The following is a 65,799-nucleotide window of genomic DNA, read 5'->3' on the forward strand; positions in this document are numbered from 1 at the left end:
GGAGAAATACAATGGCGTCATGGTAGTAAAGTCATACTTTACATAAATATACAAAAGTGGTTTTCAATTTTACAAATTTTGATGTTGTTTTAAGTCAGTGAATTCTTTGATTGAGTAAAAGGACCACTCCAGGAGCCATTCTTAAAGTTTCCTCTTAAAATGTTTTTGTCTGGACATCTTCTTCAAGTCTGTCCTGTTCTTGTTAGATTTTGATAACTAGTGTAAAGGATAACTTCCTGGTAGAGGGATACTGATGTGAGTATCTTTAGTTCTTTAAATGTACTTCTGCAGGAGTCAAGTGGATTGAGGTTGGCTAAGATCCTAATCGCTTTTTTTGAATTACCAGGATACGTTGCAAATTTTTTGCTGAGGAATTGCCCCAGACTGTTATGCCATATCGGAGATGAGCCTCAAAAAGTGCGAAATAGGCAATTCTAGTTATCTCCTGAGTATTGGTAACCTTTAGTCTTTTAAGTACATAAATGCGGGAGTTAAGTTTTGAACATTTGTGGGGGATAGACCCACAGTGATTACACTTTAAAAGTTTGCTCCTGTGTTTTAGTTAAAATTTATGTGGTTTTTTTAAGAAAGTATATAAGTTTTTTTACACCAATCTGTGAAGAAAGTTGGCTTGGTTTGGTATCAGGTGACATTTTTAACAAAAATTAGTAACAGTGGAGAAGTTATCATAGAAAACTATTTTAATTTTCCAATAAGAACAAGATTATTGCTTAGAGATAAGGGGGATCTTTATCAGCGATATTGATAAGGAGGACCTGGCTGGCAGGAATCTTGACCTTTGTACTGCTGTGAGTTATGGACAACTAGATCATCCTTATCTCTCAACTGTCAAGCTCTCTGTTGCTTGATTGTAAATAAGCAGACTAATAATAAGTGTGTTTCATGAGTAAATAATATTAAAATTTTTATAAAACTATTATTATTGTTTAAAATTTTATTATTGTTATTATTTTTTATATTTATTGTGACTTTATTCATACTAATATTTGTTTAACTAAATACATTATTCCTATAGACTTGTCATTTGCCACTTATACACAACTAGAGAGTTTTTTATTTTTTATCAGTACAATGAAAAGGAAAATAGTAAAACATCCCTGTGGAATATGTATGAAAAACATTACAAAAACGTCTCCATCTATTCTTTGTCGTGGTAGCTGTTCATTGTGGCATCACATAAAAATGTATTGGTGTGAATAATTATGAACTCAATAAAATAAGTGAAACACAAATCAGAATGGATTTGTGAAGTTTGCTCGTCTAACTCAAAATATTCAGAATGGACAACACAGTTTTAGTACTATTGCATCCCTAGAAGAAGATGACCTTAAAATAAATAATGAAATTAAACAAAACTCTAACAGAATCAATAGAAAGTCTTAATTTAGTAATAAATACAATAAATAAGGATTTAGTTGACGCTAATGTTGAAATAAAAAGGTTATTAAATGAAAATTCAAATCTTCAATCACTAATACTCCAAAGAGAAGAAGAGATAATAAAATTGCAAAAGAGTGAACATAAATCTATGGAATATTTTAAGACATCTTCCCCATCAGTTAAAGAATCTTCCAAAAACACAAAAAAAGACAACTAAAAAAAATTCTGCCACCTAGTTTTTCAATTCCCCTTAATAATAGCTTCCAACCTCTGGAGTGTGTTAAAAATATCCACTCTATCGACAATTTAAAAAGCCCCCATTTCAATATCACTTACTGGACCTTCTAAAACTCGACACAGAACTAAAAGTAAAATTCAAAATAACAAGGTGATGAAGACACAAAAAGTTGATCAAAATAAAATGGAGAAAAGAGTAATGTTGGGTGGCGGACAGTCATGGAAGATTTTTTGGGACAATAATTTTACAAAATAAACTTGGTTGTGAATTACAAGGTAACAGTAGTGAGTAGTTCTGGAGCACCATTTAATTATGTTGCAAAAAATCTCCTAGAACTGACAGAAGATTTCACTTTCAATGACCAGGCTATATTTTTGGCTGGAACTAACAACATTGATGACATTGGTAATTCATCCAACAAACCCAATAGTTTTTGATTATGAAATCTTCAGTAAAGTTACACAGATTACAAATTTAAGTTTAATAAGCATCCCTTTTAGGTTTGATAAACCATTTCTGAACGATGCAATCAGGAAAATAAACAATAACCTTAAACTTATTTCAGACGGTTTTAAATGCGGGTTCTTTTATTGATTTAAGATCAATGCAGAGACATCATCATACGAAACATGGACTCCATTTTAATTTATCAGGAAAACACCATCTTGCACATATAATAACCGAACATCTGAAAAAGACTGATATTAAAAAAAACGTCAGATGAACAGACATTTGTAGATCCTATTAGTGCAAGTCAGAATGCCAGCAGTACTACTCATCAAAGTCTAGACCAAAACAACAGACATTGTGGGTGAGCCAAAAGTTCTGTTTGCGGCAAACGGATGATCTCTCAGCTGATATTTTAATTCATAATCAAACACTGTCGGCCTCTTTGACATCTCTTGAAGATTTTCCCCCTCTTCCACCACCAGCTTTGATTAATCATAATGTTGTTCCCCTCTGCAAACAAAATCCACAATTACCTATATGCTCCTCCCAGTTTGATGTAGCTAGTGAAAAAGTTACGAGTGTCTCAGAAAATTGTAACAAAGGTTCAACAATTTTTTTAGACTAATGCAAGTAAATGTATGTTGTTTAAGAAACAAAATATTGCAGTTAGAAAAGTATATGTAAAGAAAAAAATATAAACTTAATTTGTATATCAGAACACTGGCTGAAACAAAATCAAGTAGATCTATTTGTACCAGAGAATTTTACTCCAGCCAGCGTAGTCTGTAGAAAAACTAGGAAAAATGGTGGAGTTGGTATTTATGTTAAAAATACAATACAATTTTTCTGTTGTTGATGTATCTAAATTTAATTTTGAGTTAGATTTTGAAATATGTTGTATAACATTAATACAAGAAAATATTTTGATTGTGAGCATTTATAGATCTCCAAATGGAGATATTAACAAATTTTTTAACTGTTTTGAGCATGCTGTCAAAAGGTTACTAATTAATAACCAGAGGGTACTCATAGCTGGGGATTTTAATATTGAAATGGGTAATAGTGATAATGGTAATTTGGATTTTTTCTAAATTTAGTAACATTCTCAGATCATTTAATCTTTTTATTACAAATAATCAACCTACACGTTTTAATTCCTGCATTGACAATATTATTGTTAATTTTAATAAAAGGCTATTTACTACTACACTTGGTGAACATTGTCTTGCAGACCATGTACCCCTTTTTTTTTAAAATGTTTTCCACAAAGCACTTACAGAACAATCAAAACATGTTGCAAGCTAGTAATGGTTTTATTAGAAGGCACAGTGATGAAAGTCTGGATCAGTTTATTTATTATTTAAAGAAAGAAAATTGGGACATGATAGATGATTTTAAACAAAATAAAATTGACATTAAAACACTTTTTAATAGTTTTTTTTTTAAATTTGTTGACTTATGGCACTATTGCTCACCCTTAGTAAAAACCTCAAATAAATCACGCGGTCTAATAACACTAAACTTGTCAAGTGGTATACACCGGAAACTAGCCAAAACAAGGAATGAAATGCTTGCATTATTCACAATTTATAAAAGTTTGAATTTAAGGGGGTCAGAGCAAACTCAGGCAGCTTATAATGTATATATTCAACATAAAAAAAGGTATAGGAATGAATTAACACTAGCAAAAAAGTTGCAGTTGAGCAGTAATATTAGTAAAGCTCCTAACCAATGCAGAGCTGCTTGGAAGGTGATTAGTAATGAACACTCACCTACACACAGTCAAGATGTAAATTTGGATCCTGAGGAATTCAACCAGTATTTCATAAACTCAATTAAAGAGCTTAGTGAAGGAATTCCCCCCAGCCACCAAAGTCCTGATTACTTTCTGGGAGAACGAATGATTGATCAAAATTCATTTGTTTGGCTAAACAGTTACAGCCGAGGATGTTATAAAGGCTGTGTCAAAATTCTCAAATTCAAAAGCTATGGACTATTATTGGTTGTCGAATTTCATTATTAAAAGTACTATTAAATTTATAAGTGAACCCCTAGCGATAATTTTAAATAACTGCATGAATGAGGGATTTTTTTCACCTTTACTAAAGGTGTCAAAAGTTACTCCATGTGTTTAAGAAAGGTGACAAAAATTGTGTACATAACTATCGTCCAATCTCAATTGTCCCTATATTTTCTAAAAATTTTTGAATCAATTATGTACAACCAGCTAAATGGCTATTTTGAGTTTCATAATTTAATTTCAAATAGTCAATATGGCTTCCGCCAGGGAAGATCTACAACTTCGGCTGTATTAAACATAATTGATCATACCCTAGAGGCTTTTGAAAAAAAGGATTCCTCTTCATTAGTTTTATGTGACCTCAGTAAAGCATTTGACAGTGTCCTTGTTGATGTTCTTCTTGATAAGCTTGCATTTTACGGTGTTGGTGATTGTGCTTTAAGACTTATTAAGTCATATCTTTCCAATAGATTGCAATATGTATGTGTCAGGAATAAATGCTCTCAAATGAAAACCGTGGAAACTGGTGTTCCACAGGGTTCTATTCTTGGGCCTTTTTTCTTTTATCGTTTATATTAATGATCTTCCTAAAAACCTCAATACTCATTCAGTGATTTACGCCTGATGATACCACCTTACTTTCTAGTCATCATAATTTAGACTGTTTGGCACAAATTACCCAACAATCTGAGAAAAGGGCTTATGAATGGTTTTGCAGCAAATAAGCTAGCATGCAATTTGGATTAAAACACAGTGTATTACTTTAAGCCTCAAACAGGAAATCAATTTGGTATCGGTCAAGCTCCTAGGAATTAATGTAGACTCAAAAATTAAACTGGTCAACTCATATAGATACTCATAGGAGTCAAGAGTGTGAGGACCTTTACAGTGAGTTCAATGACACCGGGAACACAGATACAGCTGATCGGCTGCTACAATCTCTTGACAAAGCAAGAAGAGAAAAGTGGGTACACACAATGGGAAAATCTTAACTTCACCCATAGTAGCCGTAAAGCTTGGTCCCTCTTGAGAAAGCTCTCTACCGGCAAAGCCTTCGACGAACAGTTCTTTGTCACATCCGAAACCCCCCCCTGTGCAATAGCAAAGCGTATTGTTGCTTTGTCCAAGTCAGTTCGCCACCCATCTGACAAGCTGGTTAACTACAAGTTAAACGAATTTAAAAGCAGTCGGCAAGCTCCGTTGGAAATATCGAGAGCATTTGAACTTGATGAAATTGAAGTGGCCATCTCCGCTCTGTCAGTTGGGAAGGCAGCCGGTATCCGATAACGTCTTCCCAGAATTCCTAAAGTACTCAGGAATCAAAGTTAAATACTGGCCTATCTTACAGTGTTCAACGAAATACTGGCTACAGGTAACCTGCCTGCAGCATTTAAAAGATCTAAAATAATCGCAGTTTTGAAAGCCCAACAAAGACCCAGAGCGTATTGAGAGCTATAGGCCCATAGCCCTGTTGAGTGTGTGTTATAAGCTGCTGGAGAGGTTGATCTATAATAGAATATTTCCCATTCTCAATGCCAGCATTCCTATAGATCAAGCTGGCTTTAGACCTGGTCCGTAACTGCTGTGACCAGGTGCTTGCGCTAACAACTTTTATTGAGAATGGTTTTGAAAGGAGAGCAAAAACCTCTACAGCCTTTATAGACCTTACTGCAGCTTACGACACTGTCTGGAGAAAAGGCCTTTTAGTAAAGCTCTATAATCTAATTCCTTGCCCTTTCCTTCTGCGGCTTCTTAATTCAATGATTAGCGACAGGCTTATAAAAGTATGCCTTGGCCGTGAGGAAAGTTCTTTCAGGCAACTTAAAAACGGCCTTCCACAGGACTCAGTACTTGCTCCTTTGTTGTTCAAACGTGTACTCTGCCGACATCCCAACAACGTTATCCAGAAAGTTTATTTATGCGGATGATATTGCCTTAGCCTACCAACATAATGACATAAAGAAAACAGAACAGGCACTCACTGATGATCTTTCAGTCCTCGCAGATTATTTTAGAGCCTGGAAGCTAAATCCAAATCCTAATAAAACTGAAGTATCATGTTTCCACCTAAATAACAGACTGGCGAACTACAAGTTAAATATAACTCTTGATGGTGTCAAATTGAAACATAATGAACATCCGCAGTATCTGGGGGAGTTACCTTAGACCGATCTCTCACTTTTAAAAAGTCACCTTCAAAAGACAAGCAGCAAAGCTGAAAACAAGGGCTAATATAGTACAGCATCTTGCTGGATCAACTTGGGGAGCCAACGCTAAAGTACTGCGTACCACTTCTTTGTCCCTTGTGTACTCCGCTGCTGAATATTGTGCTCCTGTGTGGCTTAATAGTGCACATGTGCGAGAGGTCGATGTCGTTCTTAATAGGGCCATGAGTGACAATTACTGGAACTCTCATGGCAACACCAACACCTTGGCTCCCAGTGCTGAGCAATATAGCAACCACCTGAGATTAGACGCAAAGAGGCTCTTCTGAGAGAGTTCAATAAGATCGTGTCCAATCCCGAATTGCCCGTTACGCGCGACCTTCCTCAGCAAGATAGCCGGCTCAAATCACGCAAGCCATCACTAATGAACAGCATCCCAGTTGATAGAGGAGAACTTTACGCCTAATGCTAACTGGGCGTCATCCTGGGAATCATTCGATGGACGGAAACAAGTTCTTGATATCCGATCCTACGAAAGCAGGCGGGTGGCTTGGAAATTCCTCGAAAGGAATGGGTTTTATTGAATCGTTTTCGAACTGGGGTTGGGAGAAGCAATCACTGGAAATTCAAGTGGGGTTTACTGACGACCAGCGACGTGTGATTGTGGCGCAAACTCTCAGACAATTGAGCACATTGTAAACGACTGCCCTTTGCGATTGTTTTCTGGTGGTCTGGCTGGTCTGAGTGGTTTTAGAGGATGGGTCTCTAAACTGGCTCAGTAATTTGGATTTAGCTTTGTGACGGGAGATCCTAATATTATTTTTAATTTATGACTCAAGAACTTTGTTCTTACGTACTTTTTAATAATTGTAATTTTAAATTTTATTTATTTATGGATAGCTGCCTTTGTCCCCCATACGATATATATATATAGATACTGTCTGTAACAAAATCTCTAGAGAAAATTACTTACTTTGGAAACTCAAAAAGTTTTGTTTAGTCCAGAGTATTTTAATATTGGCATATTTTGGGCTTTTTCAGTCGCACATATTGTATGGTCTACTTGTATGGGGTCATTTCTTCACATGTCATTGACATTCTTGTGCTACAGAAAAAAGGCTGTTCGTAATATTGGAGGAGCCAACCCACTTGAACACTGCAAACCTCTTTTTGTACAATTTCAAATTCCCACAATAGTAAATCTTTATATTTTTCAAGTTTTATTGTATACAAAAATCTAAATTTGAATCTTTTTTCATACAAGACAGGAGATCCATCAATACAACACTAGGGGAAGGAATAAGATTGATTATATTGCCTCACAGACTAGCTAAAACTAAAAGCTCGTTTAAATTAAATTTTATAAATTTTTTTTAATAAGCTGCCTGATGATGCGAGACTTGTTTTCCTTTAAAATATTTAAAAAAAAAGTTATATGATTGGCTAGTGAAAAATCCTTTTTTACAGCATTGAGGAATTCATGAATTGCCATATTAATGTTAGGTTTTAGTTTATAACTAACTATTAATTACTTTTATTTATTGCTACATTACTTAAATTTCATGTGAACTTTTTACAAACAACACTTTGTGTTAATGTAATTTTTAGCTCTAACAATGTATGTAATTTTAAAATGACTTGTCCTATTTCTGTAAACAGATCAATGGAATAAATGATTCTTATTCTTATTCTTATTCTTAACAAAGTTGATCAATATGTGGTGTCCAGGTGAGTTTGTCATCAATAGTTACTCCCAGGTATTTAGCTTTATTATCAAGGTCAACTTCTGGGAGTCCTGTTAATTCAACTGTTCTTCTTCCAAAGTTTAGTTGTTGAGTATTATGGTCGTTTAATACTAAGTCATTCTAATTACAATATTGTTTTGCTGTATTTAGAGTGATAAAGGATGCTATTTCTAGTTCTTGTATTTGTTTATTTGCTATGAGGAGGACAGTATCATCAGCATACAAGAGTACCTGGCTAAGCTCTTGGAGATAGTTTGGGAGATCGTTGGTGAGCAGAATAAAAAGTACCGACCCCAAGACAGATCCTTGAGGAACGCCTCTACTTAGAGGGAGTAGTGTTGATGTTATACAATATGAGGTGTTGTTTTTGATATATGATATTTCTACAATTTGTGTTCTTCCCTCCAGGTAGCTTTTAAACCAATTGGCCGCATTTCCTCTGACTCCCATTCTATTCATCTTTTTAAGGAGGATATTATGGTCCAGGCAGTCAAATGCTTTAGTAAAATCCAGAAAAAGGCCAGTCACAGCAGCTCCATTTTCCATCTGATCTATAATGAATTCAGTGAGTTCTATCAATGCTGAAATTGTTGATCTTCCTTTCAGAAACCCATGTTGTTGGGTGGTTAGGACATTGTGGTCGGTCAAATGTGTTATAAGCCGGTTTAGCATTACTTTTTCAATCACTTGAAACTGTAGAGAGAAGGGATATAGGTCTGTAGTTGTTGATGTCAGTTGGAGATCCTTTTTTTAGTTTTGGAAACACTTTTGCCAACTTTAGAGCTCTAGGGAAAATGCCTTGGGAGAAAGTTTTGTTGATACAGTAATAGATGTCAGAGGTGGTACAAGTTCCTCTAAACAGCCTTTCAAAAGGATTGATGAGATGACATCCACCCCAGCTGAAGGCTTTTGTTTGAGGTTAGAAATGGCTTCTTCTGTTTCTTTCAGGGTACAAGGCCATAACGATAAATCAGGTGTATGATTCTGTAGCTGGTTGAGTTGTTTGCTTGTTTGTGTGAGTCCCATTTCTGTTAAGGTTTTGTCAGCTACTGTAGTAAAATAGAGATTAAGGTGGTTTGCAACAAGTAGTGGGTTTGATTGGAGTTTCCCATCAATTTCTAGTTCTATTGAGTCTGAAGTCTTGTTGTCCTGGCATCTCTCATAATTTATCACTTGCCATAGGGCTTTTTGCTTATTACTAGATTGCTCAATGAAATGTGATGTAGCCTGTTTTCTGAGTTCCTCAAGCTGTAGATCATACGCCCTTTTTTTGCAACAGTTTCAACTTTGTCTATGTCTCTTCCATGTAAATTTTGTTTGTCCAAGGCCTTAAGACCGATGTCTTCTTTTTTAAGATTTGTGCACACTACATCAATTGAGTTGTGCACAACTCTTGTTGCTGGAAATTCTATTCTTACAATGTTATGACTGGTTAACATCCTTCAAGTTTCTTCTTTTCTTCTTGTTTTGATTTGCTAGAAACCTGAGGTAGTCTGTCAATATTAATATCTCCTATAATTATAATGGGATGTTTCCAGATTGGTAGAAGGTCTAGGGTGTCAGAAAGAGCATCCAAAGCGTAGTCCACATTTCCACCTGGAGGTTGGTAGAGGCCAAGGATATAGATGTCTTTATTTTTGACATTAACTTTTATTATATGTTGTTCATATATGAGTTCAGTGGAGTTAATACCGGTTTGTACATTTTGTGTTGAGTTCCCTAGATCTTCATTCTATATATATCATTAGTATATATGGCTACTCCTCCTTTCTTGAAGTTTTTTCTGGAGAAGCCCCCAGCCAGCAGATATCCAGGTAGTCTAGTGTTCAGGAGCTGGTCTTCTTTTAATCCATGTTCACTCAAGATAACTAAATCAGGTTTAATTTTTTGAAGAAAATGGTCAAGTCTGTTTATTTTTGAAGCTAGTGAATCCATATTTTGATGTAAGATGGTTTCACCCTTTCTGTTTTTTTTTTCAGAGGAAAGCCTAAAAAATTTATAGATTTAGAAGAGCTGAGAGGTTGGTTTGTTTGAGGATCATCCAAAAAAGATTCATGGTGGTGAACATCTGCCTGAACTAGGATTTGCTGCCTGGATATGGGGAGATGGTCTAGCACCACAGGAGTGGATGGTGTATCAGTATCAATGTTGTCAGTGTTCAGTCGACCACTATGGTTCTTTGTCATGAGCTCCATGTAGAAATCTATATTATTGGTATAGAATTACTCTATACTCACATCCTTGCCTCGTGGTTTTGCGTTGACTGATGATTCTCGTGGCATAGTAGGCTGTAATGTTTGTGTTTTTTGCATCTTACCATTTTCTTTTTGTTCTCCAGGAAGTGCAGATATTGGAAGAATATTGGTGAGCATTTTTTCCTGAGCTTTAGATGGATAAAAGTCAGGAGTTTCATTTTGTTTTTGGCTGAGTACTCTACTTTTGGCCATTTTGAGGGATACGCTAATTTGGCTGTTTGGTCTGTACTTATTTCTATTAGAATATGTGCGGGATGGTGGCCTGTGTTGAGTTTTTTCAGTGTAATTTTGAATTTGGCACTTAAATGCTTTCACGGTATCCTCAACTTGGTTTTGACGGGTTTTCAAGTTTTCCAAGCTGTGTATTAAGGGAGGGCTATGGCTTTGCTCAAAAAAGTGGACAGGTGATTTTATGTTTTCAGTTTGTGTTTCAGAGTGTTTAAAGGTTTTGCTTTGTTTATTTAAATCAGGTTTCTCGCTACTGGTACGTTTCAGGTTTTGTATAGTTACATACAATTGTTTAATCTCATTTTTTGATCCAAAATTGTCAATTCTTTTTCCCTATCTTGTTCTTCAAAATCTTGTATAAGTTTGGTCTGTAATTCCTTTCCTTTAACAAGTTCAAATTCAGCTTCATGCAAAGTTTCAGTTAAACTGGAATTTTTGTTTTCAAGAGCTTCAACTTTTAGTTCAAGATCATCAATTTTTGCCTCATACTGATTTTTTTCAAATTCAGTCTTGGCCCTATAATGCTGACTTAGTTGGGAATGTTTTTTAGTCAACTCGTGTATTTCTTGCTTTAATTTGCTGTTTTCAGCTAGTAAAGCACTTCCGGCTTCAGCAGCTAGTGTAAGGGATGTTTCTAGATCATCGGCATCTCGGAGGTTTTTGATTTTAGAATGAACTTCCTCAATATTTATGTGAGGTTCAGTTTGACTTGTCAGTAATGAAGAATTGGCGTCTGAGGTTATTTGGAGGCTGGGGGAGTCAACAGCGGGTTTGGAGAGCCTGTAGTACATTTTGTTACATTTCCAGTTATCTGTTTTATTGGAGGACATTTTTTTCAAAATTTTCTCACTGATATCTTGACAGCCGGCATGGTACCACAGTCCACATAGACCAGTGCACTTTAGTCCTGAGTACTTTACTCCTATTGAACATATACCACAGGGATATCTTGTCGGCATTCTTGGAGCAAAAGAAAGAAAAATTCAGAGGTTGAAAAATGAGGAGATGTTCAGTTTTTGAGAGTTTGGCTGCTTCTTTATGTCAAGAGTCTTGATGTTAAGAAATAAAATTTAAATCAGTTTTTTAAAGTTTGACTGGTTCTTTATGTCAACAATTGAGGTCCAAATATAAAAATCAAATCAGTTTTTGTAAAGTTTGGCTGTTTCTTTATGTCATAAAACTTGATGTCCAGGTGTATGAAATTGCACAGTATAAGTTAGATTGATTTGAGGTAGTCAATGACCATGTCAAAATTGTAACATACTGTAGTCCAGTATATTACTAGATCTGGCAATAAATAGCAAGCAGAAGTCTGAGGTTAGTTATCAGTATATATTGGTCAGTTACTGGTAAGTGAATGAAGTTCTCAGTAATCAGTAGATATCTTATCTGAGACAGAGTCTATGGTCCAACTCAGGTTCACCTGCAACTCAGAGTTTATCATTTATTCAATCTCCTCTTGATATCAGATAAAACATGAATAAAACATTTAAAACAATCAATAAAATAATTATCACCAATAATTAATGTTAAAACTGTATATTGTATAAAAGATAAAAGTATCTTCTTTGTATTGATACTAGCAGTTACCCGCGGCTTCGCACGCAATTTTCTGTTGAAAAACTGGACAATATATCTATGTATTCTTTTTCTATGACATAATAAACAGTCTAGAGATAATCGATAGTCACTCAAAGCTATTCCAATCTCCTGATCCAATTTAGATTTAAGTTTAAAGAAGAACCTGAAGTTTCCTGGAGTCGTGGGTTTGGGATCCTGAAGTCGTAAAGTGAAACAGTTTTTATAAGATTAGTATTTCCCTCCCACATTCCATGATAATTTATTGAAGTTCTTCGATGGCTTCAGTAACAATAAGAGTTAGCCTTTTTATCCCAATGACGAAAGTGTATCGTACAACTAAAAAGTTGCTGCGGTCAATATGGGTCTGTTCTGGTCGTTTAAATTCACCCCCGGTCTAATCTATTTACAGTTCCACAATTGATTTATGCTGTTGCACTAACCAAAACAATGGTCTCATATGTTGGTTTCGGAATCTAACTTAGGTTAAATTTTGATGATTAAGTGGTTTTTATATTTTTACTGATCACTAAATATGTATTAGGGGTATATGCTTCAAGTATTAGGGCAATGTTATCTCCATTTGCTTTTCAATTACTACAGTAAAAAGGCCATACACAATGTTAACCCGCCGTTAGTCCCGTAAAGCTTTGTAACGCCGTTAGTCGGCTGTGGAGAATTTTTTCTCACACCCTGTTTTTTTCAATACTTTGTTAATATTCTCTATATTGTTAACAAAACTGACATTATTACTTAATATTTAAATAATAAACATAATAAAGTCACTTTTTACACAAAAAAAAAGGTTGATTCACTCATGCTATTATTGTCAAAAACCTTTGTTTTCTTAATTTTTTAGTTGTTTGTAAATGTAAATGCATTTAATACAACCCCTAGTATAATATTTAAGCTAAACAAGGTAGAGTTAAAAACACATTTACAGTTAAGAGAGAGTTTATTAATACATAAAATAAAAGTTAGCTATATTAAACATGAGTTTAGTTAAGTTTTTTTTTTTGTAAGTGAAATAATGATATACCTACTGTTATATGAAAAAGTCTTTGTTTTCTTTCTTCCAGAACACTTAACTTCGTACTTAGTCTTCTTTGTTGGCACATTCTGAGCACACTAAGACAGTGGTAGCAACATGTTCTTTACAAATGGGTGCTTGACACTCTCCGCAAGTATTCTTCGTATAACGGTTTTTTCTTCTTGGGCAATAGGCACATTTCGGGGGTTTCCCAGGTTCCTGTGCACAAGTGTGTTCAGCTGGGTTCCTAATATTGGCTTCTTCATGTTTACTCAAGACAGTTTTTAATTTTTTGTCCTCGTTGGGATCGACAGTGTTTTTTATTTCAACTCTTCTCAAAAGAAGATTTTTGATCAAATCCTTGCCGAGTTCCATAAGAAATTGTCTTCTTGCCATTTCAGAGTTCGTGTTTGCTTTGAAAATTATACACGCATTGACAGCACCAACATTCAAAAGTCCATTGAAAACCGTAAACGGCCATCTTCTGCTAATTCTAGATACACAGTATTCTGTCTTCAGCCGGTCTACCACATCTACTCCACCTTTAGTTGCATTATAATATGTGATTATTTCGGGTTTCATGTCATTTCCACTTTTTTCATCAATTTTTGTCATCATCATGAAGCGTGGACAAAAGAAGAACTAGCTTATTATTTTTAGTGCTAGGCTTATACAATACCATTGAACAGTAATTTGGTGGCCTGGAAAAAGCAAAAATAGAAGAGCAGTTACGCCTTCCAGTAACATCAAGTAGTTCTGCAGGAATTTCACGTTTGTCTTTACGTAACGTTCCTACTAACTGTTAGTCTGTGGTTGACGTAAAGGTCATTTGCCAGAGGTACTGACGTGAAAAAATTATCCATTGTTACATTTCGTCCTGTTTTATTTATTATAGAAATGCAACGTTTCACCACACTTGCTGCATCATTGTCCATTGTAAAAGGACTGTCCTTGGGCTGCTTGCCGGGGTAGATCTCCATGTAAGCTGTGTAAAAAGTTGCGGAGTCAACGGTTGCATAAATTTTTATACCGTATTTGCAGGGCTTACTTTTTCATGTAAATACAAAATTTGCAACGGCCCCTAAACGGCTCCATCATTTCGTCGATAGTAACATTCTCGCCAACACTGTAGCTTTCTCCACAAGTTTTTACAAATGAATCAAATAAACTCTCGAATCGGTGCTAAGTTATCTAACTTTTTCCTTGCAGCACGAGTATTTCCATCATCAAATCTTAGGGCCTGTGATAGCAAACGGAATCTTCTCTGTGACATAGTAGCAATGAAAATTTCTGGCACTGTTCCATCAACTGTCCAGAGTTCATCCCAAATGAATATGGTTGTTTTTTCTTGACCCTTAATATATATAAGAGCCCGAAAAAAGCAGATATTTCTGTCACATCTGTAAGTCGGCAGTCTTGTTCTCCTCGAGTATATTTTTGACTCATTTTGGAAAGCTTTTGATTAGTGTATTTCACAATATCCTGCAAACATAGAATCAGGGAAAAAAAGTTTCCAACAATCTACTATAGTTTTTACACTCACGGGCTACTCCTGTCACTCCAGGTAATTTCGTCACGATGTTTTGAGGGCGAGCTTTGGTAGTGTTCGAGGTATGAAACCTTATTCCAAATGACGTTAGTTTTTTTTCCCAATGTAACAATTCTGAGGGCATTCACGACTGACAGGTTGACTGCTACTACTTCCTCGACCACGAGTATCTCGTCGTACAGCACCAGGGCCTCGCACAGCAGTCCGACCTCTTGTGCCATGTGACCGAACAGGGAGCATGGTCACGTCTCTTAGTTACTCGTCCACGAGCAACACCTCGCCCTCGAGCTTGACTCGAAAAATCACTAGGCCTACCAATTCCAATTTGGTTACTCCCAGTTAGCTCACTTTGACATGAGGAAGGAGGCCCTGGTTCAAGTACAGTATACTCATTGGTTTCCAAATCTGAATATCATTCTGGAAGCTAACTGGCTGTAAAGGCTCAACATGATTTATGGGTAGCAGATCATTTTGTAAACCAAATTGTTCATCAATGGCAATAAAAGTGCCACAATCTTGATTTGGTTCAGGTGTTGAAACAGGTATATCAGGAACCATATAAACATCATTAATCAACCTCATCTGAGTTTTCTACATCAGAGCAAGATACTTCTGAGTGACGATCATCATCGTCATGTTCACTGGGTCCATCAGAGTCCTCTGAATCATCAGCATCGTCTGTATTGTTCAACCAACCAACTCAACAACTGACTGTCTTGATCCATATTGAAAACTTATATCTAATGTAAATCAAGCAAGTAAAATAATGTCACTTAAACCAAAAAATAAAATAAAAATGTCACGCGGTTAGTCGGGTGTAGAGGATAAAACTCACAACAGTGACGCGACTAGTACCGAGTAGAAGATTCTCCTCACTGACGCGACATGGGCAGGTCTACCCCCCTCTACCTAGAACGATTTGAACCTATGACCAATAGAATGCGCAGCCTGCTGAAAAATACGAAAATGTGAGAATTATTCTCACAGGGGGACTAACGGCGGGTTAAAGGAACTAACCAGATTAGATTACGTTATGTGCAAACATTCACAGCTTTATACAATAAGGTAGTTGTTATAACAGTGTATAAATAGCATTTCTATTGTATAAGTTGGATTATTGATCATTGGCGCAATCTAAATTTAAAATTAAATAACTTCGTATTTGCAATCTGCATTACACTACTGATTAAGCACTTTACAATAATTCAATATTTACTAAAATTTAAATGTAAACACATGTTTCTGCCTCTTTGATGAAATTCAGCTGAAAGTGTTAACAGCTGTTAAGTATCAGTTCAATTTATATTACGTGTCGTAGCGCAATCTGCCGGATCCAATGTAAAAACACTCCAATATCATAACATTCGAATGTAAACAAACTAATTTTTCAATTTGAATTCGACTTTATTTGGTGAAATGAATGTGTTATGGGTGGTAAAAAGCACTCTTAAGTGTTAATTCAGACCAAAAGCTATACCTGTTCCAAATTTCAGCACAATCCGTATAGCAGTTTCAGCGTGATTCGAGGACAAACCTCCAAACATAAACATACAAACATCCAAATATCCAACATTCAAACTTTCGCATTTATAATATTAGTGGGATAAAATGCTCATTTAACACTTTAAAATTTACCACTAAATTTCACCAAACTTTGAGGAACACTAAACACAAGGTCTGATCCATGCGAGGTCGTCACACTCCACGGGAGGAATGATGATGCAATCAACAGGGTCGTCCAGTCCCAGCCCCCATCAGCCTGACTGGGGCGGGATCCCTGCAATAAACCTCCAGAACAGGAATGCTGTTCACCTTGTTGCTTACAACAATACAAGCTCTCGCATTATTAACCTGGGCACTAACAATTTTGACCCCTGTCATAGAAAGCCCTGATATTTTACCCTTACAAATCCAAGGTCCCTGTATTAGGGCCACATGAAAATCTTCTGACATAAACCGTCTGCAGAACACAGCTGAAGCAGCTTTATTGTGCTGCATATTAACCTGAAGGACCTTGACCCCCATGATCAGCCGTCCAACCCCGCGTGAGGACGCGGACCTGATCTACACCAATGAACGTCCTCCAGGTCCTCCCTTTATGAGTAGCTGAAGACTGCTCATCAACCAACATCACCATAGTTCTGGAATATCCCGTGAGGACATCTCCAACAACCTTCCAGTCAGACACGGAGATCCCTGCATTCTGCCTGCCAATGGCCCCAAGAATGGTCACAGAGTCCTTCCCGGCCATAGGACCGTTGACCCTGAGGAAGACCTTCATAGATCTTATGAGTTCTTTATAGTCCCCAAAGACCATACCTATCCCCCCAGAGCCACCAACCCACAGCCTCGGAGCCAGACCCCGCAGCCAATCTCTAGCCTCGTCATTGCCACACAACATTCAGGAAAGCACCTCTTAAACTGCAGAGGGACCAAAGCAAGCTTGGGTCCCGTCAGAACTTCCCTAAATGTATCTCCCACTCCCTCCTCCGCTGAAAGAGTGGTTTGATTGCCTGTCTGCTCTGGAGGTGCGGTCGGGCGCCTCTTCGGCAGGGGCTTTACCGCCGAAGAACCGCCCGAGCGCCCTCTCTTCCCACTCGGAGTAGAGTCAGCACCTACGATTCCGCCTGGTGCTAACTCCTTCAGCTTCCTCAGTCTTTTCCTTTCGTTGGCTGATTTCTTGCCCTTTTGCCTCTTCCATTCACTATCCGGAAGCCAGGTGCCATCAGTTTTCTTTTGCTCCATCGCCCACCGCTTACGCAATTTGAAAGGGAGCTTGAGCTTGTAATCCAGTTCACATTCTTCAGAGTCTGTCCATGGATTCAACCTCCACATCTACACCACAAACTGCTAAGTCGTCGTCGATCGTAGTTGGGAATGATGAACAAGCAGAGACATCCAAAGCCAGGTTGCCGGATTCAACTGCCTGTTGTAAAAGTTCCAGATTAAGATCTGCTAGGGTTTGTTTTTTGTTTTTGATTTCAGACTCCATAAGATCGCATGAGTACGGAGGAAGTAACAGATCCGCCTAGTCAGAGCCCCGTATGACCAGGTAAGGATATTTACACTTGGGGGGTGCCCAACTACCAAAAGCTCCGTTCGCGAGGCACAACCCCTGCGCCATGCATCCCTTAGGCACGGGTCGCTTCACAGTGTAGGATTGGGGGGCCCCAGTCAAATTGATTTGTGTGGTACGATTCCGGAAAGACCAGACTGGTCATACCCAGCCTGGCACCACTACTGCGCGGCGCCGAGGGCCGTCACCGCGCAAAGTGCACATTCGGGGCTATGTTAACTAACCTAGAAACCTAGATCCTGGAGTTCAGTTAACAGCAGAGCTACCTCTTGCCGGACGCTTGACAAGCGTTTATTCGAGCCCAACCGTTAGTTGGATTTGGATGCCCCATTGGTCTTGAGCGGCAACTATGTGTCACCCCTGGAGAGTTACTTTCCCAGTTCATTGGGAATCACCCGAACTAAGGGAATCATCTCCTAGACCCCCAAGACAGACTTGCTAAGAGATTAAGATTTCCACAGACATTGGACAAACACTCCCTCTCCAGTTCACCGCACAGCTCTGTATGGCAAAATACCATCATAAATGGACTGCAATCTGTACAGTCTAATGTCACAGGACCTCAGAAGACACAGGAAAATATTTCCAACGGAGGCTCAAGAAATGATTGATCATATATATGTTATATACTCGTAAGAGTACTATGATCAGAAAACTGTGTAATTAAAAAAATCCTACATTCCATAATATTCTACAAGTATTACAATAACAATTATATATTTTTTGTGTGTTTACATCAAAGCATGGAATTATCAAAACTTATAAAACATATTCGATCACTACGTCATCTGTCACAAAAACTTTCATTCATCTATGAAATTGAATTTCTGTTATCTACAAAATAAATTAAATACAATACAAAACCTCTATATATTGATATTTTGAGCTTACCAAAACAGTCAATATGGTCAAAAGGCTAGAATATCATATAACAATATTTGATTGTATTAGTTAAACTAGAAAAAACTCATCTAATGCTATAAATTGGGACACGGAAAAAGTGAGTACTCGGACTGCCATTTGTGGAATCAGAGACTCTGGTACCTCAGATAGTAAATATTTGAACGTTAACAATGAAAGTTACGCGGAAAAGTCTTAGCGTCGGACCTCAGAACTAACTAAAATAATACCTCGGGCCTTAGCACACTTTATATATATATATTCTATGATGTTATAGCAGGAATGTATCAGACAGCAAGGATTTTCTCGTCAGAGGCTATCTGAAACAGTTGCGATCCAGAACTGAACCTACGGTCCAAACCCACGTACAAATATTTAGTGACCTCCAAGGGAGTCGAACCCGTGACCTCTCGGTTAGAGAACCACAGCTTTATCTCTACGCTATGTGAAGGTCAGGGGGTCAGATATTCTTTTCAATCGTGTACCTTGAAAAATATAATTAACTTAAACTTATGAACTTAACTGTGAGTATGATTAAATTTCATTCAAAACGTTGTATTTTGTATTTGTTGTATCGAAATACAAAGTTACCTCTAATTATAATGGAAAACAAATACTCAAATGGCCTTCTCCGAAATTCAGGACTGCATCCGTCCTTGACAATAGAGATGGGTGTTCTGCTCAACAGGGTTATTAGGACAATTAGTGGAACTCTCATTACAATTCCTTTATCTTCGTTTCCAGTGCTTAGCAACGTAATACCTCTTAACTTCAGATGCAAAGACAAACTCATTGTCATAATAAAGTTTAATAGGATAATGTCCACTTGATAAATTTATTTTATATACAGCCATTAAAATAATATAATATATATGATTAAAAATACTTATATCTGACTGCAATATTTATACACAACTACTGAGGCATGTACACAATGATTCTGTACTCGAGCCAAATGATGTACTCTTTTACTTTTTTAGCACCAAGTAAGTATGACAGAAACTAGAAGCTACCATTGGATTTTGATTTTAGCCCCAGTTTACCTTCCTTTTATCGCAGCGCCTGGTATCTGACACTGTCTCAGACTTGACTTCTGGAATCTGGAGTCATGTTCGTCTCCAAAGATCCAAAGAAAGTCAAGGACGACATTTACATCGTTTCGACATCAGAGAAACCTATAAATAGGTGATGTGGTAGTCTCATCGTCTCATCAGGTACACAATTGAGTGCACAACGATCTAATAGACACGATCTCTAAGCGCGACGGAGCAACCAAGTTTTCTTCATTGATGTAGCTACTTTGTAGAATCCCTACTAATTATTCATTGTCAATAATACATTTTAAGAAATTGTTTTGCTGTGTATCTTTACTTTTTCCAAGTATATTTTTTATTGTAACAGACATTTAACTTTTATGTGTCAATATTAAATTTGTAAACAATTTCCTATTTATGATTGATGATTTGTATTTTAGCGTACTTTTGATTGTTTTAGTTATACAAGAGAATCGTATACTGACGATATATATTATTTTATGTTATATATATATATATATATATATATATATATATATATATATATATATAATATATATATAAATAATTGCAGGAAGAAATTATAGAGTTCTTATCGCCTCTTTATTTGAGTTTGGTACCGATATGAGCCACATCTGCGACAGAGCCTCCCGAATGCTTGGATTAGTTTCCCGTTCTGCAAGACATGGCTTGAACAGCCATGCCTGTGTGATTCTGTTCAGGCCACTTGTCCGCCAGTTACTCGAGTATGCCTCTGTAGTTTGGTCACCATATCAACTCTGCCATATTCACCACCTCCAGTCCTTGCAAAGACGTTTCATCAGGTTCCTTTAATGTCACGATTAACTTGCCTTTCGTGAGGTCCCGGTCAGCCGCCTATGGTCTTCTGAGTCTTGAATTTAGGAGGCGGTTGGCTGATTGCATCTTCCTATTCAAACTTCTCAATTACCAAATAAATTGCCCCTTCTTTCTGGATACAATTAACTTCCACGTTTCTGCCAGATCCACTAGGCATCGGTGTCTCTTTGAGCCCGACCATGCTGGGACCAACTACCTTCGCTTTAGTACCATTCCTCGACTCATGCGTTTCGCGAATGAGACTGGCTCTTCAGTTGACCTCTTCGTTGCAGTATTGAGAGCGATTCGGCGAGCTGCTACTGATTGAAGCGTGTTCTGTGATGTCTCGTCCATCTTTCAATACGTGACTGATATAATTTATTCTACTTCAGTTGTTAGCTTGACTATTTATTTTGTTGATTTGTTTACGTTGCCATTATCCATACATATTTATTCTTCGTTATATTTGTTTCATTGTTTATATCGTTAATGGTTTACACTGTTATTCTTTATAAATATTTATTTGTTTTGTTAATACTTACACATTTTATTTATTTTTAATTAATTGCTTGGTCATTTTTATATTGTTAATTGTTACTTTGTCAAATTATGTATATTTAGTTTCCTGTTATTTGCTCACATATCATGTATTGTAGTTATTGCTTGCTTTCTTTTAATGGACTTTATTATGCGATTGTTAGCTCCTCATTAGTGTATTAAGTATATATTAATTAACAATATTTATAATTCTTGATACACTCTGTTGGCCATCTTTGTTGATTTTTTGTAATTTTGGGTGAAGTGAATAAAGCTGAGCAAATGCTCTTTCCTCCAAAAAGTGAGTACGTACTCCAGTTCCATGTGAATAAAAAGAACTTGCTCAGTGGAGGCTCGGAGCACTTTCTCATGTTGACGACTAGAAATTGACTTGGAGTATCTACTCACGTTTTTAGGTGAATAAAACTAGGCACTTGCTCAAAATATGAGCAGTACTCCAGAAATTACCGATCTAACTCATTAGTAGATACAACTTGCTCAAGTAAAGACGTTTCAATCTTGTGATGGCAGGGTTTTACCTTTTTCGTGCTGTAAAACTTTACAGAGTGGCGTCTGGGAATTTCTAGAGCAAGACTACCAAGCTCTTTATCGTTTTAAATAAAATGAATGTTGAGTGTATTAGTGATCATTTTCTTGGGGAAAACTTTGAAAGGCGTGGTGGTGGGTTGCCCAATTTGGACAGAATGCGTACTTTTCTTCGATATGTTGGTGATACTGGGTTTCAGAGTGGTGTTGCCGAAGATGTTGGTATCGACAGAACTACAGTCACAAAAAACCATTTCAGATGTAATGGCAGCTATATTACTGAAGAAAACCTTATGGATAAAATTTCCTTCTACAAGAGAAGAAATGGAACAACAAAAAGCCAATTGGCAAGAAAAATACAGATTTCCTTCAGCCATTGGAGCTTTAGACTGCACTCAACTACCTATACGAAAGCCTTCTGACCATGGCGATGAATGTATAAATAGAAAGAGGTTTCCAAGTATAAATGTGCAGGCAAACTTGTAATTTTGCTGAAGAGTTCACAAGCGTAGATGCTTTTGGCCAGGTTCAGTGCATGATGCACGAATTTGGAGAAATTCAGATATTTACAGAATTATGGAATTCAATCAAGCTAATGCACTCCTAATTGGAGATTCGGGTTCTATGGGATAGCTCCCTGGCTTATGACGCCCTATGAAAAACCAATAACTGCTAGAGAAAGAGCATACAATCTGTGTTTGGCCCAAGAAAGAGTAATAATTGAACGTTGTTTTGGTCAGTTGAACCAACGTTTCCCAATTTATGCAAAACAAAATTAGGATTAAAACTGAAAATGTTCCATCGATGGTTGTTTGTTGCTTTATTCTTCATAATGTAGCAAAAAGACTAAGTGATGAAGACTTTGACTTTAACATTGAGGAAAGGCAAAACAATGAAGTTGGCAATGTAGAGAATCGTAACGAAAGAGACATCCGCAATAGAGGACAACAGAGAAGAACCGAAATTGCTCAGCTGATACATGGAGCTTAACAGCTTAAAAAGAATGTACTGTGTAAATAAATGTTCTGGTAAAAGAATAAAAAAAATACCTACCTACTTCCAATTCCTAAAAAATACACACACACAAAAACAATACCAAAAATATCTAAACTCTGGAGTCGTAATGACCGTGTTTACGTGCGTACGACTTTCAATAGTCAGTCTTACAGCCGTAAAGCCAGTGTCTGGGACAGTCGCTCAAGGGTCTTATGTAGGCAGTGTGTACGTATACAACACGGCCACAAGCCTTGTTGTAACACAGTACCTTAACCCTTTGCTTGTGGCCGAGTTGTATACGCGGTTGTACACACTGCCTACATAAGACCCTTGAGCGACTGTGCCAGACACTGGCTTTACGGCTGTAAGACTGGCTCTATTGAAAGTCGTAGGCACGTAAAACACGGTCATTACGACCAACCAGAGTTTAGATATTTTTTGGTATTGTTTTTTGTTGTTTGTGTGTTTTTTTCGGAATTGGAAGTAGGTAGGTATTTTTTATCCTAGGATCAGGATGGACAATTTATTTTACATTAATATACATTTATTACAGAGTAGTGAACTCCAATCTATCACAGTAAGTTGTTGAATAAGAAGTTCCAATCATAGTTTGTAGTTCCTCTGTTGAAATTCCGTTTTGCTCAGATGGTGCTGTTAATTGTGGCTGATCGATTTCCTTAGATTCTTCTCGTTTTAATTGTATAACAGCCAATTTTTCAGCTTTTTTTAAGTACTCAAGCTGCTTAAGTAACACCAAACGCTGTAGCTCAGGCAAGGTCAAATCTTTAGTTTCCTCAGTTTCAATTAATTTAAGTTTTTATCTTTGCTTGTTTTAACGTTTGGCCCTGTTACTTTACGTTGTTCAGCAGTTGAATCTTGCGTTTTTTCCTTGTCGATTCTCATTTGTTTTATCCGAGCTAGTTTCAAAGTTGGTGGAATCCACCGAAGAGTCAAAAGAAAACACTGTTTTTCCTGAGTCTCTTCAGTCCCCGCAGTAACAGCATCTCAAAACGTAAAGTTCTTTATTACAAGCGTAGTTCTGAAAAAAATTAACTAAAAAGTATACCAATACAATATGAAGAAAAAAATGAGAGTTTATTTATCATGCCAACAAGATCAAATAACTGTTATAAAAGGCAAAATTATTTTTTTTAGCAGTTTTAAACTGAACTTACCTTTTAAACGCACAATAGCCGGTTGTCGGTGTCACTTTCAATAAAATGAAGTAACTCCTCTTCCCATGGTTTTCAAGATAACCTTCTTGTAGCCAGTCTTGTTATAGTATCTGCCTTTGAATTCACTCTATTCTTTATATTTTGAATTTTTTTTTAAAATTTGGCTTGAGTCGAGATGCAATCCCAATTCATTATCGATTCGATTTTGAATCTCTTCAATGGCTCTGTTTCTTTTGTTTTTGCTACTGGTATATTACTCTTTTCCAAAATAACTGGATACTCCTTTATAATCGAAATAAAAGAAGCCTGGTTTTCAAGTTGTGGGTTATTCCCTTTATCACAAGCCATCACTTGTTTTGTTGTCACACTCGTGAGACAAGTAAAACAAAATGCGAATGTGGACGCTCAATATTAGTGTTATCTGCTCGATATCTGGACAAGTTGCAACACGTCTGTCTAGCACAAGATAGGGAAGGGGAACTGTGAGCACTTGCTCCATTTGCCTGAGCAAATCCTCTGGCCCAATATTGACTTTTTATTCACATCGAAGCAGAGCACTTACTCGTGTTAGAAGGAGTTACTCCTCACTACCTGAGCATCTGCTACGGAGCATGTACTCCAACTTTATTCACTTCACCAAATGTAAAGTGGCGTATGCCGTTGGTAAATAAATAAATAAATTTCTCTCTATATGTATGTGTGCTTTTTCAACAAGATCAAGAATATTGTCCTTCATATTTATATAATGTTTTAAATCATAGCAATCACAAACAAGTGCATGATTAAGTTGTATGGTTTAGTTCTGTGTTCTGTACAATGAATAGCAAAATAAGTCTACTGCCCTGCCTTACACACCGGCTCTATGTGTCCAATCACTGTTATTCTTCTTCTTACTTTTCCAAACATAACCCTAATTCATTTTAATTTTGCAGCGGAGTACATGAACACGTGTGACATGTGTTATTGTGCTGGTTTAAGTTAATTTTAATTTTCTATTTCTTTTCATTATAGTTTTAATAAGTTGTGTTATATAACCTTGAACTAAACTTTTAAACTCTAAAGTTAATCTGTAATTCAAAATGGTTGGACAACGCAAGAAGAAGGTTAGTGTTTAGGTCAAATAAGATTAGGTTAGGTGGTAAATAATATTTGTGGTTAAGTACATTTTGTTTTGTTTATTTGTCATTAATTTTCAGGATCTCAAATAAATGTTTTGTCCTGATAATTATAGTTATGGTTATGTTAGTAGTAGGTAATGAAGGGTGATTTTGCCTGTTTGATAATGAAACAGTTGGTACCTGTAGAAAATTCAGTTTACTTTTGCCTAGCCTATTTCAATGTTAAATTATTCATTGAACACGAATATAAATATCTTATATTAATATTATTAACATAACAATAAAATCAGTGATATTTTTGATTAGGTATCTGTTTTACCAAAAATTGAAAAAACCAAAATGACAAACCAAATTAATTTATGGATACTTCGGGGAGACTTTAATAAGCGGCCTACACTCATTATTCAGTTGTTTTTATTGAACAATTAGATATGTTATCCAACTTTGATACGTAAAAATCGTATACAATAAGCTTTAATAAATTACCGTATCAAGAAGAATCTTGTACATTAGGCCTACAATTTAAAAATTATAAATTTAACACTAACATCACAAAACAACAAAATCAACTATGGCTTAGACTTAGATATCAAAGAAACCTTATAATATTTATAATGTTCCCAGCTTGATATCAATGAGTAACTGATTTTGTGAAAAGGAGGAAAGAATTCTCCCCATGGGTTACCAAGAGCCAAACCCACAAGTTGAAGCCACTTAAACAAATCTTGTCACTTGTGAGAAATATCTCTTATATTTTCGTCATATTCATCACCATTTTCAAAGTTTCAAAATATTAGTTACTTCTTGCTGTTCTATCGTTTACATTAAAATTATTATAACTAATAAGTTGAAATCATATGTTAAGTTAAATAAATTGTAATATCGAATTATTCCTTAGGATAAAAACATCAAACCATTCATAAAGACAACCGAATAACGAGTGTATTCTGCTTATTAAAGTCTACCTGGTACTTCAACTATGTTTTTGGTAACTGTGCACTTAACAGCCGGAGTGGCAAAATATGAGTTATGTATTATTAACCTAGATTGCTATTGTCCTCGTGAACAAAACAATTTAAGGTTTCAATTAGTGAAAATGCCAAATAACGAATTTATGGAACATTAAAAGTGAAACTCATCTAGAGTAATATTTCATTGAGAAAAATAACTCAATAACGTAGGAACATGCACCAAGTGGTCTTGTTATGATCGTAAGTTAACCTCCTAATAATTGCTGTTGACGTCAGCTGTTACGCCATCTTTCGATAGTTTGTAAAATAACATTAATGCTGAAATCAGGGGATTTGACCAAAGTAAAAGAAGTTTTTGTTTATTTAGACATTCTAAGAATAAAAGTTCATGTCAGCCTGACACAAGTGCCAAATTCAAGTGAGTTAATTAGTATCAGTTGATCAAGTAGTATCAATGGGTGTAATTAAGCAGTATCGTTAGATAATATTGATAAAAACCCAGTGTCCGCTTATGGAACTCTACCCATTATTAGTTTTTCAGTACTTTTCAATACTTTCCTCAGTAAAATTCCCGGTAAAAAAAAAGTTGTCAGGAATATCTTAAAAGTGGTTTTAGTTGGTGCCACTCAATTCTACGTTTACCCTTTTTTAATCGGAAAAACACTTAAATCCTCTTTAAAAGTACGGAGTTTGTATGTCTCTAACCTTTAGTCGTAGAGCAGAATCCATTATCTGTGTGCCATAAAGCCTGGAGGGATGTTCTTGGACTAATTTTAAATCCAGGACCATTCAAGCTGATCATTGGATTTCTGATTTCATATTGTAGCATACAGCCTTGAGCAGCATAACTTATAATAGGCTAATTATGCATTTTAAAAAATCAAAACATTTTTATTTACAAATACATTTGGATACAAAGCATTTTTAGATATAATATTCGTTAAGATAAAGTTCTAGGTAATGGTTAGGCCTACTTGATATGGGGTACCTTGTATAGATTGTTAACCCCTGAAAGGACACTGGTCCAGTGTGATAAAACTACATTTACTAAATTCTTAAAACTTCACCCGGTGGTTAAGAATTTAGTGGGGAGGAGGGGGGAAGATTTTTATGAGTAGGCCCAGGACTCAATTGAATTGGAACATACTGGAACAGGGTTTGCATGGGAATATTAACCCTTCACTTAAAAAGTGCATATAAACATTGTTTTGAGATCCCATATTTTCAAAACTTGCTATAGGAATAAATTCACCCTTCTGGGAGCTATTCCAGATCCCCGGAAGGTTGCAGTTCCTTCACCTCTGGTTCTAGAAATCAGTAGGGCTATTACAGAATAAAAGTTTCTTAAAATTCTTACCTTGATCTTGTGTGCTCAACAAAATAAAACCTTCTTCCTTTGATTCACAAATATTTATTATTTGGTGATTTTTATCTACTGATTACATAAATTACTAACTGTAAGTTAATATTAAATATTTGCTATTTTATTTTATTATTACTGTCTACCGCCAATTATAAATGAGTGACCTCTTTACAGTTAGAATTTGTAATATTAGGGTGCTGCATTTTTATTACTATTCATTTATTAATGAATAGTATTTTATTTTAGGGTAAGTATATTTTTAAACTATTCACTAGTCAATAGATTTCTGTTTTTGATTTTGCCTTAGTTTTTACTGAGTTTAATAATTTTGTCGTCAGATATAAATATTTTAACTTTGATTTCTTTTTCAGTACCAGTCAGGAGAAGGAGTACAGTACATGTCTCGAGCTCGAGCGATGAAGAAACTCCAGCTGACTTTAAAGGATTTCCGGAGACTATGTATTCTCAAGGGCATCTACCCTCGAGAGCCGAGAGTACGGAAGCGTGCCCAACAGGGAAAAGCAGGCATACAAACGTTGTATCACAAAAAAGACATTCAGTTTTTAATGCATGAGCCGATAATCTGGAAATTGAGAGATATGAAGGTAACTGATAACCTTAGTAAACATTTTCATACATAGTATGTGAGAACTTCCCTTAAAGTTTGAATTGAAATCAAGAAATAAATTCTTTATTTAATGGCAGCTATACTAAAATGAACTGCAGTCCTGAAAAACATAAAATATCAACCTGTAACAGCAATATCAAACCAGATTATTCACGTCAAGCTGTCCCTTTTTTTAAACCCTTTTAAGAGCAGAATCAGAAATTACCATGCCCTGAAATTGCACACCGTCATTTTGGGGATATACTAAAAAACTGGTCTATGCTATTAGCAAGTGTTTTTCTTAGTAAAACACCCCATTAATGAGGCCAGTAAACATGCTTCTTTGGCATGAAATATGCAGAAATTAATTACCTTCAATCAAATAAAATCATTCTAATCTGTTCAATAAAGTTAGTAAATATTTATAAAATATCCAAAAATGGAAAAAAAGTTTTTAGGAATGTAGGATTTTTATGACAGACATTATTTTTTTGTATGTCTGTCAGTATAAATATTTTTATTTTACTGTTGGATCTTTTGATCCTTACTAGTTGGATCTTTTAACTAACAAATTTGCAAAAACATAGATGACATAAATAGTGAAGACAACTTTTATAAAACGTTAAGTAAAAAAAAAATTAATTATTCTTGTGTGTGTGTGTGTGTGTGTAAGAATTAAAATTCCCTACACTCCACTTTACACTTTGTACAAAAGCCTAAAATTTGCAAAATGTAAAAACACAAAACTACAATAAATTATTGTATATTTAAAAATTACATCTTTTGCAGAGGAAATGTTATAATACATTTTAAGAAAAACATTGTTTGTAAAATAATAAATATAAATTGGAAACACTTTAGTAATTACATAAGTTAAACATAAATCTTTCCAATGATTTAAATGTAACTACTGCTTATTGTAACAATCTTTTCACTTTTAAATGTCAGGCTGTTTTGCAGTGATGCATACGGTTACTATTTTTTAATCTTAGTTAGTAAATATACTGTCAAAAATGCTGATTTCTGGCTATTTGTATGTGTTTATTCGAAAAATGTTTTTATTTTAAAAACGAATTACTGATCATATGAAGGTCGTGTCTTTGATTGGTGAAATATTTGCTTAGTGTGTAAAAATAGCTGGAACTTCCTGTTTAGTTTTTTTAACTGTGCTGTAGATTGGTTTAAACTGTGATATAGTCTGGTTTAGCATTTGCTCATTGATTAAATTGATAATTATCTGTTGTTTTAGGTTCATTTTCGACGACTTGGGAGAGCAAAGAGCTTAAGAAAGTTTGGTGAAATGAAACACTTGATGAAGAAACATCCGAATTTGACGTTAGATCACATAGTCAAAGAGAGGTTAGTAAGTATGGAGTGGAAAGCATTTAAATTTCATCTTTAGTACTGTTACATTCATATTATAAAGAATATTATATAAAGTAAGGATGAACTTATTACACTGGGCACATGCCTAAGATGTACCCTTTGAAGGGAGGCAGTCGAAAGAATTGTTTACGATTGTTATTAAAGAATGTAGTATAAAATATTACAATATTTCACGTAATAATATATATATATATTTTTAAGATTATAGATATAAATACGTCTTAATTTATATATAAGGATACAGTTCATCATGCAAGTAAGTTGAGTAAGACACTGGCGCTTCAATGCGGTGTGGCATTACTGTTTTACAGCCTACACACAGCTTAATTTTTGCCTGCTGGGACATATTATGCGGTCGAACAAATCGAACCTGAAGCGCTGTACAAGTATTTCACATGTGCTCCACATTCACTCAACTTAGTGGTCACAGGTGATGCCAGCTGCAGTCAGACGCATGAACATATTGTTTTACCTTCCTACCAACCATCAACTAGAATCTATCTGGCTGAAAACTCAAGATTTTTTTTTTTAAAGACTGTTTAGATGGTATGTTTCTGTTTTGTGGTGAACAAAAGAGTTCAATACTGTGCTGTGCTTCCAGTTTCAGAGAGGTTACAGTAATATTTCACTCTTTTATCTTTTTTTTGCTTCCGGTAATTTGGCTTATTGGCAGCATGCTACCACCATTTGTGGAAGGGGAGGGAGTTAAGGGGAACAGTATTTGGTAATGGCCGGCTACAAGCAAAGAAAACTTTTGACAGTATTACAAAAATTAAATATTGTTCACATCTTTATAGTTTAACCCCTTTGAAGGAAAAACTCAAAATCTGACGTGAGCAGAAAGAAAATTGTGATTCTTAGTCAAAGCTTTATATCCGAAATACCAAACCAGTCAACTGTAGGCCTATGATTAATTGGCATGTTCAATCCGTGATTATGAATCATTCTGAGAATATATATCACCCCTACGGGACAGTGTACAACTGTAGTAATCCTCATATGTAGCTATCATTAACACGTCCACTCCTAACGTCTCCGATCGGAGACGCATTAACCCATTGCGGATCGTATTGTTTTGGCGCGCGGGCACCAGCGGGCGCGAATTAATTCACGGTCAGCGGCCGCACGAACAGCAATGGTGCGCCACATCGTATCGCTTGCTATTGTATACTTAGAAAATTCAGCTGCGAAGGTATTTGTTCAGATGGAACATGGGCCTGTTGGGGTATCCGTGATGTAGAAACGATAACACGCGAGCAAGGTGCCGGGGTGGCAGGGATGATGTCTGAATCATAGTCTAAATAAAGCGGCTTGGGCGAATCGATTGCAACATCCGGGCCATTGTCTATATGACCATATAACACCCTTCATCAATCAGTTACATCTGTTAAAGTTGAATCTACTCCGTCAGTTCCACATTCTCAGCATGTTACATTCTATTTTGTATAACGATTATTCCCCTTCCTATCTGTCTGAACGCTTTTCTTTCATTTCTGAAACAAGCAATTGGAATACTCGACGTGGAGCCCCTCTGTTATCTATTCCTGTTCATAGATCCTCTATTTACAGTAAATCATTCACAGTCTCTGCTTGTCGACTTTGGAATAATCTCCCGGATCATATTAGAGGTATTCGTGGTCGGGAACGGTTTCGGGGGGTGCTTAGGGACCATCTGTTTCGGACCTCGTCGGGTTGACGATATCGTGGCATAGGGTATGGGACTATGGCTTTGTATGAATGGTGATGGATGAATGTCTGTTAACTTCCTTGTAAGTTTTATTCTATGTATTTATTTTTAGTTTCATAGAAAACCTTTGTTTCATTTTATTACTTTATATAAATAGAGATTATAATTTTTGATTGTAAAATAGTAATGTAAACTGTATTGTGGCTCTTGTTTTACAGTAATAGTAGAGTTTATTAATTTGTGGTTAGGTGTAAGAGAGGACTTAATAGTCCTAACCTCGCCAATTGAATATGTTTTATGTTTTACGTTGTATTCAATAAAGTCATTTTTCATTTCATTTCATTGTCTAGACTAAACCCACCAACATGTACGTCTGCGTCGTTTAGTTGTGTCACTAACCTCAAAAGTATTATAATAACAACTGAGGAAAACACCCAATCAGAAGCGCTAAAAAGCAGAGAGTAAATTCATATGAATGATTTTTCAACATCGACATACAACTGCGATCTGTAGGATATTTATAAAACTTTTGAAAATTCTAAACGTAGACCGTTGTTAAACACTCTTAGTAGACAAGTGAAGACGATCGCCCGATCTATCAGACATTAACAGAACTATTTGGAGGGAAATTTAAAAGCAGACCGCTTTTGCGACCTCAGCTCGTCACTGTGCCGTGTTAGGCCCGGCCGCTGCGTGACGAGCCCAGCTCGTCAGTGATCCGCAATGGGTTAAACTTACCCCGGTGCTAAAATTGCTCAGCACCCAAAATGAGTTTCATACGGAGATGTGTTAAGAGTTTACAGCATGAAACTCACACAGGTAACAGCATGAGTTGTATAAACTCCAGTGTTTATTTTTATTTATTATTATTAACACATCAAATTTGGTTAGGATGGATATAGAGAATTGGTGCCACACAGTCGTATCCATGGTACACTCGCGTAATAATTAGTTCTCTGAAAAGGTGCACTTCTTCTGGTCTTGATGTCACTAGGTCGCAAAGTTAATGAAGTGCTTTGTGAATGCAAACAATTATTCATATATTTTGTATACTGTTTGCAATAATGAAGTTTGGTGGCATAAGCAACATATTTCCCATCATCTCTTCAATAAATGTTTGGTTTGTGAAGGAAAGTAGTGCAAACAAATAAGTTTTTATGATGTGCTATTATTGGATTGTATAAAGGAGCACACATGATCAATGAGTTGCTTTAACTCACATCTACCTATGTATGGTATTGCGTCTCCGAATACTAATGATAGTTAATACACAATATCAGGGGTGTCCTATATACATGTGTGTGTGTGTGTGTGTGTGTGTCAGAAAGCATAATGTGTGTTAATCAATGGTCATGGTTTTGTTACCCACAAAAAAAAATGATATCTTGGTATCTTGGAATATCTTGGTTTTAAGGAAGGAATACAAATAAATATCTATTTTACCTGCTTATCTGTATTTGTGTTGTGAATTCAGTGTATACTGTAAGACAATAGATTGTTACTCTTTAGAGCAATTCTTTTTTTTTTAATCATTGGTGTTAGTTTGATTATAACAGTAGTGACAATTTCAATATATTATTAAATCATATGTAAATAGTTTTGTCATTTTATGTTTTGAATGATCAAAAATATTCATGTACGCCTATATAATTTTAACATAACTAAATTAAATTTATCTGTGTATAATAATAGAACAGAAACACAAGTATATATGTTCGCAGATCTTGTTTCAATGTTCTATAATGAAAATATAGTCACATGAAGTGTTGAAAAATTTCAAAAATGTGGTTGAGCTGAAAAATTAAATAAGAAATTGTTCTTGCTTGACCATTTTTAGGCATGAGATCATAGATCTGAACATTAGGTAAATCGATTCCTGCACTAAATGATGAACCCCCTTGTTGCAACAGGTATCCGACATTCATAGATGCCTTGCGAGATCTGGACGACTGCCTGACTCTCTGCTTCCTATTCGCCATGTTCCCCAGCCTCAACGGAGTGCCACGAGACCAGAGCGTACTCTGCCGCCGGCTTACCATAGAGTTCATGCATGCCTGCATCGCTGCCAAGGCCCTACGGAAGGTCTTCGTCTCCATCAAGGGCTACTATTTCCAGGTGGAGTTGAAGGGTCAAACTATCACTTGGATCATGCCACACCAGTTTTCTTTCCAGGTGAGTGTAATTCGTTTTGAAATTAGCTTGATTCTATCCGTTCATTAAGTTTCACTGTTAATCATATTTGTTCTGTTCACCTCCAGCCCCAGAGCAGAAGAGAGGTGGATTTTCGTATAATGTCAACGTTCACACAATTCTACACGGTCATGCTGGGTTTTGTGAACTTCCGTCTGTACCATTCCCTGAATCTGTATTACCCACCGACATTTGCCTCCTATTCTGGTGAGTTTCATTCATGGAATCAACTCATAGTGACAGAAAAAAGTTGTTTATTTTTATTTCTTTATTATAATTAATTTTTTTACGACAGAAAAAACTAAATAGATCATACATAATTAATTTGCTTTTGAAAATGACTTTTCAATTTGAAAGAAATATACCTTTAGTAAAACTTACTGATTTGGTTAAATGTATGTTGATATTGTGAATAGTTTTCATACTATACATGTAGATACTAATTACATATTATGAAGAAGCTCGTTCTTTGTGTACTGATTTATAATCCATAAAGACATTTTTAAAATGTTGTAAGAATTTGCTTGGATTGATTACATTACTGTACTATGGTTAAAATGACTTAATGTTAAATGTTGGAAAATTTTAAGTTCTGAAACTACAATAAAGGTCTTATTACATTTAAACACATTAAACCAATATTTAATACTTTTATTTTTGTGAGGCCTTTCGATAGCAAGGCTATCTTCGTCAGACACATCACAAAAGTGTCAGACACGCTATCGAAAGGCCTCACAAAAATAAAAAGTATTAAATATTGGTTTAATGTGTTTAAATGTAATAAGTTAACAGAAGCCAATATATCTTCATCATCAACAATAAAGGTCATTGGATCATGTAATAAGTTTTTATATTTATTATACTATTGCTGTTTTCAGCTTTAGAAGCGAAGGGCAATGAGTTGGTGGATGAAGAGGCATACTTGTCCGAACGTATTGCAGCCCTCAACCAGCCCTTGGCACGTTCTGGCACGTCGGAGGACAATTCTGATGAAGTGGAACTTGATGCTTTTCCAACGGTAAGATCAGTCAGAAATTGACTACAGTTTCGTATTGTAGCTACACATATTCATATAAATAAAATTCCAAATTATATTCTTTTACTTAGATATGTCACCAGCTGGATACAAATGTTTCTAAAATGGCTTATTGCAGCTGTATTGCATACAGGGTGAGGTAGACCACCCATCTGCAATGTATAGGAGCTGAACTGAGAAACCTACCTTTTAGTTTTAAAGAAATACCCCGTATTTCAACACAAATAATTTGGGAAAGTAATTATTAACACCTAAAAATACCCCAAAATGGCTCTTTGGGGGGGGGGGGGGATCATTATGAAAGATTTGAAAAAGTAAAGGTAGGTCAAGCCGTACCTCATTTTAAATGCTTTTATTATGAAAAAGTTTTAATTTATTTCAATTATTGTACACAAACATGTCAAAGTTGCAAGTTTTCACAGTTTTTTTTTTTTACTGTTATCTCATTAAAAATTTGAGCAAAACCAAAATTTTATCCGTTACCAAAGATGTATTCTTTCTAAAAATGAGTTACAGTTGTCACTTTTCTGTAAATTTACTACTTTTAAAATAGCCTAGTTCAAATTGACGTTTCAAACTTGTAAGATCTAACATTCAAATAGCAAGTTGTAACTTTCATTACACCTATCAATAACTGTCTTAAAAACTAAAATTTTTTGTGTCCTTATTCTTCAGATCACGAATTGATCTCCCTTCGGTAACTTATATAGCAAATAAATTTCTGATGCAGTCTTTTTATATTTGTCGGCAGTGTGATATATTTGGAACTACAATAATTTGTAACCTACGGTGAAAACGTGTGAGATTTACGCATGAATTTTTATGACCCTGGCCTTTTTACTAGGGATAGTTTGGCTCTATTCACTTGATTCTGATACCAATAAAAGTGCTTCAAATAGTGTTGGAAAGTTAGAATTTCACAGTATTATGATTAGTGATGTGTGTTGAAGCTGAATCTCGAATCAAAATAAATTGTCTATTCGTGGACAACAGCTGATCAGCAGTAGACGAAATTACCAGTTTGCTAACATGTGTTTTTATTGAATTTTCTGTTGAAAAAAATGTAGATAGATAGCCAAATAAAAAAATTATCTAGTTGCCACTTGTGTCGACTACTGTACAATTTTGTGTTCCCTATGACCTTTAGTACAAGCCAAGCAATTGCCACTAGACAGATTAACAGCATAATTTATCACTTACTTTTTCTATCTTAGTTTATATAATGTTACAATTGAGACCGAACCGAGCTGGATAACTGGGTGACTACTGTATTATTGTACCAAATGTTTCTGAATCAGTTATAGGATAAGGGAGTTAACATGTTCACAAACCACTGTTTTATATTGCATACATTTTTGAAACGAAATTTAGGATCTGGGTGTCACATTCACCTGTCTACAAGGAATACTGCAAATTTTCTCATGATAGTGATTGCAAAAGTCACTAGATTCTGGAACTTTTTTTTAATTAAAGGAGAAGCCGATCCCCTTTTAAGCCTTGTTCTGTCCGTCCTCATGGGCCACTGGCCTCTGCAAGGATCTTATCAAAGAATAAGGGGGAGAGTCGATACAGTACAAGGTCGATGGTACTGATAAAAAGTGCAAGGGTCACAGACAAGATTCGAGCCTGTGCTATCTCTAACTCAGATTCAAAGTCCAGTGTATTAGACCGCTCGGCCATCGACACTCCCATCTAAAACTTTCATCGTATTAGATGAATTTGAGCATAAACCACCCCTGTAGACAAATTAATACTTAGAACTTCAACACCGGCCTTTTTTTTTTTAAATTGTATCCACTTCAATAAATTAGTCCAAACCATGTTACATTTTTGCATAAACCTTGCCTTTTTCTGGTTAACACTCCATAAATATAATTCTTTTACTAAATTGTTATTTCACTACGAAAACAATCAAAATAATTTGGTTTCTTTACATACCTGTCAATGAGTGATTTAATTGAATTTATTGATTAAATATTACAGAACTTGTGTAAAAAAAAACAAAACTTTTGGGATTTATATTTTATGTCTTACAACAAATTGTTATTTATAAAACAAATATAGTATTAACAACTCAAAAGATTTGGATGTGTTCAAATATTGTTTGTAAAACATTATTATGTCTTCAGATATTTAACCTAATTCATTGCTTTTGGAATGTAGACATCAGTTTTGCATCTGAATAGTGTACTTAGTTTTTTTTTTTTATTTAGTGTAATGTTATACTTTATTTGATTAAGTAAGCAATGCCTACAAATTTGTGTTTGTGATTGTAAAGAACTTGAACATTGTTGAGCATTTTCTGTGAAAGCTGGTGACTCTGGCCAATAGCCATTGTAACATTTAATGAAATCAGTTTTATGCAGTCATGTACTATTATGTTTTTATAATTTACAGTAACAAGTTTAATTTGGTTATATTCAGAAAAATTTTGCATCTATGTGATTTATGCAGACGGATGATCCTGAGAAGCTGGAGGAGGCTAAGGTAGAAGCGGAGAAGTTGCGGAAGTTGAAGACACTGTTCAACGGTCTGAAGGTGTTCCTGAACCGAGAGGTACCCAGGGAGCCCTTGACCTTCGCCCTGCGCTGTTGTGGTGCGGAGGTGTCGTGGGACAAGCAGTTGTTTGTGGGCGCCACTTTTAATGAGAATGATGAGACGATCACACATCAGATTGTTGACCGGCCCTCTATGGAGACGCAGTATATCTCAAGGTGAAACCTTAGTTTATTGATCTTCATTATATTTATATGGAAATAAATATTTGTCAGTATCTTGAGGTGCGGCACAAGAAGACCAACTGCCAGTTCAATAAAGTGTTCATATATAACTTTAAAAGTTTTTAGCGATGTAAAAGACTCTGAAGCAGTCTGGCATCAGATTCATTGCTTTTTCGTTTGTTAAAATTGTTACTAAAAATCCATTTGAAAGTTCGTCTTGTGACATTTTATACAATCGCTAATCGCACAAAGTTTTATTCCCTAACCATCACTTGCAATGCATATATAAATATTGTATCCACTAAGTAAGACGAACGTAAACAAGCATGAAATATAATCAGCTGGTTTCTTTTACCACTTAAGTGTTCTGATCCATCAGCTGATATATTTTTACTAACCTGGAATAGATGACAATTGAATTTGTGAGAAATTATGATGGAAAAGAAACGTGGAAAACAAGTACTATACTCAGGCACAAAGAAAACTATGTGAAAATTATCTCTGTTAATAATACTAATGCTTTAAAATAAAAACCGTAACATTTCTTACAATACTCGTAATTAGGATTTTGTCAATGTTATGTTTGGTAGGTCAGTTATAGATTGAATATTGTAGTAGGCAAGCATATGTAGTTCATAAAACAATACAGGAAATATTGTTTAGAGACAAAGCAGATCCCACAGAGTGATTGATGTTACCACTAGTGGTACAAGGTATGCGTGTAACATTCAGGGCTACCAGTCCAAATGTTCAATATTTTTTAGAAACAAAGTTTATAATCATTCCAAAAATGATAAACATTTTCTCTGTCATCAGAGGAATAGAGGAACAATATTTGTGTTTGATTTGGATTTTGTAAAATCATGATAATCAAAATAAAAAATGATGGCCAAAGAGAGTTACAGAGATCTTTGATTGTGAATAGTACACTGGTCTTTTTCACACAAATAATCAAAGCCTCCAGATCCTTAATGAAAAATACTTATGATAGCAGATTGGCCCTTAGTTCTCAAAGGACGATTAATTGGTGTTTCATTATTGTATGTAACAATCTCTGTCTGATGCAGGTACTACGTCCAACCGCAGTGGGTGTTTGACTGTGTCAATGCTCGGGAGTTACTGCCTGTAGAGAAGTATCTGCTCGGTTGTGTGTTACCTCCACACCTCTCGCCCTTTATTGACCCTTCGCGCAAGGAGGAATATAACCCGCAGGAGATGCCAGACCGTTCGCTCATCACCGCTGCAGCTGGTTAGTGTCAAACTGTTGAGATCCTTGTAGAATTTCAGAATGACAATGATAGCGATAGTTCTTATTAACACACATCATACTGAACTTACATCATACATTGTACTGATTTTACTATATTTGATGTTTTAGAAGGTGGAGAAGAGTCTGAGAAGGAAGAAGAGGACACAAATATGGATGCCACTGCTAACTCTGGTGTTGAGAGTGAGTCTGAAGATGAAGAGGATGAAGAATCTTTTGGTGAAAACGAAGAAAATGAGGAAGATACGGAGAAGGATGCCCTTAGAAAAGCAAAGGTATGGTTCCAAAGAATGTGTTCATGCATCTTAGAAATGTTTTGCATATATATTTTGCAACATATTGAATACAGTTAAAAAAGTGTTATAGGCTCTTGAAAAATGTAGTTTTAACTAAAATTGTTATATTTGTGGTAAGCCTTTTTTCTAATAATTTTGGCTTGCTTCAGTATAAGTAGGGTAGATGTCAAATTGTAATCCATATATATTGTTCAGCTGATTAAGTTTTTATTGTAAAGAGAAGCAAGACAAACAATAAATGATGGTAGGGGGAGACATTACCGACGTAGTTAAAGGGAGTGGTCCGTTTAATACCTCCCCCCCCCACCCCCGAAGAAGGGGGTTTTCGGCAGTGTTGTGCACCATTAAGAAGTAAGATGGAGAGTTCGACGCGTTGTTATGTAACTATTAAATTTCAACAGTTGCTTGAACTTATTCACAAAATTTACCCGTTTTACTCCAAAAATTGTATTGTTAATATTACATTTTCTCTTCATAAGAAAACAAACGGATCAAGCGTTCTTGACTGAGTAGGAATGACAGTGTATGATATTCCCTCACTTTCGCACTCGGCAGCAAAGGATAAAACTTTACAAAATATTGCAGATATATGTCTCGTATCATAAATCCAAATATTCAAGCTGGTAAAAAAGGATGACTCAGCAGTCCGTTATAGTAGGAGGCAGGAAGTTTAGTGCTGTAGATCTGGTGACATGTATAGACAGGTATGTTAAGACTGGCGCAATAAGCAAGCAGACACTAAATCATCTTTCAGTTGTGCATGTGTATTAGTCAAGTGTAAAAGTACAGTGTGTACCGTGCCAAGTGATGGTGTTGTGACTATTGTATTACATTAAGGCTGTATTTAGATTTTAGTTACAATGTGTTAAAAGTGGACAGGGTAAAACCCTTTCAGTCGTTGATTTTAATTTACAAAAATTCACAACCCGAGAAGGGACAACACACAGTTTAAAACAATGTTGTACAGTTATGGAATGCTATTTTAATTTTTGAAGTGAAAACTTCTTTAGGCGCGTTGAGCGTTTTGGTAGAGGGTAAAATCCTCGGTTCGCGTCACCGACATGCTAATGATACTAACCTGCATGAAAAAGTCAGTCTCGCTGTGTTTTTTAACCGTAGACTTGGCCGCGGACTACTAACTTGCATGAAAAAGTCAGTCTCGCTGTGTTAAAACTGTCCCGGCGGAGTATGAAAACAGACTGCGAAAATCAGTGACCTTTACGGCTTCCTCTCGCGATTTAAAAGTGAAGCCAATGTCGTACAATTCTGTAAGATGCGTCAAATTAAAGCTCTTAATATTGGCAATCTATTGGTTACATTTTTAAATATTAAAAAAATTTCGAAATAATTTTGATTATTGTTTACATTTTACATAGCGTTTACAATGACAAGAAAAAAGGTAGTAAGCGAGGATTTTTTTTATTTTTTGGTCAGACAAAATTTGTCAGCGAGAAAGTTGTGTGAAAATAGATGAATATTTTTTTTTGTAATTTATCATTTTTTATTGGAAGTTTAGTTTAGCCTGTAGTAGCGTATGAAGTGATGAGTGAACGTTTCTGCCGGAACTGTAGTTGGCGCATTTTCTCACTGATACCGTATTAACTCAATAAATTAGTTTATTGTGCAATAAAAATACCTTTACGAAAGAACCAAGTTAATTTAACTAATTTATTAGTTTTAAAAATATTGTGGGTTTAATTGTTATTGCAATTATATACTTTATACGTAGCAATAACTGTATTATTTACAACGGTGTTCAACTCACTGTTGTTTACTCACTTGTATTCTATGTTTATTAATATTTAACCTCTTCATCATGAAATGAGTATTATTACGGTATAAGATTTATCTTACTAGCGTGGTAAAATAGATTTCTAGTTATTTGATAATATTTTTTTCGTGGATTTTAAATTGGAAAATTAAAAAAATGTTATAATAATTTTAGATTTTATGAAATATGTTCATTTATTGTTTTTATTAAGATATTGTTAAGATAATTGTATATTAATTATTTTTTCAACCACTTTGTATTTATATTTTGTTTATGATTTGTTTAACCCATCATATGTAACTAATAAATAAAACATAAAAAATTTTATATAATTTTTGCGTATAGTTTTAATTACTCTCAACTTAATAGTTCCGTTTTCACTTCTATCGGCAGTCCCACGACTGCTACTGTTTTTATTATTTTTTCTTTGAAGTTTATTATTGTTTGTTATATTGCAGTTTTTAGAATAGTATAAATTAGGGGGGCTATGTTGTTGGCAGCGTCATTTTTGAGTGGTTTAGTGTTACCGTTACAAGTCTGAATTTAGCATTACATAACTAATAAACAGCCTCAAGAATCCATCTTTGATTAGTCTTAGGTAAAATAACATATTTTAATAAATAATGCATTTATTGTTTCACAAGCTTTGTAAATTTATTAAAATGTTGGAGGAAAAACATTGATTGTTTATTTTTAATTCTTAACAAGTTGGTTTATATAAATAAAATGGTTTAACAGTTTTCATACTATAAAGTATATTAATAAAATTTAATATACTCAACAAAAAAATAACTCTAACAAAAAAAATAACACTAAAAAATAATATTTGTTTTTTTTTACTAATTTGTTTAAATTTTCTCATGCATTATCTTCAATTTCTAAGAGCAATTACAAAAGAAGTAGTGGTCTGTAAACCTCACACATTTTTCACTATTCTGAGCTTTACAAAATTCTTTTTCGACTGTTCAAAACCATTAATCAGAACATAATTAACAACAAAACGGCTCTGTGAGTACATTATTAAAGCTGTTTGCTGCATTTCAAATCTAGTTGGATCAAGATCTTGTTCTATTATCAGGAACAACTTGTTATAAACGTGTTTTTTGCAGCGGGCCGGGATGATGGTGAGCAGCGGGAAGGTGGAGAAGGAGGATCCAGCGGAGCAGAGACGGGAGGAGTATCAGGAGTTCAAGCTCCGTGAGAAGATGATTAACAAGAAACACCGTAGACTGTACCAGAGCATGATGAAGGGACGGCGGGACCGCATCAGAGACAAGAAGATATTGATGAAGAAGAGGAGGATAATTGACGAGAAAAAGGGAGGGCATAAAGAACAAAAACAAATGGTTAGAACTTAGTTCAAACTAGAAGGTTTTTGCTAATTATATTTTTACAATTACAAGCTATTGTAAAGATTTGTAAATAAACATTAATTGTGTACATAAACACTTTTAAAGTAACTAAAGTTTTATTTTTTTATTCATAAATTTCCATTATCAATGTCTGTGACTAAAATAATCTTATGTTTGGTAAAAGAGTGGTCAGTTTTAACTAATCCAACTATAAAATCACAAAAGTGCAGATGATAAAATAAAAAGAACCCTGCTCTTAACTCTTATAATGCTTAACTCTCATGGTTATGCTATAAGTGGGTTATGTAGTTAGCTACGTGCTGTTTTCAGCCAGTATCAACATTTAGCACTCTTTATACGAGTTAAAATTATAAGATGTATTATACATGCGTTGAAATATTTTCAGTTACTACATGCAGAAAAATTTTTTGCCTTGTAAGTGTTAATAAGAAATTAAGTTATAAGAAAAGAACTGTTCTGTAAGTTATTCATCTTAAGTTGTATTTTTGGACATTACAATATTTTTTAAATCCTGCGGTATTTATGTCAAGTATCACATGCATCCGAGTAGCTTCACAAGAAAATTCAATATGTTAGATTACAAATTTTGTAACTTAGGTTATGAGTTAACTACTATACCAAAAGAACTCTGAGCTTTTTCTATGTTTTGATATTTTTGTTTTTTGTTTTAAAACTCAACATAATAATTATTTGAAATAAGGATAAAACCAACTTATATGTATTTTATTTATTTGTGTTTTCTAATTATACATATTAAAAAAAACATTAACTATTGAGTTATCTGTTCTCCCAGTGAAAAGCCATTCAATATACAACTAAAAAAGTAAACTTGTTTGTCCCTGAGCAAGTCTGGTGAAATTAATCATAAAGCGTAAAAGGTTCAGCTACTGACTGTGCAAAACTGATAAGAAGTGTAGAATCAAAAAATATATGTGTTAGTTAAGTGTAGAATCACTTAATGTGTCTGGAACATTCAGAAACAGTCTGCAAGGAGTGTGCTAAAAAAACTGCAAATGTCCAGGAAGCAAATTGTCTCATTCCAATCCCCACTGTAACCCATTACAAAATACATCATGTAATTTTAAAAATAAGTAGCAGTACAGTAAATTGTTTAGCAAAAAAATAAATATAATACGAACAGGAGTAGTCAACAAAGTATCTACCAGATACAGAGCAAGCGTTGGTGCCAGTTCTTTTTACTCTAAAATTGCTGTGCATATAAAAATATATATTTTTCATTTTAGCCTTGTGTATTTTAGAAGAAATGCATATCGATATATCAAGGTGAAGTAGTTACAATTTTGGTACTGACTTTCTCATATTAAAATCGTAATTCAACTATAAAAGAGCTACTTATGCAAAATTCCACACAGACTTGTAGTAATAAGTAAATTAAAAAACACCAACAATTAACCGCAAAATAATACTCAGACACTGAGATACGTGTGTAAGAGGTTTTTTCACTAACCCCCTTCACCTAACTAGCTATCACCGCATCCTTTGATTGGTCCCAACTATCCAATCACAAGGCCAGAGAGACTCATTGTCAACTCTATTCTGTCACCTCTGTTGTAACCCCGTTATCAAAGTCGACTACCAGAAAAACCTGCTGTCTTACTGTACCATTCCTACATCCGCAGACCCTTTCTTGAGAAATTACATTATTTATTTTACCTATTTTTTGACATCAGTAATTAAATTCTAAAAATATTTTTGCATATATTTTCTCCAACCAATATTTAGAAAATAAATTTTAAATTTCCTACGTAGCAAATGCTACAATTGGGTTTTCAAATTTTGAAAAATGCTCAAACTTGAAAGGTCTAAAACTTAATGTTTTTAAATAACATAATATAATGAATGGTACATCCTATAAAAGGTCTTAAAACAAACACTTTCTGCATTTTCAAGTTTTTGCCTATCTCTAATTGTTCAAACATTACAGCTTATAAAAAAAAATAAAAATGGTAATTAACAAAATTATATACTTCTGTAGTAGTTTTCAATGTTATCTTAAGAGGATAACAACTAAAGTTCTCATTCACAATCCCAATACATTACTGTAAAAATGCTAATGTTAAAGTCTACTAAGCTGATATCTGTGTGCCACTTCTTACAGGCCTAGAAAGTGTTTTTTCGTTCTTTATTAATGTGAAATTGGACCTGTCCTTTTTCATGCAAATTTTAAACCTACAATATAGTTATTTGAATTCCTTCCTCTAAATCTGACAGAGTTATTGCTCATATATTTTGAACTCTAATCGCTCAAACTTTTGACAGGCTGCAAGTGTCATACATATAGTTATTCCTTTTTAAAGCCTATCTTAATGTGGTAAAGACTAAATTTTGGTGAGATTAAATTTACCCTGTGTGAATCTTTTATTGAAGTAGAATCTTTGGCAGAGCATCAAAATTAAAAAAAAAATTAATTAGTAAACATTGCCATAAATTGATTATTAAGAGATATTTAAATTTTATTAATCAAGTTATTTTGCTAACTTTTTCCGAATTTTAAAATCCAAAATGGCAAAATCAACCACTCTCCAGATTAAGACCTACATCTCCTACCTCATGGTATCTAACACCACAGCATGAATCAGGGGGGAACTGGACTGCCAATTATTGAATGATCTTGATAAGGGAAGCAGTCATATTATTGGATACCAAGAAACTCACTTGCACATGCTCCTCTTTGAAAACATCTGATGAAGGTTTCCAAACTCTTCAAATAAATCTAAAATAACTTCGAACATAATTAATTCATAATTGAGAGAACCACAAAAATCAGCAACCAATATTACATTACATAATCAGGAGGTAACGGTCAATCATCAAATTCTAAAAATTTCTAAAGTTATACCAGTTTTTAAAAAGGGTAATACAAGGGATGTCTCCTGCTACAGGCCATTGTCGATTCTGTCTTCTTTCTCAAAAATCTTTGAGTGTATTGTCTACAACCAACTTCTAATATTTCAAGTTCAATAGATTAACAGATAAAGAACAACATGGGTTTTTGCCGGGTAAATCCACTATTACAGCTGGGATTGAGTTTATTAAAAATATAATCAATTCAGTTGATGCAGGATAAAAGTGGTAGATTATTTCTTGACCTATCACGAGCTTTTGATAGTGTTGTCTCACAAATTGTTATTAGATAAACTAAAAGAATTAGGTATAAACAAAAAAGAACTCAGTTGGTTTACCTCTTATCTTAGTAACAGGAAACAATATGTGGAAACACAATTTACAGAAAATAACTTAAGCTGTAATTATATAAGAAAAATTGCATCAAGCCAACAAACAATAAGGTATGGAGTCCCACAAGGCTCAATATTGGGCCCCCTACTTTTCATTTGTTATCTGAAAGGAATTACAAAACGTGCCACTCTAAGCAAAATTCCTTTATATGCAGATGACACCAACATGATAGTGACGGGAAAATCTCCAGATGACATTGAGATTTCTGCTTATATCGACTTGGCAGCTATCAAAGAATTCTTAATCATAATTTATTATTGAATTCAAGTAAATCAAACTTTATAACATTTTCCACAAAACAAAAGAGACATAAAATTGAACCATCAATTATTGTAGACAATGATATTATAGCACAAGAAAACTGTACAAAATTTCTAGGTCTAACTATAGATGAAAACTTATCTTGGATCATGTTCAGAATGTTTTACACAAAATCTCTTCTGGAATTTATGCCTTGCGTCGTATGTCAAAGCTATGTGACTTAAATTTATTATATTTAATTTAATTTAAATTATTTGAGAAAAATTGATTATGCATTAATCCATTCACATCTAGCATATGGGGTTAGTATATATGGCGCAACATCAAAACAAAATTTAGATAAAATATTAAAAAAGCAAAAGAAAGCAATTAAGTTAGATTAAATCTACAGTGACGATTCAGTAAAACTTTATTCTGTGAGCTTAAAATCCCTACCATATATGTGTAACAAAAGTAATAAAATTTGTAAAAAGAAATTATGCTCAATCTCGGCATGACTATAATACATGTAACAAAATTATTTACACAATTTGATTTATGAAATGAAAACTGATTATATGGGGAAAAGATTTTTAAACTATTTACCTGAGGAAATAAAAAAAGAAACTAATTATAACAAATTTTTAAATAAAAATTCAGGAGTATCTTACAAACAAAGCACTTTACTCTATTAATGAATTGGTAGATGAGGCCAGAAAATAATTGCGATAATAGTTTAAATGCAATCAAAGTATTGAAAATATAAATATTAGTTTTAGGTTAGGTTTAGAAACTCATATGTATTAGTCTTGACACTATTCGTATTTTTTAATGTATTGTATATTTATGGAGTAAAGATGATTCTCTCTCTCAAAAGGTGGGTTTAAGCCAAACTGATGAATGCAGATTAAGTGGAGAGCTAGAAGAGTTAGCAGAGCAAATATTGATAAATGTCTTGCTGTTTATATTATAAAACCAGGAAAATGTTCGTAGGGGACTTATCTATTGAGCCCAAATAATATTAGGGAACTGGAGCCTACAAAATTAATTGGTTTTGCAAAAATCTCAGATTTATGGGATAAAAACAAGCAAAGGTCCTTTGAGGGCTAAGTGCAGGGTCTTACTATTCCATTAGATAAAAATAGAAACTTATGGTAGATAAGGAATCAGAGACAGGAATGCTGACTGAAGAGGAAAGGAATTAGAGTCATACATCAATGGCAAAAAGTCAGGAGGCAGGACTTGTCATCAAAACCTTTGAGACATTATTTGTATTTACAGGAAGCATCTGGTTTACACGGCTTAGCCGTAATTGGTTGGTACGGCTTAGCCGATTTTTGTGGAATGTCAACGACATTAAGAACCTCATTCCCTCTGCTGATATCATAACAGAAGAATATTCAAACTAGTTCAGTATTTTAGTAAATTTAAAGTAAAAATCCACACAATTTTATTTAATCTTCCTTTTCCAATATTAAATTGTACTGAATTTACATATAAAAGAAGAAATGTCCTGTGTCATTTATAGTCTAGGAGCCATGAGCCAATTTTGACAGTATTAGAACACAACTTGGTTTTTCTTGAAATTGGTAGAGGAAATTTTCATAATAAATTGTCTGTCAGCCACACTAATTTTGGTGAAGGTCGAAATGGAAGGGAAGGGTTAACAATATGAAGCAATATTTTTTCTACAATTGTATTTTGTATAGCTTTATACTCTTAAAACTGACTGTTAGACACATAAATAATAGTTATATCATCTTCAGACAACTAGATGATTATGTGTCAAGCTAAGAAAAAATATATGATCTGAGAAAAAAGCATTTAATATTTTTAACCCTTTGATACACTCTAATCTTAAAATCCAAAAATCTAGCTTAGCTGATGATCAATTTTAGTCTTAGGGGAAATTTCTCTACCGATTTTAAGAAACACTAGGTTGTGTGCTTTTACCGTGTAAATTGGTTCTTTGCTACTGAACTATTATTATTTGTTAGCATTTATTAGTTTAGCATAATATTTAACAAAACATTCTAAATGGTGGCCTGTATTTGTAATCAATATTTCTCTCACTATTCCATAACATAGATTGAAAATAAAATGAGCTTTTTTATAAACTTCTAACATATTTAAACAACTTGAATATTCAAACTGTTTTAATATCTCGGTTTCAAGATGGTAGTTGTTCAAAAGGAAATGGTTTTATCTAGGTTATTGGGTGTTGTAAAGAAAAACTAAAAATGTGTATAGAATGTTAACATTTCTCTGGTTATTTACAATAAAGTTAGTTTTTGTGTGTTTTTATTGCATAAGGTTTCATGATAGTAGCCCGTATAAAGCCTCTAGAGATATACAATAACATATAAGCAATACAATTGAACTCCATAACTGCAATAATTTGTACTTCAAACTGAATTTGGTACAAAGATGGTACTTGGACATGTTTTGGATAAATTTGTTAGCCAGGCCAGTAGCAAACGTTCCAAGACTGAATATACATTTATTCATACAACATACAAATTATTCGATTTTGTCTCTTTCAAAGTATTCCCCCTGAGAAGCTACACACTTTTCCCACCAGTGTTTCCACTGATCAAAGGCCTCAGAAAACTCTTCTTTTGTAATGGTGTTTGGCAGCTCCGTCGGTTTTTCTTTAATTTCGTCAACTATTTGAAATCTTTATCCTTTCAGGGGTCAAGGTTTGAGCTTTGGGAGAATAAAAGGTCGGCTGGAACCAGGTCAGGTGAGTAAGGGGGCTGAGGGATGAGTCATTGGATGAACCATCTACCACTTGGTTCCCACTTATCTGGCCAAAAATCATCCATCCAGCCCAGTACATTACAACCAGTAAATTGCCAAACGCCTCTGATGGAGTCAAAACATTGCCTCAGCGAGGATGAAGGCTATAATAAGATTGTAGTAGTGGCTGAAGTACATAGGCCACCTAACAACGAAATAAACAGTGCAGGAAACCTCACGAAAAACCCCAAAAAATCTTGATACCATGCAGTCTGTCTATGGAAGTAGGCATTCAGTTTTTCCATCAAGGGCTGCGGCTGATGCCAGTGTGGACCAGAAGAGTTTTTTATTGATAAGCCAGAAGAAAACTGCAAAATGGAAAACAGGCCAACTGAAATATGTCTCAAGAGTGTTCATAAACTCAGCTTTAAAAAAAACATTAATTGTCCACCAAAATGTTGACCGTCTCAATAACAAGATTGAGAGACTAAATCACTTTCTGACTCTTAACGAAACCTCACATAACTGTTCTTACTGAACACGGCCTAACTCCATCCTCCATTGCCAACACAAGACTTACAGACTACTCACTGGTGGCTGCCTTTGGCAGGAGCAACCACCAAAAAGGAGGTGTAGCTATCTACAAACTCAATAGCCTGGCTAATACAGTTGAGAGTCTGAACATCAAAGGACTTAGCACAGAACTAGTGTGTGAAACAGCGGCAGTAAAACTATCAATCAGTAGGGGACGACACTTGTACATCATTGGCATTTATCGACCTCCAAGTGCTCCACTTCAAAGTGCACTTGATCTTCTGTCCAGTATTCTAGACACCATCCCTGCAAATAACGGTGGCATATGTATTGTTGGGGACCTCAATGTAGATGGCTTGGAACACTCAAACAACAAAAACGACAATATTAGTTTGAGGGAAATGTTGGCCACCTACAACATTAATAGATTTAATCTTCCACCTACAAGAATCACCAAGATCTCCAGAACATCAATTGACATTGTGGGCACTAATCACAACAACCGTATGGTTCATGTTGACGTGATAAACAACGGGATCTCCGATCACACTGCGCAACTAACAAGTATTGATGTCCAGTCCAAAATAACAAAGAACTCCTCATCTTATAGACGTCACTTCAGCACACAGAACCTAACAGCACTTAAGAATCTTCTAGCTGAGCAAGACTGGCTTGAGGTTTACGACACTGAAAGTGCTGATTTAGCATACAATAGCTTCATTAACACATTACTCATGGCGCTGAACACAACTTGTCCCTACAAGCTCACCCGAAGAAAGCAAAATAAAAGAGGTGTTACTGACCTAGAGTCCGAAGAACTAAGGAAAACATTTATTAGAGCCCAAGAAAGGTTTATCATCAGTGGCACTCAAGAGACAAAATAGATGCTTCCCTGAAGAAAAAGGAGTACGACCTGAAGCTTAAATTGATCAGACAAGAAGCCAGTGAAGACCTTATATCAAATGCCACAGATAAGAGTAAAGCAATATGGAGCATCATTAATAGTGAAAGAGCACCACACCGAGAGGACAGGAACATGGATTGGGAGTTGGAGATCATGGGGAAAACTACCCAGGACATCAATAGAGTAGCAGACCATTTTAATGACTTCTTTGTTAATGTTGCGGATGCCACAATCAGAAATGCTAGCCCTGTTGACGGTACAATGTCTGTTGTAAGTACCATAACTGATCATAGGCCCAACATAATACTCTCCATTTTTCAGCCGACAAATACTGAAGAGGTAATTAAGACCATTAAAGCACTGAAACCAAAGCTTTCTACAGGGTTCGATGATATCCCGCCCAAGTTGTTAAAGATCTGTAAAGAAGAAGTCTGCTTGCCTCTAACAAACATAATAAATAAATCCCTAGCCCAAGGTGTTTTTCCATCAAAATTAAAAATTTCAAAAGTGCACCCTCTTCACAAAAGGGAAGTAAAAAGGAATTACAAAACTATAGGCCAATATCACTTGTCCCGGTGGTATAAAAAATTATCGAGAAAGTCGTGTTATCCAGACTACTAAACCACCTACAGCAAAATTCTCTTATTCCCAAAAACCAACATGGTTTCATTTCTGGAAGGTCAACAACGACTGCCCTGGTGGATCTGGTTGAGTGCATTATTGACAGTTTGGAAGCTGGAAATACTGTGGTCAACATATTCCTAGATCTTAGCAAGGCCTTTGACTGCCTCGACCATGGCCTAACAGTAGAAAAACTGAGATCACTGGGAATAACAGACACAGCCTTGAACTGGTTTGGAGATTACCTTCACAACCGCAAGCAAATAGTATAGAGCTGAAGCAGCTCAAAAATGGACAAACAAAAACAGCCAGATCATCTCCCCTGAGAGTAAATAGGGGTGTTCCTCAAGGTTCGGTACTGGGTCCAGTGCTGTTTGTGCTCTATACTGAAGACCTTACTAGATACTTAGAGGCCTTCTGCCTCCCTATCATGTATGCTGATGACACCGTCCTGATCACTAACAACAGATCAGTTGAAGCATTGGAGATATCAACCTACATTGCGATGAATATGGCACATGAATATTGTATTAACAACGACCTTGTACTTAATGAAGACAAAACAAAACAACTGTCAGTAGGGCGACATAAGAATGATGTATATGACCTACCCAACTTACAATCTGTAACATCCATTAAACACCTGGGTTTAATCTTGGATGACCGGCTCTCATGGCGTAGCCAAATCGACTCTTTATGCCAGAAGCTGAGTTCCTCTCTATTTGCTCTGAAAAGAGTCAAAGCGACCTGCACCAGTCCAGCGATTAAAACTGCCTATTTTGCTTTATTTGAGACCCACATTAGGTATGGGATCATTCGTTGGGGTGCCTCCTCTGCCAGTAACCTCCAGCGGGTGCTGGTACTCCAGAAGAAGGCAGTTAGGTGCATGGCCAGTCTTCAATATCGTGAGAGCTGCAGGATTGCTTTTAAGCAATTGGGAATTTTAACTGTGACATCTTTATACATAATGGAAGTCATCCTGTATGCCAGTAGCCTTGGGTTGCCCAGGAACGCCAATGCTCACAACCACAACACCAGATTTGCGGATGATTTTGCCCTTCCAGCACACAGAATGAGCCTTTTCGCCATGAAACCGTCCTACGCTGGTGCAAGGCTGTACAATTTACTACCACCTGAAATCAAGAAGGGGAATCACATTTCCTTAAAGCAGAGACTACGTAGCTGGCTCATCTCCGAAACCATCTACAGCCTGGAGGAATTTATTGAGAGAGCAAGGAGTGCACATCTCAGATGAACTTTTCCAAAATTGCTCTACTTATCTCTTCTAAAGTTTATTTCTGAGTTATGACTGTTTTAAATATTTGACGCTATACTGTTCTTTACGATCATGTAAATAAAGAGATTTGTCAATTGCGTTTTTACACAAAACTCGCAGATGACTAATGCAGAGTGAACAGGAGAGTTGTCATGAAAAAGAACTCAACAGTGGCGCACCCAGGGGGGGGCTTTGGGGGCTTAAGCCCCCCCCAAGGACCTGATATATCCGACTAATAAATACTGTATGTGACTAATCATTCGTTATGTATCATCATATATGTTTTATCGTACTTTTATAAACTATAATGAATGGTAACGTTAAACCTATTTATTAAAGTAACACAGATTAAATCATAGAAATCAAGAGTTGTGAAACAAATATTTAGACGTATGTATTCACAGTATAACTGCCTGCGCTGCTGTGTTAGCTCCCTCCATTCCATCCTGCTCTATGGCGATGACTACGTGCCGTTGCCATGGGCGACCAGCTCTAGTTTCCACAACTCTCACCAGACGCGCCCGTGCCCGCCCCGGCAGTGAATTTGTCTTTTGTCCAGTTGACAGTCGTAGTTTTATCGAATTGCAGTATAGTGTGTGTTATGGGTTGTCTGGCTGTCAAGTTCAAGCTGTGTTTGTGGTCTAGGTCTGACAAATTGGTTGGACAGTAGTCTAGTAAGTTATGGGTGATAAAAGAAAAGCTAGTATACAAAACTATTTTAAACCGTTGAAATGCCACAAAAATATTTCGGCAAGTAAGGAGCTGCCTACATGTGCTGAACAGCCTGAGTTTGTGTTGGAGGATGTCTCGGGAGCTAACGTAAGAACTCTGCAGTCCGATGTAAGTCAAAATAACTTAGACATTGCTTTGTTTAAAACAAAAAAATTGACAGACAGTGAAAAGTTAAAAGTGTTGAATGACAGATGGGTCCCTCAAAGTAGTTTTAACTTTCCTTACAGAACGTACGGGACTCAACAACGAAAATTTTTGTTTTCATGGCTAAATAAATATACTTGGCTGTCTTATTCTGGAATTGAAGACTCTGCATACTGTGTTCATTGTATGCTTTTTTCCAAAAAAGAAGTAGGCAAGAGTAACGCTCAACATACTGGCCAACTTGTTGAGGAAGGTTTTTCTAACTGGAAAAAAGCATTAGAAAAATTTGAAAAGCATGCAGCCTCACAGTACCACAAGGACTCTTGTGTAAGCGCAGCTAACTTTAAAAGAGTAATGGATAGTGAAATCAAATCAATCGACAAATCCCTTGATAAAGGGAAAGACCTTCAAGCCCAAAACAACGTGAAAAGAATCCTTCCGATAATAGACACTATTATTTTGTGTGGAAGGCAAAATATTGCTCTTAGGGGCCATAGAGATTATGGCGAGTTTGATATAAATCGTAGACCTGCCGAGAATGAGGGTAACTTTAGAGCACTGCTTAGAGCCAGAATTGAAGCGGGGGATCAAGATTTAAAAAAACACTTTGAATCATGTGGAAAAAATGCTACGTACATAAGTTGGAACTTCCAAAACCAAATAATTGATGCTTGTAACCAGATCATAACTGAAAAAATAGCAACTAAAGTTAAAGAGGCTAAGTTTTTTAGTATTCTCGCAGATGAAACGTCCGATGTTTCAACAATTGAACAGTTTTCGTTGTGTCTACGATACGTAGATTCTGATGCATCAAATAATTACCAAATATGTGAGCAATTTCTCAAGTTCATGCCACTAACCTCCACAACCGGTAGGGAGTTGGCAAAAACTGTAATAAAAGGACTTGAAGATAGTAACATTGACGTCAATAACCTACGTGGCCAGGGGTACGATGGAGCGGCTGCCATGAGTGGGAAGTTTAATGGGACCCAAGCCTGTATCCAAGAAGCTCACCCCACAGCAATATTTGTGCATTGCGCTTCTCATAGCCTTAATCTGGCATTATCAAACGCTTCTGAAGTTGCACCTATCAGAAACTGTTTCGGAATAGTAGAGAGGGTGTATAATTTTTTCAACACTCCTAAAAGACAAGCCGTTTTACAACAGTGTATTGCATCGGAGATAAATGTTGAAACCAACAGGAAAAAACTGCTACAACTTTGTCCAACAAGATGGGTGCAAAGGCATGATGCCGTCTTTGTCATGAAGGAGCTTCTTCAACCAGTTGAAGTAGCGTTGGAGGAAATAAAAAACTGGAGTGATAGAGACTCTTCTTCTGGAACTCTTATTTTACTCAGCTCTTTACGTCAAGGCGAATTCATCATTTCTCTCTTGGCATCAGACAAGCTCCTTGGTTACACTGTAAACCTAAGCAAAAAGCTGCAAGGAAGTGATTTGGAACTATCTTCTGCAATCACACATGCTGAAACTGTACTTGAAAGCCTAAAATCCATAAGAACAAATGCGGATGAAGAGTTTCACTCCTTGTTTGAAGAGGCTACCCATATGGCCAACAACTTTGGATGTAAAATCTCCATGCCCCGAACAGTTGGCAGACAACAAAATAGAAACAACACACCAGCAGATACGCCTGAAGTGTACTACCGGCGATCTATTTTCATCCCTTGGATTGAATCTTTGATAAGTTCTTTGGAATCCCGATTCATGAAACATAAAGACATATTGAAGGGGTTTGAGTGTCTGATGCCTACAGCCGATGGATCACGTGGAAAGGAAGAAACCTCAAAACTTAATTATCTGCAGCTGTGTTGTTTTTATAAAAATGACATAATTGAAAGTGGTGGGAACAACGAAAGCCTGCTCAAAGCCGAGTTTGAGTTGTGGCACAACAGCTTTAAGACCCACACCAACACACCAAGAAATGTAATTGATTTGTTGAACTTGTGTGATAAGGACATGTTTCCTAACATCCACATATTGTTGAAAATATTGTGCACTATCCCTGTAACTACGAGTACAGCAGAAAGGTCGTTCTCAACATTACGTAGACTCAAGACCTATCTAAGGAATACCATGGGTGCTAACAGACTGAGTGGACTGGCGGCTTTGAATATTCACCGTGAAATAGAAGTGACCAATACAGAGGTAGTTTCTGTTCTCAAAAAATCGACCAGACGTCTAGATTTTGTCTTGTAAATATTTTAACTTTAACTTACATCTCATTTTGTAATCATTAAATTTACATTTGTAATTTAAATGTATTATTTCTTTCCTTGAAAACTTAAAACTAATTAATGACAGTCCAACTTATTCCAGGATGACATTTCATAATAAAAATCAATATAAAGCTTTAACTTGTAATTTTAATAAGGTTTTAATTGAGCTAAAAGCTGGTTTAATGTAATAGTAGCCTATTAACTTAAATTTTTCTCTAATAAGATTAACTTGTAGTTGATTATGAAACAGGCCACAGACAGTTGGTTTTAGCTTACTCAATTATCTAATGATCATGTAATACAGTGATGTACCAAATGTTACATTATTGTAGTTCGATATGTTATAGGCCAACTAATTATATATTACTGGTCATTGAAGGTCATGTAATGGAAAACTATAGGCGTACATTTTATACTTGGGAAGCCGAAGCCCCCCCCAAACCAAAATTCTGGGTGCGCCCCTGGAACTCAATCACCACTTTGCCACAGCTCAGGTCTCTTCTCAAAGTAATTGTCTAAGGGTTTCAAGATAAACAAAACGATTAATTGTCTGACCTTGTGGAAGGAATTAGTAGACAACGTCTTTACAGTCAAAGAAAACCATAAGCATGATCTTCACATTTTATTTGACTTGACAAGCTTTTTTGGGTCTTGGAGAGCCTTTTGATGTCCATTGTGTGATGATTGGGCTTTTGTTTCCACATCATAACCAAATCTCATCTACTGTAATAACATGTACAAGAAGCTCTCGTCGTCATTTGCCATTTCAAGAAGTTCCTCAGAAACCTGAATTTGGAGTTGTTTGTGGTCTTTGATCAACAGTTTTGGAACAAATTTTACCGCAACACAACGCATTTGAAGTTTTTCAGTTAAAACTTTTTGATATGAAGTAAATGAAATTTTACATTCTTCTGACATTTCACGAAATGTTAGTCGACGGTCCGATTGTATGAGAGCGTTCACTTTAGCAACATTTTCATCGTTGAAGGACATCCGGAACGAGTGGATGTTCGGCTATCTTTAAACCTCTTGTACTACTGATGACAACTTGATTGGCTTAAACAATCTTCACCAAAAGCATCTTGTAACATCAAAAATGTTTCAGATAAAGTTCTGTTCACTCAAAACTTCACACAAACACGTTACTCTTCTTTCATTTTCATTAAACAAGAAATAGTCAAAATCCATAAAACAACAGCTGTGTTACTTTTGAGTCTAAAAATACAATGCTGCCAACTGCATCGCTATGCATAATTTCATTCTCATACTATATAAAAAGCCCTGGAACTTTTTGATCACCCCTCGTATTTATTACAAGTGTTGTTTCTGCAACTTTTAATACAGCGTTATCTTTAAGGTTGCAGGATGGATCTACAATACATTGACCATCATACAGTAATACAAGAATTGATTACACCAAAATTAAATCCACATTTTTAGAAACCACTAATATGCTTATTACCATTTAAATTTGCATTTCAAGATGATGGAGTTCATGTTCATGTTAATATAATACCTTAATAGAATACATTGATAACATTTCACCATAACCTTTGTTAATGTTGTTTTTTGTTGTTGTTGTTGTTGAACTGTGTGAAGTGCAAACGATTACTTAACAGATTTGCAAAATTTCAGTACAAAGAGGATCTGAAACCTCTACTCTCATATTAGTTTCCCCCACGGTATGTGAAGTACATATCGATTCTCCTCAGATTTGCAAAATTTCAGAACAAAGAGGATCTAAAATCTCTATTCTCATATTTGTCTCTAACATTTCAGGACATCTAATTCCAGACATCTAACAAAACTACTTAGCCTACAGGTTAAATAGGAAATAAACAACCTCAATGCCAAGTTGAAATTTTGTATTGATATTATGTTTGTACATGTCACATTATTTACAATCATGATTATTATCTGCAACATCATTACAATACACAAAACAATGCTCATTGTATAATACATAACGGCTATACAGGCCTATAACTTTACTTTGGACAGTCTTTAAGATTTAAATAAACAATAAAACATAAGAAATTTACTAAGGAGTTTTTTAAAATATGTTTTTATATATGTACATGTAAAATGCATAGGTGACTATAGTAATCAATATAAATCAGTAAAATGAAAAATGATCTTCAACTTACACAAATGTACATAGCAAACAAAGACATTACACCCTTGTTTAACGAGGATTGCTATTGTAAATTCCAATTACTAAGGTACTTTACTGTGATTCCAACATTAATATATCAACACTCTATGCAAAGCTAGTTTTCTAAAGTTATTTTTTTGAATGTGTATAAAATAATGGTATGTAAAAAAAAAAAAAAAAAAAAAAAAAAAAAAAAAAAAAAAAAAAAACCAATAAACAAAGATATTTGGATTTTAATAACTAATAATCTCCCGTATTCAATTACACATTTGGCTAATCATTCTCTGCTTGATACTAGTATACAGAATATAAGGAATAGCTTGCTTATTATGTTCAAATCTATGTATTATATGGAGTATATTGAAGATGCACATTATTGTACACATAGTGTAATACACTATTTTGAGTAATTTGCTATGAAATTACTCTAGATTTATTGTTAATATTATGTAAATTCACTGTATTGATACTATGTAAAAACAAACACATAATTATCAATTTTAATCATACTTTCAGATCTTTAAAGTTCTTTACAGAAAATGAAGAATGTATTTTACTACCATGACATTTATTAAAGTTGTAACCTATTTACAAGCTCAAGAAATGAATTGTTAAAAATAGAACACAATTCATTCTAGCATGATAGATATTTTGATTATGATGTACCGATAAACTATTATCATTCAAATAGCAAATACTATCACAGCCATTATATATGTGTAAGTTGTCAACAGGTCTTTTAATAATATTTAACAAATTATTAACTTTAAATATAAATAAATAAATGGAATAAAAAACTATTTTCCACTTTACGTTTCAAGGTAAATCTTAAGTAAGAGTTCATTATTTCAATTAAGGGTATATATCTTAATCGTTCTTTTAATAATTTGTACAATATTTATTATTATTTAATTGTTACAATACCATTTCAGGTCAAATTGTGATGAATAAATATAAATATTAATCAGTACACAAAAATAAATAACAAAATAGTGAGAATCTATATGTAGTCTTCCATCAAAATCAGCCATGATTACAACTAAGCTATAGGACAATTTAAATATAATACTTTTCCATAACATGCACTCGTGAGAGTTGACGACACATACTTCAGCCTTTACCACACTTAATATCAAAATATCTGACAACCAGAGTTCCAGAAATCAGCTGAAATTACATTTCAATATTCAGTAATTGATTTTTTTTACATATAGTCTCTTTTAATATACAAGCTAACAAACATTTCAACGTTAAAACAATTCAACAAATAAATAAAAGAAAGGTAAATGGGAATAATATTTTGTCCGGAAATTGAGACGCAGGAAAGTTAATCTGAGTCACTTCCCTCTCTTTCGTCTTCGTCGTCCAAGTCTGGCATCGGAAAGCGTAAAATAGCTGCCACTCCTGTCAACTGCATCAGCTCTGAACACACGACACAATAAACAAATTTTATTTTTTATTTATTGAGTATGCTAATTAGTGTACTTAATTCCTATATATTTTTTCTGAAGTTGAAAAAAAAAGTTACAAATATTGAAAAAGTTTGCATGTGTACTGATCGATGTTTAATGGAAAACTGAGCAATTAAATGCTTTTATATTATAGAGAAATATTTGCATAGTGCATATTGCAATTTAGAGCAACGCCTTTACAACATGGCACTTAGTTATGTTCGCCCAGACAATAGCACTTAGTTGTGTTATCATCAATTTGGGCCTTTCAATAATTTTGATAACCCATTATTTTGTTCCTAGACCATTACATTTCCTTCAATGAGGGAAATTACCAATGTAGCTGAGAGAAAATAAAAGCTGAAATAACCACTTAAGTTCAACTTAGTACGTTTCTACATCTATAAGTACTTACGTTCACCCGAGACGTGCATACTAGAGAACACCTTAACATCTCCCCCACTGTCTCTGACACTGTCCACTAGGCTGACGTAGCGTTTGCGCTCTTGTACATCTTGACATCTACAACACAACATAATCCTCCATAGACAAATTATATTTTTTACACTATTGGGCTCCAACAAAATCACTCCAATACCAACTCACTAATTTAGTACTTTTCTTTTGCTCACACCAGACGTATTTATAACAGGTATTTATAACAACCAAAGGTATTTATAACAAAGTTCACCATGCCTTATCAACTAGCAGAGAAAATAACACCTCGTCCAAAGTACTTTACCTGAACAGGTTGTCGGAGATGAGAAGTGTTTCGATCGCTTGGCTCTCATTGGCAGCTTCAACGTGTTTCACTCCATAGAAGGCTTTGGCAGGCTCTGTCTGCAGGGTGGTGTAGAAGGTTTCCAGCGCCTTCACCTCACCCAGAGCCTTGGTGTCGGCCATCTTGGCTGTCACTGCCGGGTCCATAAGCACTTCTGCAACACCAGCAATCACGGGAGGAATTATATCGAGGTCATTCAAGAAACACTTTTTTTGTCACATGGCTAGTCTCTTAAGTAGGGATAGACCTGAGGTTGGATTTACACCTTGACTGGCACACCCGTTTATCACGTTTCCAAAAGGCCTGATGATACACATTGTCCTCTAGTAAAGTTTATTTGACTACTTCAACTACACAGTAGAGCTGTTTAATTGCTTCTACACTCTGATGGTCAACTAAGACACTACTACAAAAAGCACAAGGTGAAGTTTTACCTGGATTTTAGAAACAGAATGTTATTGTTATATAGTGTTTAAAGTTGCTACCACAAGTTTTCTAATTTATATTTTAATTGCGCTTCAGTCGGTATAGCAGGAACTAGTTATAATAAAGATGGACATTTTAGATTTGTTTGAATCTGAATTAGGCATTCAGCAGTGTGATTTTTCTAAGAATGATGATGATTGGGATATGAATTCAATTTATCATCCACGGCCTCACATGATGAATCTGGAGATTTTTACAGCTGTTTGGTAAATTAAGATATCACAGAAGTTGATCATGGTGGGTGAGAAACACGCTACATGTGTGCTGACTTGTCTTCGCTTTGGCTCTGTTGGTAGACAATAAACCTGGCAGCAAACTATCACAGCACTGTTGGAAACTCAGCACAAGAGGTACAGTACAACCCCAATAAGTCGGCCCCCGTTAACCCGGAAGTCCGGCTAACCCAGACAGATTTTCAATTAAAAAAATAAAAAATCAAACTTTTTAACAATAAAAAACGTAATATTTTTAGTGGTATAGTATCCTTGAATCAATATTGCATCAGTATTTGATGGGACTGTACAATATGAGTGTGTGACTCATGGCACACGGCTGCCGAGTGACGGTCATTGTCCCGGATTCTCGGAAACAATAACAGACGCGTATTTCCCCAAATCCTCTCCCACGTTACCGCCACGACTGGGCCCCTCAGTACCATGCCTACCTCACTCCGCTCGCTTGTGCCCGGTGTTGTGTGTGTAGTAGTGTACTGTATTGTTTGCTTCTGTTCTGCAAATCGTGCTTCAGATAGTGTGCTTCATTTGTGTTGTGCGTTTGTTTTTATCACCACGATGACAACAAAACGTAAAAATGTTGTAGTGACTATGGAAAAGAGACTAGAGGCATTAAGTAGGATTGACAAAGGCGAATCTTTAAAAAAACTTGCAGCATCTTATGGTGTCGGTGTCGGTATAGCTACAGTATCGGGATTGCAAAAAAAATAGGACAAAAATCGAAGAAGAATTTTGTTTCAAGACGATAACATTAGACAGTTTGGGCAATCGGTGGAAAGCTAAGAAAGCTAAAAACGAGACTCTTGACGACGCTTTGTATGTTTGGTTTTTGTGCGGAAAGGAAACGTGGTTTGCCAGTGGTCTGGGGACCTATCATTCAAGAAAGGGCAATCAAGCTGAATAAACAGTTGCCTGATTGTGAACCAAATTTTACTGCGAGTCAAGGGATGGTTGTTGGATAGGTGGAAAAACGGCATGGTATTCGACCAACTATCTATCACAGGAGAAAAGACTATCTGGGGACAACAGCACTGCTGATGACTATAAAAACAAGTTTTTGGATTTTGTTAAAGAAGAAAATTTAACGGCAGAAGATCAAATATATATACGCCGATGAGACGGGTCTGTTTTATAGAATGTTGCCGAGCAATACTTTGGCCTCAAAAACTGAAAAAAAACGCAAAGGGATACAAAAAAAGCAAAGACCAATTTACAATAATGGCCTGCAGCAATGCTTCGGGGAAGCATTAGTTTCCTCTACTCTTAATAGGAAAAGTGAAAAATCCGGCGAGCACTAAAAAACGTTAAATCGGGATTCTCTAACAGTTGTCTACAAGTCTCAAAGAAGTGCATGGATGGACAGCAAACACTTTTTAAAAAACTGGTTTTTTGATTGTTTTTTGCCAGGTGTGACGAAATATTTAAAAGATTGGTGGGTTGTCAATTAAAGCTGTTCCTACTAATTGATAATGCTCCTTCACATCCGTATGCAGATGTGCTGGTCAGTGGGGTCATTACCGTCAAATTTTGGCCGCCTAATGTAACAGTGCTACTCGTATTACAGCCCATGGACCAGGAGGTTCTCGAGAAAATCAAGAAGGGTTTACAGAAGACAGATGCTAAGTACAATCATTGACAATGAAGGGAGAACACGGTGTAGTTGAGATTCTCAAAACATTTAATGTAAAAACTGTAATGTACATGATTGCAGAATCTTGCGAACAAGTGACTAGAATCAGCTTAATTCAATCTTGGAAAAAACTGTGGAAGGGTGTATGCGACTTGACTGAAAATATAATTCAACCAGTTATTGTAATTTGTACTGTAACATGGAAAATGACTCTCCAGACGATGTCCAACCCCAAGAAATTTTGAATATGTTCCAAAATATTGATGGCTGCTCAGAAGTTGACGAAAATGACATTACTCTGTGGTTAGGGGCAGACAATAACGGAGGCTATGAGCCACTTACTGACGAGGAAGTGATCGCGTCGTTTTTACTGATACTAATGAATCAGACGCTGAGGAGGCAGACGGGGACATTGAAGATCCAGTGAGGAGTCATGGAGATGCAGTGACCAAACTAAACGAAACTAATGGTTTATTTCGAGCGGCAGGCAGAGAAACATCGCCGGCTGAATTGCTCATGTTGAAGAGACTGCGGGATCGCACTGTACGCAAGCGGCAGACGACATTGGCTCAACCAAAGCTGAGTTTTTTTACCAGGAAATGAAACAGTTATAAATTTACTGTAAGGATTAATAATAATTAAATGTGCATATATTTGATGTTTTTACAATTACAGTATAATGGAAGTTTATCTGTAAGTACATACCGTATTTTATTAATTTTTACCTAATTCTCCGGCTAACCCGGATTTTCGTTAACCCGGATCGGCCGCGGTCCCGATTAATCCGACTTATCGAGGTTCCACTGTATTAATATTTCCTCACACTCTTTGTTGCCAATACTGATATTTGTTTTTTTTTATTAAAAACCACATTTTACATAGGAATAGATTAGTCTGGAATTTTTTGTGTTGCATTCTCATCTTTAGCACTAATTAGATAACAAAATACAGTGTTTATAATAATAATAAAAAACAGTACTAATAATCTACATTAAGTTGTTCAGGACTGTAAAATAATGTAATGTAGTTGGTGAACGTGGAAATTTCTGTTAATGGTATTCATTAATAATACATCTGTAACACATAATGAGTACCATTTATCAGGAATTCATGAGACATATCAATGTGCGATGACTGTAATCATTATTATTTTAAACTTTGACATTTAATTAAAAAATCGGTTATCAAGAAACAAAATCCAAATTGTAGAATTATGACAGAATTTATGTATAAGTAAAGAGAAACCTAGACCAGAAAGCAACCAAACATGAACTCAAGTACAGATAATGTTTTAAAAATTTTGATCAATGTCAGAAATCAGAAATTCTTTATTATTCATATTCCTAGAGAACAGAGTAAAGGTCACGTGGTTATGTTACAATTATGTAGGAGTGTATGTTTGTTAGCTATGGGTTCCAGTCCTCCACTGCAGAAATTCTTGTATAGTGTAGAATGGACGTTGCAGAAACCAGGTTTTAGGTTCCAGGATGAGTTCCTTTTCTGGAAGCCTTCTTAAGCTGTCGGGCAGCGTGTTGAAGAATAAAGCTCCTCTGTAGGATGGTTTTTTCTCAGTCAGGCTCAGGTGGTGCTGGTCAAGTAGGAAGTTTCTTCCGTGTCTGGTGTGATAGGGGTGTCTGTCTCCTGTTCTTGTTTGGCCTGTCTTGATTGTGTATAGGATTGTTTCCTGAATGTAGAGTCCTATGAGGGTCAGGATTCCCAGTTCCTTGAAGGCTTGCTCGGCATGTGTCCAGTGGTCCAAGGCCTTTCAAAGTTCTGACTGCTCTTTTCTGGATGACAAGCACTCTGTGGAGGTTTGTGGGCTGTTGTCCCTCCCCAGGCTATCAGACCATATCTCATGTGAGACTCAGATAGCGAGTAGAACGCTGTCATGGCTACTTGAGGGTTGGTAATTTGTTTTATTCTTCTTACTACATAGAGGCTACTACTTAGTTTTTTGCAGAGTTTATTCACATGGGGTTCCCAGGATAGATTTTGGTCTATGATTATGCTGAGATATTTTCCTGAGTCTATTGTGTTTACTTCTGGAAGGCCTTTCAATGGTAGTTTTGCCTGGGCGTGTTGATTATCTGTTGTGTTTTGGAGGCATTTAGAACCAAGTCATTATAGAGGCAGTATTGTTTCGCCATATTAAAAGTGACGTACGAGTTAACGTCTAGCTGGTCTTTGTTCTTTGCTTGCTACAATCAAGGCTGTATCATCAGCGTACATAACCATTTTACAGTCGTTCTCAAGATAACTTGGGAAGTCGTTGGTTAGTAATATATATAAGACGGGGCCGAGAACTGAGCCCTGAGGCACTCCTCTATTCACCAGAAGCTGTTCGGACTTAATTTTCTGGATTGTGTTGTTTAATGTGTAGGTGATTTCAACCAGTTGTTTTCTGTTACTTAAGTAGCTCCTAAACCATTCCAGTTCCTTGCCATTGATTCCAAGTGATAGAAGTTTTGTTATTATTAGTTTGTGGTCAAGACAGTCAAAAGCCTTGCTGAAGTCCTAGGAGGATGCTTGTGGTTATATTTCCTTCTTCCATATTACTGATGATAGTTTCTATTAATTGAACTATTGCTGTTGTTGTTGATCTATTTTTGACAAAAACCATGTTGTCTAGGAGTTAGTAGATGATGCTGTTTGAGGTGATTTAGGAGTCTATTCAGTACTACCCGCTCTAAAATTTTTGAGAATGTTGAAATGAGGGATATGGGCCGATAGCTGCTTGGTTCATTTGTTGGGCCCCCTTTGTACTTCGGGTAGACTTTTGCTAGTTTTAGTTGGCTAGGGAATGTTCCATGGGTAAGTGATTTGTTTATTATATCTGTGAGTGGTGTGATGATAATTTCTTTTTTGCATTTTTTGATTATTTTTGATGACATCTCGTCCTCTCCGGCAGAAGTTTTAGATTTTAGAGTGTCAATAATTTTTCCAATTTCTTGTTCGTTTGTTCCTGCGAAAGTTAGTAGTGGTATCTGAGGTTGTCTGTTTGGTCCAGTTATGGGTGTTGGAGGTTTTCCATTTTAGGTTTTGGGAGAGAGTTTTTGTCGGCCTTTTGTAACGAAGAAAGTTGTTTAGATGATTGGCAATGTCTGTTGGCGAGTGTATGAGTTCTTCTCCTATTTTCAGTTCCTTCCAGTTGACTCTTGGTTGATATTTCTTTTTTTTCATTATTTATTACCCTCCACATGGCCTTTGACTTGTTTTCTGACCTTTCTACAAAATCTGCGTTTTGCTGTTTCCAAAGGGTTTCTAGTTTTGTATCATAGGCTTTTTTTCTTTGAGCTGTTTCTCTTTTGTCATCGGGGTGTCCAGTAGTGATGTTCTCTGTTGAGTGCCTCTAAGTAGGACCTTTTTAGAGTCTGGCTTTCGGCATCCCATATATTTTTGGTGGGGTTTCTTTTGTGTTTGACTGTCTTCAGAGGGCATGTTGCGTTTATTGTTGAGTGAATGATTCCATTAAATGCATTGTAAGCAGTTTCAACACTTTCCGTCTGTATGATGTGTGACCAGTCTTGTTCCTGTAGGCTACGTCTCAGTTCTTCTATTGCTTTTTCACTGAAGTGTATTTTGGACTGAGTTGTTAAGTACCTTTCCATTTCTGTTGAGATTGTGCATATCTGGGCAGTATGGTTGGATAGGCCAGTTTTTAGAACTTCAGTGGACACTACAGATTCTCTAGTGTTTGTACAGATGCAGTCTATTCGAGGTTTGGCTATGGCTGGTTATTCTTGTTGGAGGAAGGGGAAGTCTGGCCAGTCCATGGCTATAGAGCATCTCCTCAAATTTGATTTTCTTGTTGTCTTGAATCAAGTTATCTATATTGATGTCTCCCATTACCAGAATCAGGTCATTGGCAGAGATGGTTTTATCAAGTTCAGATGACAGCAGGTCCATGGATGTCTCCAGATTGCTGTCTGGAGGTCTGTAGACACCCAGCAGTTGAAAATGCCTGTGTTTCAGTTTGACTTTCAGCAAGAAAAGTTTCGCATACAAGTTCTGTTTGTGGCGCTTGAAATGGATGTTACTTTAATTTTGTTATCTAGCTGTAGGCTTGCATATAAACCGCAACTCCCCTTTTCTATGTACTTGTCTGGTAAAGCCGGCCTATTAGAGTGAAGCCATGGATTCTGGTGTTTTCCAGTTCTCTCTAGGTTTAGGCCATGCTCTGTAAGTATTACGAGATCTGGCTTTAGACTGTGCAAGCAATGAGTGAGTCTCTCAGTTTTTTTCACTAGGCCATCTATGTTTTGGTTGATGACATCTCAATGTTAAATGTTAAAACTGATACAGTTAAGTTCTTATAATAAGGCGAATTTTACAGTTTTGTTTACAGAGATTGAAAAATGAATAAAGAGTACATAATAATACTGAGCAAACATTACAAAACATTGTAAGTATCAAAAATAAAATGTTTCAGTATAAATAAAAAACAGTTTTTAGTTCTAAAAAAAGTATTTTTTTCACATAGTTATAACAGAAACCTTTCATTTAGGTGATAATTAGATAAATCTGAAACAAAACTACCTTTATAAAGTAATTTAACCTTGCCAAACTATCAATGCAAGTAAAAACATTGTAAGTGCCTAAGGAGCAAGCAAAATATGATTCATATTCATTTTACTGATAGTTATTTTTCCAAATTCCCTGATTTGGTACGAGTTTTTCTGGCAATATTTCTTCAAAATAATCCCAGAGCATATGGAGAAAGAAGGGGCAGCAGGTTGGTAATGTCACTTCTTTTTCTTTTGTGGTATACTATACCTAATTCGAGCTGTACGCAGGATTGGATTCTTGAGATTCCATTTTTTTTTTTTTTTAAAA

General features: G+C 35.5%; 2 protein-coding genes across 2 annotated transcripts; one reads left to right on the forward strand and one right to left on the reverse strand.

The window, feature by feature from the left end:
* The first annotated feature begins 24,663 nt into the window (after positions 1-24,663).
* On the forward strand, positions 24,664-41,632 carry LOC124372546 (pescadillo homolog). Its single transcript, XM_046830945.1, has 10 exons — positions 24,664-24,863; positions 27,584-27,817; positions 29,069-29,178; positions 32,803-33,064; positions 33,151-33,289; positions 33,961-34,100; positions 36,573-36,832; positions 37,906-38,087; positions 38,217-38,380; positions 41,282-41,632. The coding sequence occupies exons 1-10, from the start codon at positions 24,840-24,842 to the stop codon at positions 41,528-41,530; spliced, it is 1,764 nt and encodes a 587-aa protein (XP_046686901.1). The 5' UTR covers positions 24,664-24,839; the 3' UTR covers positions 41,531-41,632.
* Positions 41,633-56,080: 14,448 nt separating this feature from the next.
* Positions 56,081-58,771, reverse strand: LOC124372547 (protein pelota-like; the record flags this gene model as incomplete). The annotated part of the gene is given in 3 exon segments (XM_046830946.1): positions 56,081-57,807; positions 58,252-58,358; positions 58,579-58,771. Coding segments are annotated over 3 exon segments (395 nt in total), but the record flags the coding sequence as incomplete, so codon positions are not given.
* Positions 58,772-65,799: the final 7,028 nt, after the last annotated feature.

Source organism: Homalodisca vitripennis, unplaced genomic scaffold, assembly GCF_021130785.1.
Source record: "Homalodisca vitripennis isolate AUS2020 unplaced genomic scaffold, UT_GWSS_2.1 ScUCBcl_3442;HRSCAF=8983, whole genome shotgun sequence".
Taxonomy (NCBI): domain Eukaryota; kingdom Metazoa; phylum Arthropoda; class Insecta; order Hemiptera; family Cicadellidae; genus Homalodisca; species Homalodisca vitripennis.

What these genes read in the sequence shown, in the direction of transcription:
- LOC124372546 (XM_046830945.1), top strand. Translation starts at nt 24,840, where the DNA reads ATGGTTGGACAACGCAAGAAGAAG. An exon ending in TTGGACAACGCAAGAAGAAG is followed by an intron (nt 24,864 to 27,583) that starts GTTAGTGTTTAG and finishes TTTCTTTTTCAG; the next exon opens with TACCAGTCAGGAGAAGGAGT. An exon ending in GCTCATCACCGCTGCAGCTG is followed by an intron (nt 38,088 to 38,216) that starts GTTAGTGTCAAA and finishes TTGATGTTTTAG; the next exon opens with AAGGTGGAGAAGAGTCTGAG.